The following is a 72089-nucleotide window of genomic DNA, read 5'->3' as shown; positions in this document are numbered from 1 at the left end:
TATCTCCCTCATCTAAGATCTAATCGTGCTCAAATTGATGGAACGTGTTTGTCTCGTCGAAACGAGTGTTTTGATATGTGGCACGCCCCGCTACGACGCCCGAGCGCGAAGAAAAGCTAGAGAGAAGTTGTTGATCCGTGAAGAAAGTGCAGGAAAATCATTAGTGTCGTGCTCACTAGAGCAGCCAAATCACATCACTCGTGAATCTGATCGACATGAAACCAGTTGCATCGCGTGCGTAAGGTCTAGGGTTATCACTAGTCCGAACTCCGTACATGATGAACGGTCGAATTTCGCACACAAAACCGATGAAGTAAATGTAAATTTCGATGCCGGAATTTCAGATTCTGACCAAAACTCGAAAGTTCCAAATCTTCGTCCGGACATGGAATCAAGCAGCGTTTGTTGCCACACAATCGTGACGGCATGCTCAATGTCCTCCAATAAAGAAATCACATAAAAACATCAAGGAACGAGCACACTATCGATCTGAAGTTTTAATATTCATCCAAATTTGAAGACAATGATCGTGCCCTAAAAACACGATCCATGGCTTGAAGTTGGTATCAAATCGATCACCGTGCTGAGCCCTACAAGAAAACAATCATCTATCGATCAAACAGGCAATAGAACAACCCCGGATCATTCATGAAAGATCACACAAGTTCTAGGGCAGTATAGGGACTGTTTTGAAATTCTACAAATTGTTAGGAAGGGGCAAATCTGTCATTTTGCACCCTATTTTCCTATTTATTTTAATTCAATTAAATCTTAATTTTCAGCAATTAGATTTAATTTTGATCAATCCCCCCATGTTTGGGCACAATTCTATATATACCACGTACTACCATTGTACGTAGGACCCCCTCATTCATTCACGTAGGAGAATTTTTCTTAATAAAATTTCTCTTTCTTCTCATTGTTGAGTCACGTTTGGAGAGAGAGACAGAGAAAGGAGAGAGAAACTTTTGGAATGATACCCGAGGCTCGAGGTAAATTTTCTCTCTCTTCCTTTCTTTCTTCTTCTTCTTATTCGTCTGAACTCCCCCTTGAGACCATGCATGACAGTGGCAGTATCGTGCATGCCTCTTTCTTCTCTTTTCTCCCTGTTGTGATTTCACAGATTGCACATGGTGATGGAAGCGCCATGTGTGAACTGCTTGCCCTTTCTATTTGCTCGTCGTTATCTCTCAGCGAGGCTCGCGGATGTGCTGCTCACCGCAGTGTGTAGAGGTGTCCTCAACATCTCCGTGAAGAGCACATACGGTGAAACCTATTGCCACCCACAGGGGTCTTCCCTTGTTACGCACCTATTGCAGACAGCGATGCCAATCACCACCCGTGAGGGGTCGCGGCAACACCTATCATCATCTGTGAGCTTCCTTCACGCGCTCGGTGCCTATCGTCATCCACGAGCTTTCTTCGCACGCTCAGCGCCTATCGCCATCCATGAGCTTCCTTTACACGCTCAGTGCCTATCGCCATTCGTGAGCTTCCTTCGCGCTCTCGGTGCCTATCAATGTCCACGACCTTTCTTCTCGCGCTCAGTGCCTATCGCAGTTCACGAGCTTTCTTCGCGCGCTCAGTGTCTATCACCATTCGTGTGCTGCCTTCATGCGCTCAGTGCCTATCGCCATTCGCAAGCCTCGCTCATGAGTCCTGCTCCAATTGTCGTGTGCCTCAGAAGGAATTATTGTCGCTCGCTTCCCAAATGGCTATCGCCGCATGCTTCAATAGAGGTTATCACCGTCGATGAGAGGGTGTGCTGCCTTCACGTGTTGCCAAATAGTGATGCCTAGCGCCACCTGTACTTCACTAGTCACTCTCCAGCCGTGAGCAGTGATGTCTAGTGTCGTCCAAGGGCCGTGACACCATACTTCACGGTTGAGGGTGGCAATGCCTAGCGCCGTCGGGATTTTATTTCTTCGTCTTCTCATGCCTTCTCTTCATTCTCTTCCCTTCTTACATGACCTAGGGTAGACTCAGTCTAGCACTGCTATAACGGTCTAGCTATCGAGCAGTATTGCCGTCGTGCTGGTTCTTAGTGCCAAGCTTGTCTTGTTGTCACACCATATTAGGACAGTCATATCGACCTTGGTTTCAAGTAGAATTGTCGTGGCGCCGGTCTCAGTTACCTTGCCCGCCTTGCTACCACTCCGAATTGGACATTGCACTGGTCCAGCTATCATGCTAGTCCTGTTTCCTAGTCGAGTTCCCTCCTCTTTTCTTCTCTCATTCAAACCTCCTTCCTTTCATAACCTTAACTTCTCACCTTCTCGGTCATATGAAGGTACATTGCCTTAAGACAAGGGTTTGGCCCACTTGTTTTGCAAATTAACCGTAGTAGTGTTATGTAGAAAATCAGGAGATTGCAGGTCATGGGAGGCAATTCTAAACTAGATGAAACAGCTGAGGAACTTTTCGTCATGATCTAAGAGGGTTCCCGCGCGAGTCAGTCCGAGTAAGTCACGGACCCAGGTGAGGTTGATCCCCACCTCACATAAAAAATTCCTCTCTCACTAGTTAGACACTTGCCCTTGTTTTGTGAATGAGGTTCCCGAGAGAGCGATCTCAGGTCCAGGGTCTTCCAAACCCGAGACACATGTCACCCGATCACCTAGATTCGGGGAGGTGAGATCGAGGCACCTAATCAGAAACCTGTCGATGGGAATTTCCCCATAACCCCGAAAGACATACCTTGCAAGAAAGAAGAAGGGGAAGCCACACCCTCTATCCCTTCTGCACGAGAAAACCTGCAAGTGGAAACTCATAGCGAGCATGGCGGAAAGCAAGCTGCAGATTCGAGCCCGATGAAACTTACGGTTACTCATACTCATGATGGTATGAAAGTGTTACATATCCCCATCCCCTTTCTCGAAGATGAGATGGCACACATGGCTGAAGACAAGCTAAAAGTCAACCAGAAGGTTTCTCACATCCTAGTCCCTCTGAGGGGAAAGAATGACGCCTCCTTCACTCCACCGATCGACTGTCCCGAAATGTAGCTCAAGGTATTACAGTTACCTAAGGCCCTGTACATGGAAAAGAATAGTGTGAATTGGTTTCACTCTTTCCCTATACATCGGCAGGATTCCTCCAAAGTCCTACAAATCCCAGAAGTTCTGCCTATCCTAATCATTGAAAAGGGAGGAGATGATGTCAAGCTCATAAGCCAGGCTTACCACACGTAAGATTCCCAAAAGACCCTGCATTTCCCAACCTCCATGTTGGAAGCTCGAATTGCTTACCAAGAAGCAAGAAGTGGACCATCCTCCCCCATTCACGACTTCACTGGCACCTTTGATCAGCAATATGAGCCCCAAGGATAAGTCTCGATTATAGCGCCAATGGAATAGACACAAGATTTAGCTTACCAAATGGAGGCTATAAGGAAAGGAAAAGCTAAGATGAAGGAAGTTGCCCCCCTGAAAATTCATGGCCGCTCCTCTACCGGGTTTCATCCAAAAAACTCAAGAAATAGTTGTCCAGATAAACTTACAAAGTAGTCCTCTTCTAGATGCCAAAGTCATATTCTGATGGGATTTATACAGTCCTGAGGCCCATCAAATCATGAGGAAGATGGATTACGAGCCAGCTAACAACCAAGGGTTGAATGATGACAAGGGGATGCTCACACCCTTCGCTGTCATCAAAACTATGACGTCTCAGCATAATCAAAAGGAATGCCTTGGTTACCCGGGGCATCTAGGCCTACCCCCGTGCCTCTTCTTCACCAATCAGATCTCCCATGTGACGGTCTCACAAGAGCTACCACCGTCCCATCAGGAACTTACCACTGAGGAAGTCGTTCCCCAAGAACCTCAAGTGAAGATAAGGGTTAATCGGATCGATCAAGAGTCCGCGGGCTCAGAGACCAAAGAAACAAAGAAAGAAACACCACTCGCAGGGAAGACAGTCGAAGGACTTGAAACTCAAGGGCTGATTGTCGACCCGCCTCCCCTTGGAGAAGAGGAGATAGACAAAGCCCCGGAGGTCTTAGAAGAGAGGGCCAAGCCACGGTTGATGACTTAGAAGAAGTAAATTTGGGTAATGAAACTGACCCAAAGGCTACTTTTATCTCAGCCATCATGCCTCCTGAAGAAAAAATGGCACATAGAATTCCTAAGTACTAATCGAGATGTATTTGCCTGGCATTATGAAGAAATGTCAGGTCTTGATCACCGAGTAGCAGTCCACGAACTAGGGATTGATCTATCCTCCAAACTCGTCGAGCAAAAATCACGGAGGTTCAGAGCAGATTTAGAAATCCAGATCGAAGCAGAAGTCAACAAGCTTAAAGAAGCACGTTTCATTCCAGAAGTCAAATACCCAAAATGGTTGGTTAATGTCCTGCCAGTCAAGAAGAAAAATGGACAAATCAAGATCTACATTAACTTATGTGATTTGAATTCAACTTGTCCTAAATATGATTTCCCACTCCCCTTCACAGAGTTGTTGATTGACTCGGCTGCCAATTGCCAAGTATTGTTCATGGATGGCTCGTCCGACTATAACCAAATAAGGATGGTCCCTAAAGAAAAAGAGTCTACTGCTTTCCTAACTTCGAAGGGAGTCTTTTGTTATAAGGTGATGCCCTTCGATCTCAAAAATGTCGGAGCCACTTATCAAAGGGCCATGACCACTATCGTTGAAGACATGTTCCACAAGGAGGTGGAATGTTTCATGGATGATCTTGTGGTCAAGTTCGAAAAAAGAAGCAGTCACAAAAAGTTTGGGAAAAGTCTTCGAGAGACTTCGCCTCCATCCGCTCAAAATGAGCCCCTTGAAGTGTGCCTTTAGAGTACGATCTGAAAAATGCTTGGGGTTCATTGACAAGTATCTTGGCTTGGAAATAAAACCTATTAACATTAAATCCATTCAGAAAATTTAACCATCGAGAAATATGTGAGAGCTCATATCTCTTCAAGGTCAGCTAGCTTACATACGAAGGTTCATCTCTAACCTGTCAGGGTGATGCCAGCCCTTCTCCCAGCTCTTGAAGAAGGATGCACCCATCGAATGGGATGGGGCATGTTAAAAGGCCTTTGACCATATCAAAAGTTATCTGTTAAAACCCTGGTTCTTTCTTCTCCAATTCTGAGGAGTCATTCTATGTGTGACAGCACCAGACGAGTCACTTGGAGTGCTGCTAGCCCAAAACAATGATGAGGGGAAAGAAACGGCTCCATACTACTTGAGTCGAAGAATGCAAGGGGCTGAGGGAAATTACTCGCCAATAGAAAACATGTGCCTAGCCCTCATCTTCACGATACAGAAGCTCTGACACTGCCTTCTCGCTCACTCGGTTCAGCTCATTTCCCTCCTTTTGCGCCCTTGCCTATCGAGCCGACTCGCAAAATGGTCGCTACTTCTCATGGAGTTCAACATCATGTACGTGCCACAAAAAGTTGTTAAGGGCCAAGCCCTCGTAGACTTTCTGGTTGCGCATCCACTACCAGCCGGAACCTCCTTGATCGATGATTTACCAGATGAAGAGGTCTTCCATGCCGAAGTCTCGAGGCAGATGGAAGATGCATTTTGATGCGGCATTCCAGTCTGAGAAAGGAGGTGCGAGTGTAGTATTCTCTATCCCTTGCGACAACCTTCTTCCTCTGTCCTTCTCCCTATCGAGGATAGAATCGCATAACAAAGTTGAATATCAAGCACTCATCATAGGCTTGGAGATCACCACCCATATTGACTTGAAGTGCTTGCGTGTCTACAGGGACTTAGAATAGGTAATTAGACAACTCAAAGGGGTATACGACATAAGGAAAGAAAATCTCAAACCTTACTTCAATACTGCATGATCATTGATGGCTGAATTCGAAGAGGTTACTCCTGAGCATGTACCGTGAAGGCTTAATGGACAAGCTGACGCACTTACCAAATTAGCAGCAACTATTCAAATGTCGCTAAAATGGGCCACACCAATATGGGTAGCGGAATGGAGATGCACTGAGGTCATTAAGCAGCTCGACAGAAAAGGCAAGGAGCAACTATTTGAACGATGCCTATTCAAAACAGACAGCGCTGATGAGGGAGACGCGCAAACTTCATGCTGCTCACCAAAATTCTCCATGATTGAAGAAGAAAAAGAAGATGAAAGAGAATCAAGACCACTAGACTACATTGATTAGGTGCCTATATCTCGCCCTCTGAATCCTTAGGGCATCGGGCGGCTCGGGTTTCGGGGAAGACCCGAGACGTTCGTGAGCTCGCTCTCTCAAAAACCTCATTCGAAAACGGGGGCAGGTGTTATCAACCAGCGAGAGAGCAATTTAAAAGGTGGGTTCGGCAATTACTCGGGCTGACTCGCGTGGGCTCCCTCTTAGATCACGAAGAAAGCCCTTCAGTAATGAAGCTGGTTCAGAATCGCCTCCCTTGGCTCGTGTTCTTCTTATTTTCTGCTTTCTGCAATCACACACATATATGGCAAAGGTTATGGGATAGGTGGGTCATACCTTACCCTTTTTCTCTCTGATGATCGTACACAAGCATACACATTCAAGAAGAAGAAAGAAAGACGGGGGTAGAGAAGAATTCGACCAAGCGAGAAGGTTAGGGCAGTGACTAGACTGGTGGATAATTGACATAATGTGGTAGCGAAACTGGCTCGATAACTGAGACAGGCTCATGGGATCGCTACAAGTCGTTATTGTTGATATTGACTAGCTAGGCACGATGGTCGGTCTGTCGTGGCAGTAAAGCAGCCTAGGCGAATCTGGCACGACAACATTACGGCTAGACGACAGGACTGCCATGAAATGTTAACCTCAATCCCTCTTGGTCAAATGAGAGAGCAGTAGTTGAATGGTTAAAGAGAGGAAGGGGATAGACGGAAAGAGAGAGAAGTAGAAAGAGGAGAAGAAATCGGCGTTAGACATCATCGACTGTTTCAAGAGATAGGAGAGAGAGGAAGCAGTCGGCGGTAAGCTTCACTGACTGTGTCAGATGAGAAGAGAAGAAGTAAGCCAACAGGCGCTTAGTCTCGCCAACTGATAGAAGAAGAGAGGGAAAACTAGTTGACGCTAGGCCTTACCAACTGATAGAAGAAGAGGGAGAAGACCCACTCGGCGTTAGACCTCACCGACTGGTAGAGAAAGAAGACAACCGATGCTAGGTCTCGCCAATTGATAGATAAAGAGAGAGGAGATAAATCGACACTAGGTCTCGCCAACTGATAGATGAAGAGAGAGAAGACCAATCACCGCTAAGTCTCACTGACTAATAAACAAAGAGAGAGGAGACTAATCGACGCTACGTCTCATCGATTGGTAGAAGAAGAGAGAGGAGAGAAATCGACGCTAAGTCTCATCGATTGATAAATGAAGAGAGAGAAAGCCAACCGGTGCTAGGACTCACGATAAAAGAAGAGAGAGAAAGCCAATCGGAACTAGATTTAGCCAGTGGATAGAAGAAGAGAGATAAATCCAACCGGTGTTAGGTCTCACCAGTTGATAAGGAGAGAAGAGAGAGAAAGAAAGTAAGAAAGAAAGAGAGAGAGGGGAGGAGAGAGAAAGTTGCCAGCTCGAAGGGTACTGGCCCCTTTCTTCTCTCTCCTCTCTCTCTCTCCAAGACGTACTCACAGGCTCAAGCAAGGAATCAAAATTTTATTGAATCTTCAAAGAATTTACTCAAGACCGAGAGGTGGTGGGGGCTTTGCGTGTCGTCCTTTTACAATGAGGTAGTGCCTGTTTACATAGAGTTGTGCCCAAACATGGGTGGATTGATCAAAATTAAACCTAAGTAGTGAAAATTAAGATTTAATTGAATTAAAAGAAATTCTAAAATGGGTGCAAAAAGAATGTTTTGCCCCTATCGAACAATGTGTAGAATTTCATAGTAGTCCCTGTGGCCGCCCGAGAACTTGCATGATCTTTAGTGGCTGAACTCGGAGTTATTCTGATGCCCGTTTGATCGAAAGATTATTGTTTTTTTGTAGGGCTTGACATGGTGATTGTTTTGATACCAACTTCGAGTCATGAATCATGTTTTCGAGTCATGATCACGATACTTGAAATTTGTTTGAATCTTGAAAGTTTCATATCGATAGTGTGGTCTTTCCTTAATGTTTTTCTGTGATTTCTTCATTGTAACACACTAAGCATGTCATCACGATCACGTGGCAACAATCAGAATGCGATTTGAAGCTCTAATGAAGATTTCACAACTTTTGAGTTTTGGCTGGAAACTAGAATTCGGTGACCAGAATTTCAGTAAATTTGTTGGCTTTGTGCATAAACTATGACCGTCCATCATGTACGTGGTTTAGTCTAATGATAGCCTTGAACCTTACGCACACAATGGAATTGGTTCTGCGTTGATCCGTTGTGTGAGCGTCATGATTTTGTTCATTGAGCAAGGCGTGTCGCTGCTGAATTTTCTGCAATTTTTTCACGGATCAGCAACTTCTCTATAGCTTTTCTCCCTACTCGGATATCGTCTCGGGGTGTGCCACATATCGAATTGTTCATCTTGATGAGACGAATACGCTCATCAAGTTTGGGAGCGATCCGACATGGAACAAGTAAGTTACTGGCCCCAAAAAAGACTTCCTGTGACTGTAAAGACAGCCCGCCTTCAATGGTGTTTTGGTGCAGTGAGGTCATATGGGAATAGTGTGTGGCCTCTTTTGTTTCAGTGTTTTACTCATATCTTTGTTTGGAGTATCTGATCATGCCAAAACTTGGCCCATATGGGTTTTCGACCGTGTTGGATCCAATGGCGGTAGTCCGACAGTAATTTGACACACCGAAAATGTAGCTCCAGTTGTAGGGTCAATTTCAAGGTGCTAGAGGCCAATTTTTCGAAAACTGTTTCTTTGTGTTCACTACCTTAGACATGTCTAATCATGATGAAACTTGGCAGGTGGTTTTTTGAAGTGCTAATGATGATCTTGAGCAATTTTGGGTCCATTCTAAGACTGTCGAGAATTTTCCACTGTTTCGTAGGGTTTATTGACCTGTTTCCTAACAGGGACCAAGGTGATGAAAAATGCGTTCAAACATACAATTGTACGGAAATAGAGTTGGTAACCGACTGAAGCACTCTTATCAAAGATTACCTCCAGCATAATCGACTTCCCGAAGATCCTATTGTGAGAAATAGGATCTGAAGGTCAACCACACGATATGTGTGTCCTGATAGTACCCTGTTTCGAATCTCATACAACGATATGCTTCTTAGATGCATTGATCAGGAAGAAGCCAACCGCATGCTCAAAGAGGTTCATTCTGGAGTCTACAGAATGCATAAGTCTGGTCCTAAATTATATAACAGGATCATCAGGATAGGCTACTATTGGTCTACTATGAATATTAACTCCCTTATGTTCGCGAAGAGTTGTCCGGTGTGTCAAATTCATTCAGGCTTCATACACCAACCTCCTAAGCCTCTTCACCCAACAGTGGAATCTTGGCCTTTCGTTCAGTGGGGCATGGACATCGTAGGTCCCATTGATCCACCTTCTTCCTCGAGGCATGTATTCATACTTGCTGCCACATATTAGTTCTCTAAATGGGCAAAAGCGGTCCCTCTCAAAAAAGTCCCCGAGCTTGCAGTGGCCGATTTCATGTCACCAAATCATATACAGATTTGGTGTGCCTGACCGAATCATTTCCGATAACGGCCCCCAATTTTGAAGTAGTCAAATTGATAGACTAGCTGATCAGTTCAGGTTTACATGGAAATACTCGATCATTTACAATTAATAGCTAATGGTTTGGCTAAAGCTTTTAATAAAACTCTTTGCGACACTCTGAGGAAGTCTGTCTCCAGTACTAGAATAGATTGGCACAAAAAGCTATCTAAAATTCTATGGGCTTACCGTATTATAGCCTGAGGCCCAACTCAGTCGACCCCTTACTCTTTGGTATATGGGGATGAAGCTGTGCTGCCTTTAGAAATTTAATTGCCTTCCCTCGGGATAGCCCTCCACTACGGAATGACAGATGAAGAATGAGCTAACCTTCGTTATCCAGAACTAGATACACTCAATGAAAAGAGATTGCAAGCGCAACAGAGCCTTGAGATTTACAAGAATCGTATGCAGCGAACCTTTGACAAATCGATCAAAATAAGATCATTTGTGAAAGGGGAACTAGTCTTAGCAGTAAGGAGACCTATCGTCACTCATGGTCGAACTAAGGGAAAAGTTGAACCAAAATGGGAAGGCCCATTTGTGGTAAAAAAAGGCCTTTCCTAGTGGAGCCTACGTGCTGGTCAATTCGTGCCACTAATCAACGGGAGATATTTGAAAAAGTATTATCCCTAAGTTAAGGTCCACACTACATGACCGCTAAAATGTTAGCTCATGTCCTGGCTATACGACACTACAACTATGCCACCCATGGTCACGGCGTTATGACCTTAAAAATTGCTTCCTCAAAAAAGGGGTCCTTCGAAAACCAGAAAATGGTGCACACTCTAAGGGCTCGAGTGAAAACCTGAAAAGGCATTCAAACCATTCAAGCCAGACAGTCAGCATACCCCGCCTCTTAGGAAAAATAAGTCTCCTAGTTCATTTCTTGTCCTCGCCATCAAATAGGGATAAGAGCCTAATACATAAGGAAAGAAAGGAGAGCAAACCACAAAAGGACAAAAGAAGCACAAGCCTCAGAGAAGGAAGATTCAAGCTAAAGAAAGATTTATTTCATGAACAAAGAAGTGATTACAAAGCTGTGGTTACAATAAATTTGTAACTCCTAAAAAAAATGTATGTATATGGATCCGTACTTAAATGAGTCTCCCATCTAGAGATACAGCCCTCCAAATCCACTGCCGCCGCATTCCAAAGCGGTAGTGTCTTCCAAGACAAAGGGTCATTATTTTCTGAAAAAGGGACCATAAAAAGAATGAAAATAGCCTCTTGCTCCTTTCCACCGTCGAGTCAAGGCAAAGAACCAAGAGGTAGTTAGGGAAACAACAACAAGCAAAAAACCGAGCAGGAAATCCCCCACGTGACATGTTGGCAGTCCACCCAAACATCGAATATTGAAGTTGACCAAATCATCCATTCGGTCCACCATCATGAAGAAGATGATGGGCAAGTGAAGACCATCACAATCTGTCATCATGTTTGGATGGACGAGATTGGGTTCAGGCCTGATAACCCCCAGAATCTTACGCACAGCGTCAGACCTTGCTTTCGTGACCTCAAGCAAACAGTAGAGATCTGAAGGCACAAGACCACCATCCAACGTAAGTCCATCAACACTTCCTCTGGATCGAACATCTTCACCCAGGAGCGCAGCACTCGGACACACTCCAAGATCTGGGACTTGAAAGCCAGCCTCAGCAAAAGGCATGGCCTCCCAGACGAAGGCTTCAAGAAAGAAGAGGTCTTTTCTCCCCCGCTACATAGAAAAGAAACATGAAATAAAGAAGCTTCTCAAACAGAAGGAATTGCCCTCAAACTCCCTCGACCTAAGTCCTTTTTATAAAAACCACAGGCCCGTCATAAAAGCACTTCACTTCCCAAGTAACGCTTCATCCAACCACATGGACACGTGTCACTACAATAGCTCCTCGATCGACTGTCAGTGAAGTTCTCCGTCGCCTTGCCTCCTAAGCATCACTTTCAATGGATTACGAGAAAAAATCTTCTGCCTTCCTGGCAACGTTTCCTAAAAACAAATGGGCTTGTCATCAAAATTACCCGCCTTCCTAGGCAATATCTTGCCTCTGCACAGATACATTCTGCCTCACAAAGTCCCACTTCGACAATCAGTGGCTTATAAAGAAAAGCGCTCCCCGCGCACAAAGTCGTTTCATTCCCCTCACTCCTCATCCATGGTGTTCACTGCTCCAGCGAGCCCTATCCAAGCAAGACCCCTCCAAAGAGAGTCCTAGAGAAGAAAACAAGGAAATCGGGCATGGAAAAAACCCGCAAGGGTGCCATGAGTAAAAATCACAGGTAGGCATGACCATGAAGCTATGAGTAAAAGTGTCCTGAAAACAAGAAGACCGGGCATAACGAAAACCCACAAGGGCGCCATGAGTAAGAATGAAAAAAATAAATAAATAAATAAATAAATAAATAAATAAAGAAGATGTAGACGTGACCTCGAAGTCACGAGTAATAATGCCTAAAAAAGGAGTCGACGAAAACCATGCTTGTGGCACTGCTCCTATACAGTTCAAGTGAAAACCCGAAAAGGGAGCTTGGACTAAAATAAGCAAGGTGATGAACCTGTTGATAAAAAATAAGAAGACCTCGGCCAACTTCAAGAAGGAAGTTCGCAAAGGCGCTGAGTAAAATTTAGGTCAGCTCTTCCCCAGCAACAGAATGGGATCAAATGCCCATCAAGGTTACCAACAAATCCAGCCTTAGTGCCAAAACAAAATTCCAGCCCAAGTGTCAAAAACAAAATTTAGGCCCCAATGCCAAAGCAAAATTCTGGCGCAGTTGCAAAAACAAAATTCTGACCCCATGCCAAAACAAAATTCTGGCCCCAGTGCCAAAACAAAATTCTGGCCCCAGTGCCAAAAACAAAATCCGGCCCTAGTGCCAAAACAAAATTCCGGCTCCAGTGCCAAAAACAAAATTTTGGCCGCAGTGCCAAAACAAAATTCCAGCCCCAGTGCTAAAAAACAAATGCCTGCCCCAATGTCAAAACAAAATTCCGACCCCAATGCCAAACCCAAAAAATCCCGGCCTTAGTGCCAAAACAAAAATCTTTGGCTCTACTGCCAAAATCAAAATTCTGGCCCCAGTGCCAAAAACAAAATTTCGGCCCTAGTGACAAAACCAAAAATTCTGGCCGTAGTGCTAAGAAAACCGAAAAAGATCCTTGCCCCTGTGCCAAAACAAAAATCTTTGGCCCTAAAGCCAAAGCATCCCCACTAGCTAGAATGGGGCAATGCCCACTAGGGGAACGCACTAGCTGGTCCATCAGGAGGCATCGTTGACATAGAATGGTAAGCCCTTCACGAGGCAGCCTATCAGCACACTCTCCTTGAAAAAGAAAAGGACTCCAACAGCATTGGGAAGGAAGCACTTAAGCAAGACCCTCAACCGCTAGATGCCGGTGATCAAGAAGAAGCTTAGCATGGTCTCCCTGTCAAGGATTGTGCTGATGTCGATGATCGAGAAGAAAAATATTTTGTTGCGAGCCAATAAACACGTCTTGGTAAGGATTCGTAAAGGTGAACTTCGACGATAAAATCACATTCTGAATGTTTCACTTCTCGCTTCTCTCGAAGAGGAAAATCCATTGGGGGAAGTGGCTCAAACAAGAAGAGAGCTAGTGACAACCTAATCCTGTTGGTACCCAAGTCCCAAGACACTGCTGGACAAAAGGAACACCGCAGAATAAGCCTAACACTAGGAAACCTTGGAAAAAGTACCGTCACGCCACAAAGAGACCTTCCAATTACAACCCTGAGCTAGGGGCTTTAAAAACAGTACCAAACCACCGCCGTTACATCCAGAACGTCGAAAAACCCTTAAAGGTGGTTCGTTTTTTCGAAACGACTATCATATATGCATGTCGTATGATGGCATGTGGATGAGGCTTTGGCCCCCGTCTCTGAAGGCCACCATCATACACAAGGGCTTACTAGTCCTTTTGATGGCCACCATCACATACAAGGCCCCCGTCTCTGAAAGCCACCATCACACACAAGGGCTTACCATCACACATCAAGGGATGACCCATTAAAACCTTAATGGTTAGTTTTCTATGCCCAGGTAACATAGGTCTTTCTCAACCGACTGGCCTAATTTGTAAAGCTTAGTTCGGTATCAGCAAATGTAATTTGCTTAGTATGGTCCATGAAGGACCATACTCCTACTGAGTTCATGTTCTATTATATCAAAATGTTTATTACAAATACTCATAAGGCCTTTAATTCCATTTAATGGTTATTGTAAAGAAATGGGACTTTATGTCTTTATTTATTTATTTATTTATTTACTTATTTATTTACTTGTACTGTACCCGAATGAGTCACTCGGACTCACCTGAGTACTTCTCCTCGACCAAGATCTAAGTGTCTTGGTTGAGTTGATTTTCGGTACACTAGTATGTATTAAAAAGGAATATGTAGTTATAGATATATAATAATTACACAGTGATACATATATATAATTTGTACAACAAGATTTAACCTATAAACCCATATCAAAACCATATTAAATATGGTTTACAAATTAATATGTAAATTCCATTTAATTATAGAGATTTAATAGACAAATCAATCTGTGTAGTTACAGAGAAATTAAAATTGTTAGACAGTTGTTTTAATGAGATTAGTATTTGTGTTTCAATGTTTTCCTCATTTGATGCTCGAAGCGCCTGGTTGTTTGAGAAGAAACCGCATGCGATAGTTGAAGAATTGAATTATAAAACATGCAAATATAGAAGTGTTTATGTTTGAATAGGAAAAAGTGACTAGCTTTGTTTTTCGTGCCCCATTAACATGGCATTATGCCTTGTAGATTTAACTAGTGAATCCCAATATGGCAGAAACAGAAAAACATAAGATCGGATAGAGATTGCATACTTTTTTTTTGAGGTTCAAGTGCCCTTTTGCAGTTTGTGCTGATCTTTTCTTTCTTCTTCCTCTTGAGGCTTGCAATTACTTTGGTGGATAGTTCAATGCTCTCCTTTCTTTTGGTGCACACTGTTTCTCCAGGTCCACAGTTCGATACTGCATCTTTAAGTGGACTTTGAATTATTAGAACTAAAAGCACAATTTACACAACGAAAAGGGGATTTAGGTGCTGGCTCACCGTGACTAGCAATCTTGTCTCTTGTACAATGATTCCCTCTCAACTAATTTTATCGGTAATTTGATATCCATATTTCATGAGATTCCTTTCTATTTCTCACTACTGATAACAAAAATCTAGAAGTACCATGAATGTTCTTCGCCTTATAGCTCCTAAGAAAATAAAAAATACATGGTCTTACACCCACATGGGACAGATTCCATATGTAACAATCCCACACTTCGATCGCATTGGCTTGATCCGAAATTTCTATTAGCTGAGAATTATGCTTATGTGTCTTCCATGAACGCAAATTTGTTTTGAGCAATGTTCCTCTTCCCTCTTGGGTTGGAATTTTATGTGTTCTACTAAGCATCTCATCAATGCCATTGAAATTGCGCACATGGTTGATTCTCGATGGGGGGGGGGCATCAACGAACAGAAGAATGACTTCATTGCATCAACCTTTCTTATCTTCTTGTTGATTATAATATAATAACTCCGATAGGGCAAAGCCAGAGTTGGATTTGTCTTGCCTATAAAAGGTTATGCGAAGGTTTTCTAACGTGATAAGATGGGCTTTTCCTCATGGAGGAGGGTGGGTTTTGAAGGTTACAATGACATTGTCTAAGAACATCGATCTCCAAAAAAATAGGTCTTCAACGACATGATCTCTTTGAAATCATAGGTCTCTAACATGGGGACATGATCTCTTTGAAATCATAGGTCTCTAATATGGGGAATGTATACAATGAGACCATTTATCTTTCTTACAAGGTCATAGTTACTTTTAGCTTCAGCCATTCGATTTCTAATTGGATGCTTTGGGGTATGTTATCAAGTTCGATAATTTTTTTTGAACTTTGAGTCTAGTCAATGGGACTCTTGCAAATGCTCGATTTGAAATCTACATATAAGAATGTTTATTACCTTTTTATACCAAAAAAAAATGCTTTCTTTATATACTTTTTCCATCTCCAATTTGTTTATCATTATTAAAGTAGGTTTCTCCAATCAAATAGCTCTCTACCTAGTAGATAACTATTGAGAAAAGAAATGTTTTGATAGGGCTGCAGTCCTATCAAAATAAGTAGAGCCTCACCGCAAGACTCACTTAGAATTGCAGTTCTAGCATCGGAAAACCTTCAACTCGATCAACTTGGCCTCGACCATTATGGTTGTGGAAAAATTAGAATTTCATGCCTCAGAAATAGTGTAGATTGTAACACATAATTTAGACCGTCATTTCGTCGTAAAACCAAAACAAATGTTCTATATCATTTTTTTAGCTTCAAATTTCATAGTTAGTGTTGGAAATTTATTTTAGAACCATCGTCAAGATTTCCGATGCCCAAGGCACTTTCTCGAAGGAGGATTTGAGAGAAGGCTTTCGTTTATTTTCATTTTTGAAGCTTTAAACTTTATAAATAAAGATGAAAATATATTTTTAGGCTTTCACAAAGATTTCCAATATTGAAACCATATTCTCAAAACTATTGAAGGTAGGCTCTAATTTGATTGTTTAGAGCTAGGTTCTCTATAAAAACCGCACCCTAAAAAGAACTATTTATGCTTTTTTTTTCTGTTTTTTTTTGAGAAGGGAAGAAGAGAAGAGAACTATTACTTGTGCTTAATGGGGCGTTAGTATCGATGTTTGATGTGGCTTTGTTGGTCAACAAAAGGTCTATGAAAACTTAAAAATCTTGAAAATTGACGGTCAAAAAATGTATTGTAAAATATGTTATTTTCAAAACTTGAAATTCATTTTTTTCTCATGTCCACATATCTTGATTTTGAGATGATCAAATTGAAGATATTTGAGCATCAAAACAACCTCTCTTAATGAAATTTTTGAGGATATTTGAGCATCAAAACAACCTCTTCTAAAGAAATTTTTGAGGTAGACTCAAATTTGATCGTTTAGAAGACTCAAATTTGATTGTTTAGAGCCTCGGCTCCCTATATAAACTTTCATTTTATTTTTAAACAATTTACATTTACCGCACCAAACACGAATAAGAAGGCCGCATAAGGGTAAGAGCGTGATTCTCTCTTACTTTTTGAGAAGTGTGAAGAGTGGATTTCTAACGCTTAGTGGAATGGAATTAGATTCATTTTGCGAGTTGTGACCTCGTAGAGTTCCTAGGCAAATCCTTCGAAATATCAAAATTTTGCTTTTTCAAGAAATTCTCGAGTAATGTGAAAAGTAAAAACTATTAGCATTTTATAGCTATGTTTTTCTTTTTTTTCTTTTTTTCTTTTTTGAACGGCAACTGTAAAGAAAAAATGATGAAGTACAATAATATGTGTAAAAAAAAAAAAAGTACAGAATTGAAGAAACAAAGAAAAACAGAGGAAGAAGATTAGAGCGAGGCCCCCTCTTTAGGAAAAGGAAAAGAAAATAACTGAAGAAACAAAGATAAATAGAGGAAGAAGATTAGATCGAGGCTCCCTCTTTACCCAAGTGATCAGCATCATCATTTCGCTCTCTTAAAATTTTGTCTTTTTCCATCTTCGATCTACTTAAAATTACATAACTCTCATATATCTAACAAGGCATTTCCTTTCTAAACGTATGGATCATATTTTTCAATTTAATTTATATTCCCCACTCACCACAAATCATTATCCCCACCAAAAAAAAAAAAAAGGGGAAAATTTCCTCTCTTTGCTAGTTAAACAATCTTAATCCAAAGATTGAAAACTGTAATTGTAGAAGGGGTTATCAAAAGTTGTCTTTGCCGTAAAATTTCACCTTGTTATTCATTCACAATTGCATGGTAGAATTAGAAGGAGTCATGAGAAGCAAAAGCCATGTTTTTCACATCAAACCATTCATCAAAACGCCCACAAAAAAGAAGAAATATGTAACATAAATATGACACATGAACCATGATACATATCGATCCATATCATACGCAGGCCTCCATTTATCAAGGTTCAACTGATCGCCGAGATTTCCCACGTAAGCGCACGTGACTCGTCCATTCGCCCACGACTAGGAGGGAGAACGACAAACCTCGAAGAAAAATCGGCACGATTCGGCGAGTCCTCATCTCCGTCGTCGTGCTCTCCGCTATCAAAATTCATGGCATAACTCAAAGGATCGTACCTAAAATCGCCAGTCGCTTTTGGCCCGCAAAGCCCTTCCCTCCCTATCTTCGCGATCATCGACCGGCACCTCCCTTTAAATTCAGGTAATTCTTGTGCCCGGACCTTGAGCTTGTGGAGGAGCGTTGGCGTTCCGGAGTCCGGTGAATCACCGGAGCCAAAGCAGCATGAGAAGATGGAGGCGCATCTGGGATGTTGAGATTTGGGATCGTCGGCCATGGCTTAGTGAGAGAAAGTGGGGGTGGTGTTTAGGAGGAGAGAGTGAAGGTGTTGCAGAGGAGTTTGAGGGGAGATGCAACATAAGGCGAAGGAGAGCGAAACGGCGCGTTTGGATAAGAACACGGCTGCCACGCTGCAAAAAAACAAGTTCGGTAGAGAGAGAAGCGGTTTAGAGAGAGAGAAAGCGGTGGTGGGAATCCAGATGCGGTTTTAGATGTTTTTGCTTGGGATGATATTTTCCCTTCTTTTTATTTGTTTTATTATAATAAATATTATACATTACCCTTTCATTCACCGAAAAATAACGAAACTCGCGCTTCACTTTTGCTTTTGTGTCAAAGTATACTGATTTTTACTCCTGCGGGAGTCTGCTATCTATGTACTCCCTCGGACAAAAATTAATAAATTACACTAATGATACCTTTTAGACCCCAAATTTTCAGATAAAAAAAAGTAAGAAAGGGCAAAAATTAATTCTCAACCCCCATGTGTCAAAAAAGCATACCATGACGAATGGAACCATCAAATTTTTGAAGAGAATGATTTAGGTGATCAACATTACCTTCAGCCATGTATATAGATGGGCTAATACTTTGGTAGATGTCTTTGTTAAGAAGGGGGCATCTCTTCCTTTATTAAGAGTATCCCTTTTTTCGTTCTAATGTTGTTTTCTTTTTTTTGTTTTTTTATCTGTTGTTATGGTTGTAATGACTTCATGATTTAAATATTATTCAACACTCTTGTCAAACAAAAATAAAAAGAAATAATTTAGGTGATCAAGAATTCAAAATCTAAATTTTTTTTAAAAAATAATCATCTAGTTATAATTAGATAAATTCCAAAAATTCAAATAATAAAAAGGAAAAACAAAACTACCAAGTATTTTTGCTTGAGGGAGTAGATGTATAATATATACTGCCGAGGGAGCAGAGTATTCCTGCTCAAAAGTAAATAAATCCAATTTCTTTTTTAATGTTCTCTTGTGGAGAAGAAAGTGGGGTGGAATAAACAACGGGAGAGAAGTGGGGAGTTTGAGAGAATCGACGATTCAACGAACTTCATACAAATTTGTACTCTCCTTGTCGTCGATTTGTGATTTATAGGTAGGTTAAAGATACAATACGACTCATTTTACTTTTAAGGAAAAATTTTATCTAAGTGCCAAGCTCTAAACAATCAAATTAGGGTGCATCTCAAAAAATTCTATGACGATTTGATATCTACCGTCTAAAAAATCAAATTAGGGCGCATATCAAAAAATTGCACGATGTTTTGACATCTACGTACCCTCAAATTGTTTATCTCGACTTCAAGATAGATAGATATGAGAAAAAAAAGAACTTCAAGTTTTGGAAATAGTGCATTTTGGATAGTCAATTTTCAAGATTTCAAGTTTTCAAAATTTTCATCGATCCCCACTGTTTTTGAAGTTTTAAATTTTGTAATTAAATATAAATATTATCTTTGGTATATATACGCCTTGAAGCCAACCACAAGAGAGAGGGAGAGAGGTGTTCTTTTTTATCTTTGTTTTCCAAGTAATTTTGTATGCTTCTTGAAGAGAGAGAGAGAGAGAGAGACGTTTTTGTCTCGGAAAAGGATTTGGCGAGTTGTGCTAATGTCTCTTGACTTGGTTTACGAGGGTAGATGCCTTCTGGTACATAAATCCCTTTAGATTTATGAATTCGAAGGTTGAAAGACATTTCAACAGTTAAAATCAATATTCCAAGAAAAGAAACTACAAAGATTATTTTGAAGATCACATTTGTTTATATTTATTTTTTTGGAATCTATGATTGCTGTAGCCTGATAGACCTATAAAAATTGAGTCCAAAATCCGTCCTTTGAGGTACCTAAACTCTAACTTTTTGTTTTGGAAAAATATTTCATTAAATTATCAAACGACCTTGTTTACATCGACAATCTGAGATGACGTAGTTTTTCTCTTTGAAATTTCAAGTTTATAGAAAGAGAATTTTAGGTCAATATATGGGGGTATTTTCATCCAAGACAATGTTACTTTCTATTATGGTGGGTGATAGCAAAAAATAAATAATATATCAGATAAATGTGTAATTTAAAAAATATTGGGGAACCGTGCCTAGATAGTATGGTCTAGGAGGGTACACATAATTTTCCTATCAAAATAAGAGTAATCAGTCAATGGAAAAGTATAAGATAAGATGATTTGTGATTCACGAAATTTGTGATTCACTTCCGGCCTGCTTAATTTCACATCTAATAGAGTCATGTGAGAACTTCATGTACAAACCCTAGATAAATTTGTTTCAGAAGAGAATAAGAAACTGTTTAAATAGTGTACAAAATAAAAATATCTAGATATGTGTATCTTTGAAGGGAACATGAGTTCGACAACAAGGGCACACAGAATGAGCTTGGAGCCATGGAACCAAACAATTGAAGTGGAAGGTATGGGAACAAGGCATGTTCACTAAGACCTCCCCTACCTTGAAGCCTTCTAGGCACACAGCACACTCCTCCTTCCTCGAACCTTCCCAACTAAACCGAGCCCAGTTGAACCTCTTCTTCTCACTGCTCAATACCTCTATGTGAAGATCACCACTGCCAATCTTTTCCCCAAGTTTTATGCTGCAGAGGGATGATTTATTAAACATGGCTACCAGTCTAGTGGGACTCAACCAAATCCACTCCAACTCGGCCAAATTACTAGTACCTCGAGCTATATGACATCTCGAGGTACTTTAAAAAATTTAGAAAATATAAAAAATTAAAGTTTAACCCACTCCATTATATCTCCCACCCCTCCATTATATCTCCCACCCCATTATATCTGTTAACCCAAAAAAAGTTTCAACAATATTTTTTTTATTATATTTTTTTTGCCTTTTCATCCCCTCAATGTTAAGTTGAGGGCTCCCTATCTCTCTCTCATATTGGGTTGAAATGGTATAAAAAAGTTTGTTGAGACTAATTTTTATGGTCAAAAGCAGTGGTTTAAAAAACGGATTAGTGTCTCGGATCAGGCATCCCAAAAACCCATTTGGATCGGTGAATAGGCGATCCCGATCGAGAATCGGCCGACTCGGTCTGATTAAGCCTTAAAAATAAATTAACAAAACTTATTAAAATTGATTATAAATGTTGTTTTTTAGGAATCTAATAAAAAATGGGGGTACTACATTATTAACTTTCATTTTTTTCATCAATATGTGAATATTGAGATGTACTTTCCCTGTATGAACTTATTATGTCTACCATTAAATTTACATCACACAAAAGAAAAATCATAGAATTATCATGGATGAAGTATATAATCATACATGGACTACAATAAATAGTGGATTAAATCAATGAAAAAATGGCCACCAAAATCTCGAATTAAAGGAAAATCCTAATCCGCTAAAAAAAAACCCAAATTACTACAACTCACTAATTATAATCCAAAATTATTACAACCTAGCTAACTATAATATTATATACTGAAATTGAAATTGTTGGTTTATATTTTATAGTTTATTTTATTATACAAATAATGACAAAATCCAAAATATCTTATAATATCATCTAATTTAAAATATAGTATTGACAACTGTAAGAAAAAATACTACATCACATAATTTATAATGCAAATAAATTAAAATACATAAAATAAAATATTTGGTTATCAATGTAGTAATAAATTCTGATAGTAATAAATTCTGAAGTGGTATGAGTTAGTGTTATTTTTCTCTCTTAAAATATCCTTTAAACTAATATTTTTTAATATTCAATAAACTAAAATTAGTATTATTTTATTTTTTAATATCCTATGAGCTAGTACTAATTTTTAATCTCAATTAACTACTTAATAAATTATTAATCATATAATGAAATAATCCCGTGAGATAATAACCTAATAGAATTTTTATGTTTTATCTGAGTTGATAAATTTAGATTTTTTTTTTATAGAAGATAGGGGTGGTGAGCACCCAATTATTATTTTTAATAATTTTTTCTTTTTTTTATCATATAATTTAATTACCACCACCGAGTCGACTCGTCATTTTTTAAATCCCTGATTATAACTATTAACTATAATATAGTATTATAATATAAAATCAAAATAATTTAAAATATTAGAAAAACTTCCATATAATTTAAAAATAATTTAGTGTATATAAAAATAATTATATTGACATAAATTTAACATAATTATATTTAAGTTATTCACATAAACAAACAACAATTTCATATAATTATGTTATTTTTTTAAAATTATTATATAGCATTTTATTTTTATAATTATATGTAATTAAAGATTATATGTACTTTATATTTGTATATCATAAAAAATAAATAAATATATAATTAATCTTAAAAAGGATTAAATCTTAAAAATAAATAAATATAATTAATCTTAAAAAGACTATTTCATTTGATAGATGTCATTGTATAAGAGAGAAATCTATTTATAAAATATTTAATTTATACACCATTATACATATGAGGGAGAGTCTCTTCGAAGAAACTTGAGACTCTTCACATGGTATCAGAGCGAGTTTCATCTTAGTTGTGCCCATTCCTTGTCCCTGAAGTATTGTCGCCTATTTTTAAGATGAGTCTGTTGCTCACCCAGTCGATACAACTTTTGTCGAGTTGTGTTTCAGCTCGCTTCTGAGTCGTTTTCGACTCTCTGATCTGTCCCCTCTGCCGAGTCATGTTTCAACTATCTGATCTGTCTATTTGCCGAGTTGTGTTTTAAAACTCTGATCGGTCATGTTTCAAATCTCTGTTTTGTTTGATCTTTTCCAAGAGTTCCTGAAGCCATCTGTTCTTGAGGCTAGTTGATTCGCCACTACTTTTTGTGCTTGTTGATCAAGTAATCTGAGTATATACATGAAGATCCAACTGATCATTTCCGTGACTTGGTGTTCAAATTACAGTTACTCTCTTTCATAGCATCTTGAGTTTGAGGGAGTGTGAAAGGAAAGTATATAGTATATCTGGTTAATATAGAAGGTGTATATTGTAATCAGTAAATATAGGAAGGGGATATTGTGTCCTATATTTTATGGTAAGTCTGGGTATAGTTTAGGTGTCTATGAAACTTACCAGAAAGGTTGGTCAACACGCGGTTTTGTTTTTATTTCTAAGTTTGCCCCTGCTCTATGAGGTTGAAATTCTCGAGCCACTTTATTTTTTCAAAATTTAAGTTGCATTCTGAGGTTGAAATTATCGGACCGCTTTATTTTTTTCAAAACTCAAGTCTCAATTCGAGGTTGAAATTATCAAACTGTTTATTTTTCAAAACTCAAGTCTCAGTCAGAGGTTGAAATTCTCATACCGCTTTATTTTTCAAAATTTAAATTGAAGTCCGAGGTCCAAATTCTCGGACCACTTTATTTTTTCAAAAGCTTAAGTTGTGGTCTGAGGTACAAATTCTTGGACCGCTTTATTTTTTCTAAAACTTAAGTTGTGTTTCGAGGTTCAAATTCTCAGACAGCTTATTTTTTTTCAAGAGTTAAGTTGCGGTCCGAGGTTCAAATTCTCGAACCACTTCATTTTTAAAAAAATTTAAGTTGCGGTCCAAGGTTCAAATTCTCGGACCGTTGTGTTTGTTTATCAAAAGTTCAGTTGCGGTGGGAGGTTCAAATCCTCGGACCACTTTTTTTTTCAAACCGTCATGTATGTTCTCTCAAATGTGTCATATCATGTATGTGGAATACATGTCATCCTTTCTGGTACTTTGAATAAGACTTAGATTTGTATGTACGTGGATATATGCATGTCATTATTTAGATACACATGGATGTATATGCATGTCAAATTCTCGGACCTCTTCCAAGAGTGAGAATAACGCTTAGATTTTTCAAAAATAAAAGGTTTGCAATTTAAAGTTTTTAAAGCGGTCCGAGAATTTGAACTTCGGACCGCAACTTAACTTTTGAAAAACAATAAGTGATTCAAGAATTTGAACCTCAGATCGCAACTTAAGTTTTTTAAAAAATAAAGTTGTCCACGAATTTAAATCTTATACTGCAATTTAAGTTTCGAAAATAAAGTAGTCCGAGAGTTTCAACCTCAAACTGAAACTTGAGTTCTGAAAAAATAAAAAGGTTTCATAATTTTAACCTCGGACGACAACTTAAATTTTGAAAAAAAAAAGTTGTCCGAGAATTTCGACCTCGGACCTCAAGGGCAAACTTGGAAAACAAAAAAATCGCGCTTTGACCGTCCTTTGTGGTAATTTTTCGCTAAAAAGAAAGCATCTCACATTTTCTGTACTGTATAGGGTCCGTACAAAATTAATTCTTAAATCGTTTTTTACCATTCCAACTACAAATCATGTATATTATGTTGGGAATTTTGAAATTACATAAAAGTGCATGCGTAAAATGTTAAATAGTCAATTTCTTAGATGTATTTTGATGGATTTCTCAATAAAATTTATGAGTTTTACCCAATATAGCTCTGAAATACCGAAGGATCCAATTTACAACGGTCTAGTGATCATGGCCAGGATTTGCCATATATATGCTTACAACTCCCACTGCTTGTGTTATGACAGGTCTCGTGCTAACCATGACAAATATGAGCCTCTCTACGACAAATGAATATGTTACTTGAGACATATGTGTCTTCCCTACTTCGATGTTAGGACTTTGTTTCAAAGACAACTTTATATGCATAAGAAATTGGGTATTAACTGGTTTGGCATTCTGCATATTGAAGCGCTGCAGAACCCTCTCTACATAACTCTTCTGAGTTAACCAGATTTTCCTATTCTTTCTGTTTCTTAGTACACTCATCTTAATAATTCAGTTAACGGCTCCCAATTCTTTCATCTCAAATTCCCTAGCCACCTGAGCTTTAAGTGTTGCAATATTCTCTATGTTTAGTTCTGCAACAATCATGTCATTTGACAACTAATAACGAGATAATAAAGCTTCCATCACCGTAGCCCTGAAAATAGGCACAATAGTCAGCTTCACATCTACAAAAAATCAAGCTCAACATGAAAGAGTCAAATCATTTGTACCAACACCTCAGCGTCTGTTTTAACCTGTACAATGATTTATTCAGCCTACAAACCAAATCCTCTTTACATTCCTCAACAAAACCCTCAGGTTGGGTCCTATAAATTTCTTCTTTGAAGTCACAATGCAAAAATACAGTTTTCATATCTAATTGGTCTAACTCTAAATCAAGAACAGCAGCCAAAGCCGAAACAACTTTAATAGTGGACAAGCGTACAACAACAGAAAAAATCTCATCAAAATCAATGCCTGATTTATGGGCATAATCTTTTACAACCAATCGAGAACTTCAAGCTTCAAGCTCTTGGACAATTTCATGTTCTTGGTCCTAACCATAATCTCGCTGGTTCTCATGGGTGCATTCTACCTCAACAGTTTTCACATTTGGCTCATCTTTTTTTTTCTACATGGAATTTCATTTAAAATAGCATCTCGACTAACTATAACCTTGTGGTCAGTAGGATCCCACAATCTGTACCCCTTTGTACCATAAGCATAGCCAAGAAAAATGTAATTTTTGGATTTTTCATCCAACTTAGTTCTTTTTTCATTTAGAACCAAAGAATATGCATCACAGGAAAAAACGCAAACAGGTTTACCTTTCCAAGCCTCTTCACGTGTCTTGTAGCAAATAGCAAAACTGAGAGACCTATTGATTAAGAAACAAACAGTACAAAGCTGCTTCTATCAAGAAAGATTACTCTAACCCGACAGCACTCAACATACACCTGACACATTCCATAATGGTACAATTCATCCTCTCGGCAACACCATTTTGCTGAGGTGTTCCAGAAACTGTCAACTGCATAGCAATACCATGCTCACTACAAAAGTTATTAAATTCACTAGAATAAAATTCTCCCTTATTATCAGTTCTTAGACATTTGATACTCTTGCCTTTCTCATATTCTACCAAAGCCTTAGATTTTTTGAAACAACTGAAGGCATTTTTTTCAGCATATAAACACATAAGTTTCTTGAAAAATCATCAATAAAAGTGACAAAATATGCAGCACCCCCATAGAAACAACATTTGATTCCCATGTCTGAATGAATCAATTCCAAACAATTCATACTTCTAGTGGTGGATAAAGCAAATCACAATTTTTTTGTCTTTCTAATTATGCATGACCGGCAAAAATCTACATTAAAAGATTTTAAACTAGGGAGAAGGTTTTTATCAAGAAGTACCTTGAGTTCGCAGTTACTCATATGACCCAAACATGTGTGCTACGTCATGACAGAATCCACCTTTGAAATATCGGCCTCTCCCAAAATTGTTTCACCAATAAGTTTATACAAATTATCTGCTAACTTACATTTCGCAACCACTAGTGCTCTTTATGAAATTTCTAGACATTTATTTTCACGTATAAATTTGAATCCTTCTTGTTTAAATTTTCCCAAAGACAAGGGACTCCTTCTGAGACCTGGAACATGTCTAACACATGGGATGGTGCATATAGCTCCATGAATATCTTGATTCTTACATCTCCAACTCCCACTATTTTACATGAGTTATTATATCTCATGTAAACAATTCCTTCATCATATGGTTGGTACCTATAAAACCAATCCCTATGTAGAGTCATGTGAAAGGATGTACTTGAATCAAGTAGCCAATATGCAAAACTTCCACCCTATCCAGAGACAAAATTTCCCCATCTTCAGAAAAGTCAATTTTTTCAACTAGATTTCTCTAAGATCGACTTGAACTAGGCTTCACATCTTAAACAGATTTAGGGGCTTCCTGGTTCACCTTCTGTGCCTTATAATCTTTCCTCATATGACCTGACTTTCCACAGCTCTAAATCTTCATTCTTATGCCTTCTTGATTTGGATCTTGACTGACCTCTACTTGTACTTCTCTCCGTTGATCTTCCCCGTGCTACAAATGTATTCCCAGAAGAATCCTAACCAAACGTTCGTCTAGACTCTTCTGCCAGAAGTACTGATACAACATAATCAAATTCAAGAGATTTCACAACACTGAGATTCATGATTAATCTATCCCAAGATTTATGCATAGAACAAAGTAAAATAGTTGCTTCGTCTTCTGCATCAATCTTTACATCCAGTGACATCAACTTACTAATCAAGGCAATATACTCATTTAAGTGCCCATGCAAAAATGCACCATCACTCATCTTGAGATTGTAAAGTTCCTGATGAAAAAAAATTTATTAGGAAGAGACTTACATTCAAAAGTATTTTTCAGCTTGTCCCATAAATCTTTCACGGATGTTTCTAAGGAGACATTGAATAAACAAACACATCAAACACCAAGAAAATATCCGCTCTGGCCAATTCATCCTTCTCATCAAATTCCTCATCATCCATCTTTTCTGGTTTATTTTTTTGCCTTTTAAAGCCATTACACAACCATCTTTCACCAACACCGCATGCATCTATAATTTTAGGTTGAGAAATCTGAACCATCAAATTTTAGAATTTCATATCTGGTTGAACTTCTTCCAGCCATCTTCAAAGATTTGTGATCTGCCACAATTTTTATGCCCAACAATGATCTTAAACAACCCTAAGGCTAAGATACCAATTGTAGAGGATAAAAACCAAAGTTTGACAAAATAAGGGAAAGAAAATAGTGCAGAAAAATAAAAGAATAAAAACACTGAGATTTACGTGGTTTGGCTAGTTGCCTACATCCATGGGGTAGCAAAGTTTTCCTCCACTAATCAGAAAAATATCATGCAAGTATGGAGAATACAAGGGATTATAAGCTCTCTTTCAAGCCCTAAAACATGGTATTTCTCTCACGAGAATACCCACCCAATGACTAAAGAACTAACCCTTAACTCTTGATTTTTTCTTGTATAATTCCATATGTTTTCTCTCTCTACAAAGACAACTTAAACAGAGAAGAGAAACAACCCATAGAGGGGCACATGAGCCTCTTTCTATCATTCCTAATTCCCATATATTTCCCATGTCTACTAATATTTAGTTTTCGCACTAAAATAGGATGCATATTTGGTCTCTAACTAGATTGTAAGTTCCATCTCCTATGGGTCATGTGCTATCTAAATCTATAAAGATACACATCCCATAGAAATAGGGTATCTACAAATCTAAAGAAAAGATGTAGTTATTGTTGGAAATGTGGCCCATCAGGCCATTTTCTGTCGAAAATTTATTTTTTCAATAATAGTACAAAAGCCAAATTGAAGTATATATAAAATCCCATGTGGTTAATATGAGGCAATGCCATATAACTGGATCAATTTTTTAGCTTTAATAGGATATTGCACTAGAGGGAAAACCCAGTGTCATTGGAGAAAATACCCAGTGGTTTGTTTGGATTTCTCGTAAGAATTTGTTTTTATATTGTAGATATATAAAGTTTATTTAATTTATAAATATCTTTAATCTTGGATGTCATCTTATGATGTGAGTTATTACTGAATTAATGTCATGTTTAGCTCATTACATAAGATTAGCAGTTTAGTGACAACGTATTAATCCTAATTAGTTACACTTAAGGGAATTAAGACAGGAGTTATACTTTGATCTCAACTCCTATAGACCATGAATGTGAGAGTTACAAAATAAATGTGTTCTCTATAAAATGCGGTTAACCCTTCTAAAAAAGACAGAGAAAAGAATAGAAAAGAGAGATAGAAGGTGAACGAGATTTACTAAAGATGACTCTCAAGGTTGCCTGTCATTGAATGACTTGGTCTATAGGATTTGGTATGGAACTTCAAGTCCCTCGTGTAATTTAATGACAAATTCGAGTAATTTGTCTATCAATTTTATTTATTTATTTATTTTTATTGGGACTAACAGTTATCTCATAGATTATATTTTCTAGAAATTTGGCTTCACTATATATCCAACAATCCCACCGTCCTAAATTTCATTTGCATGTACCTCTCAATGGAGACCAAACCAAACTATTAATGTGGTCAAAAGAATTGGTACCTAAAACAAATTCTCTTGAGACCTTCAAGTAATTTTTAGATTTATTACGCTTTGAAGTTCAGCAAATATTTGGGGTTGTATCACTTGTGGCATGTGCGTGTTATTACTTTAAATTATTAAGTGCAATTCTGGCATCATGACCAACTTTCCTAATCCTTCGATTGACTAAAGCACACATTCCTACTTCCTTTGTTATGGTTATCTGCTGAGTGCGAAGTTAAGTTCTTAGAGTGCTAGCTCACTTTTTTGTAATTAGTGGTTGAATTTGTTGGAGCAATTTATGGGACTTAAGTCTTGGTCTGAATTAGGATTCAAATGTATGGATCATGCTTGTGAAATACAACAAGGGTATATCACATTAATATTTACTGTTCATCAAAATCACATGAACCAGCAATAGAAACAATATGGAATCAAAGCAACAACATCGAATGAAAATACAACAATCACATCACATGACATAATGATTTAATTTGGTTCGGCACAAATCGTGACCTAAATCTACGGGAGAATAGTGTGCTTCACTTACTTGATATGGAAAGATTACAAAGTAAAATGTGTTCTACTTACACTTTCTCTCACTAAAATAGGGTTGCAACGTGACTCCTATAAAATCCAATAATGACTGCTCTTCTCCCACTCTCTCACTAGAAAGTAGGGCAAAAACAATTGTCAGCATAATCCCCAAATGCGAGCCTTTTTTATTTTTCTATTTCTCTATCTCTAAAACACATAATGATCAAAGTTCCAACAACATCACAACCTTTGGATTAGTTTCAAACCAAGGGCTTAAAATAAGAGATGAAAAGTAAAAAAGAGCCACCCATGTGATTTAGATTCACACACACATAACATTTGGAATGGTGCAACATATCCTACAATGTAATGACGATAGTTTCTTTTGATATGTTGTTCCATTATACCCTTCTTGGATGGGAAGGATATATTCCAGATTCTATTATGCAATGTAGTTCGTAAGCAGATTAAGGCATTGAAATTGTATCAAGGTAAACTCTTTGAATTGCCACTAGTACAGTATCATACCGAGTGACAAGTCACTGATATATCTTCCTAAATCGATGTAGGAAAAAACTACCTCATCGATTCGAGCTACACAAATATGTGTGGTTTTCTTGCCCAATATCAATACCACCACTATAAATTTCAAGGCCCAAAAGTGGCTACAATAGTATGATTCATTCAACAATGAACACTTATCATGGAAAAATGTTGTGAGCACACTTGTGCAATATAGAATGAGAATGATGAGAAAAGTATTTTAGAGTAGGGTTAACCACAGCTTCAATGATACATTGTGGGGCAAAATTGTGGCCAACATTAGAAGATGGAGAAAAGTTGTATTGGGCATGTTGTAGTTGGTTTGTATTGAAACTATATGACTATTTTGTTTGGCATATGGTTTATAAATTGTAATATGTTTTATGTCTTCTTTGGTTTAGAGCATACATCATCAAATCTCATGTCAGCATCACATTGTTACATGCTTGAAATAGTTATGGGGTGCTATCTAGTACTACATTCCATTTGTGAACAGTATTTTTTACTTATTAGTTAAATTATCATAATAGTAGCATTTTTTTCAATTAATTGAAGTCGACTACAGGAATTTTGACCCGCCATTCTACTCTATCGAAAGATATTCCCGACCATTCCCTCAATAAGTGGACTATGACTAATGTTATTATGTTAAGAGAATATTAAACGCTCATACGTGGGTTTAAAAGTAGCTAGCTTTCAAAACCCCAGCATCCCAAGTTCAATCAAATAGGGGGGACACGACAATCATCAAGATTCCTAGAAGTTTATCAAAACATGATTGTCTTCCAAATTCTGGTTTCCAGCAGCCTAGGATCGTAGGGACCATTGTATCTTCTGCCCAAGGGTTCTCCAAAACCCTATTCTCGAAAATCTCCCGAGAGTTGATCCAACCACTCACCATGCCAAAAGGAAAATCGACTATTTTTTCCTTTTTTCTACTGTACAAAACCAACATTTGCATTTGATTTCTCTCTCTTTTCTTCTCCAAATCCTCTCACATTTGTCACAAATTTTTGATCTCCCATTAATCTATGATAGCTAAAACTTTTTAGTATCAAAGGAGATTTTTGCCAATTTTAGCTCAAAATTCTCAATCTGCTTTTTCTTTGATTTCTCCTGATTTTTTTCAACCAAATTTGTAGGAATTTGTGTCAAAAAATTCACAGTGGAGACATCTAACAAACATATGAAACAGTTCCTCCGCTCAACAACCTTGTCCAAAGAAATCTAGAATCAAATGTGTTAGGTTTTATTTTCTTGAAAACAAAAAAAAAAACACCTCAATTTCTCAAAAAAGAAGGATATATTTTAATTTTTTCCCTACATCTTCTTTAGTTTGTTTCTGTTATTTCTTCAAACTACACTATGTATTACATGATTTGAAACAATATTTTTAGTTGATTGTTCTTGTAAAAAATTAATAATATTTTAATCGATAGTGAATTTTTTAGGTAAAAAAGCTTTCCATTTTGTTTTTCAAGAAAATAATTTTTTTTGTACTTCTTAACCGGACTTGATTTGAAATTAAATAAAAAACTCTTTCATGTTTTTCATACAAGAAAAGTTGCATTTCATTTTGGCGGATTTGAAATCCATCGTTGTTGGGTTCCATTTGTATTCAAAGCCAAAAACATGGTTGATTTGAGTTGTTTTGAATTCTTTTTTTTTGTTTTTTTTTTTTTTTAACAATTTTTAAATCTGTCATTGTTTTAGTTTATTATATTTCGGTTACATTTTTGTTTTTTACTTTTTGGCCGGAGTCAACCTACAATTTTGCAGTGTTGGGTTGAACGCAGTTGATCACCGATTCGACCCACCGGTTCAATATATTTGAACTATGGTTGAATCCTTGTGCTGGTAGCATATAGCTAAAGTTATGCCTAACTTTCTTCTTCTTTTTTTTATTTTTATATTGGGGTGATTCTAAAAGTAGTTTCTATATAGATGGATCCGATGTCTTTCTTCCACATATACCATCACTTGTAATAAATTTCATGTCTTTATTTATATATATATATATATATATATATATATATATATATATATATATATATTAAAACGCACCTCAACATATAAAAATGGTTTCTATATCGGGGGATCTGATGTCTTTCACTTGCAATAAATTTCATGTCTTTCATGTCTTTCTGTACGGTGGCAACCTTAAACCATCCAATTAAGGCGCACCTCAAAATTTTATCATAACATATAATTTTGTTGTAATAAATTCTTAGGATTATCTTAAAATCTATTTTCATATCTAGTTATAAAATTTTAAATTCTAAAAATGGTTAAAATCAAGTAGATCTATAAATATATGAAAATCTTGAAAATAAACGATCTAGATAATGTGTTCCAAGATGTACTGTTTTTGGGACCCAAAAACTTTTTCTTTCATATTCATACATCTCGATATTGAGAAGATCGATTAAAGGGTTTTTCAACATTAAAACAACATTTCCGATAGATTTTTAAGGTGCATTTGTGATTCTACATTTTAAGGTTGCAATTTTATTTAAACTTTTCTCATATGCATATTCCAATTTATAGAAAAATAAATAAAATTTAAATACTATCGGGCATCCATGATTGTCAGATCGGCCCAGATTCAATCTGAGCTGTTGGCGTATTTAACTTATCTACATTAGGCTGCGCACCATAACTTTTTCATATATATATATATATATATATATATATATATATATATATATATATATATAGAGAGAGAGAGAGAGAGAAAGAAAGCTTTCTATGTTCCTCTACAACATAGAAGTTCTATCCTCCCCTTATCCAACTGTCCATTTTTTAATGGAGGGCTAAGATTGCCCCAATCACAATGTCACATCTCTACACTATTTTATTTTTAATTTCTTTATATATAAACTATTTTGACACCAAATTTTGGATGTCCATTCCTCTATTAAAATCCCACTAATGAAAAATATATAAAAAAAATATTTTCAATAAAATAAAATGATCAAAATACCCCTAAAATATTTAAGGGGTATTTTGGTCATTATTTTTTAACGAAAAATTATTTTTAATATTTTTTATAGGTGCGCCCCAAATGAGAAGATGGCATGTACCAAATTTCATATTCAGAAAAATTGTATTAAAAAAACTAAAATTAAAATACTTTGAGACGTTGGATATAAGATCAAACGATGAGTGGCTCTTTTGATAAAAACTAGACAACTGGATGGTAGGAGGAGGATAGAACTTCTATATTGTAAGGGGAACATAAAAAGCTTTCCCATATATATATATATATATATATATATATATATATATATATATATATATATATATATATATATATATATATATATATATATATATATATATATATATATGCCTTCCTAATGCCTATAGGCAAAATGAATGGTGATTTCGCTTTCCCTCATCATAGTCCGAAATTCATCGCACGGTCACGATTGTCTGATAGTGTTTTATTTTTACAAATCAAAATGATCTAAAATTTGGAGTGTATAAATACCATAATGAGGCGCACAAATAAAAATAGAAGAAAAATAATTCCCAAAAAACATTGACCAAAATACCCTGAAACTTTTCGTGGGTATTATGTTTTGATCAATTTATTTCATGTACAATATTTTTTTGATATTTTTCGTAGATTCATCTAGTTTTGATGAAAATGCAACGCCTATAGGCTAAAATGAACAATGATTTCACATACTCTCGTCACCGTTCAAAGTTCATCAGGCGGTCACGATTGTCTGGTAGTGTTTTATTTTTCATTTTTTTTACTATTCAGAATGATCTGAAATTTGAAACGTGTGTTTATCAAAAATAGGGGAATCTTCTAAAACTATAAAACAAATATTTTAAGTGAAAAAATTGACCAAAATACCCATGAAATATTTTTGGGGTATTTTGATCAATTTATTTTTTGTGGATAATTGTTTTTATATTTTTATTAAATGCATCTCAGTAAGATATACATGCCCTCAAAAATTTCAGGTCATTCTAATTTATAGGAAAAAAAAAGAAGAAATGAAATACTACTGGACAATGATGACTTCACGATGAAATTTGGACAGTGATGAGGGTAGGCGAAATCACTTTTCATTTTCGCCTATAGGCGTTGGAAAGACTTTTCCTATATATATATATATATATATATATATATATATATATATATATATATATATGAGAAATGATCTTCTAGGGCCCCTCCCCCCCTCCCCCCCTCCCCCCCCCCCCCCCCACCCATGTGTGTAGGACCCCAAAGGATCATCATTAAATTTGGCATGGATCCTTTAGAAAAGTTAAGTCTCACACCCATGTGATAACTTCTAGAGATCCGTACCAACTTTAATGGCGATCCTTTGGGATCCTATACATATGGGTGGGGGATGGTCCTCTAGGATCATTACTATAAGCGAAAATAAACAGTGATTGTACCTACCTTCATCACCATCCAAAGTTCATCACACGGTTATAATTGTTCAGTAGTGTTTCAATTTTATTTTATTTTCTATAAATCAGAATGGTCTGAAATTTGGAGCGTTTATTTATAAAACATAGTTGAATCTAATAAAAATATAAAAACAATAATTTTCAAAAATCACTGTTCATTTTCATCTATAGTAATGATGTTATAGGACCCTCCCCCACCCATGTGTATAGGACCCTAAAGGATCATTATTAATGTTGGCACAGATCTCTAGAAAAGTTATCACGATCTATGCCAAATTTAATGGTGTAATGCACACATGGGTGGGGAAGGGCCCCATAGGATCATTTCTTATATATATATATATATATATATATATATATATATATATATATATATATATCTCTCTCTCTCTCTCTCTCTAAACAATCAAATTAGAGCCTACCTTCAAATCGTGTTGAAAAATATGGTTTCAATACTAGAAATCTTTGTGATAGCTTTAAAATATACTTTTATTTTTATTTATAATGTTTAAAGCTTAAAAAATAGTGTAAATCGACAGATTTATGAAAACTTGAAAATATTTAAAATTGACCATTGAAAAATACCTTACAAAATATACCATTTTCAAAACTTGAAATCTATTTTTTTTCTATGTCCATACATCTTGATGTTGAGATGATCAATTTGAAGATATTTAGGCATCAAAACAACATCTTTTAGTGAAATTTTGGTGGTAGGCTCCAATTTGATTGTTTAGAGCCTTGGCTCTATATAAACTTTTCTCATATATATATATATATAGGGTGTGGTTTCTCTAAGTTTGCAACTTTAAATAATCCAATTAAGGTACACCTCCAAATTTTATCATCACATGTAATTTTGGTAAAAACTTTCTTAGGAATATCTCAAAATATATTATTATATCTAATTATAATTTTGAACTCTAAAAATAGTTAAAATCAATTAGATCAATAAATATACGAAAATCTTGAAATAGACGGTCTAGATAATGTATTGCAAGATGCACTATTTCTGGGACTCAAATTCCTTTTGTTTTTTCATATTCATGCATCTCGATATCATGATGATCAATTAGAGGATTTTCCCACATTAAAACAACATTTTCTAATGGATTTTTGAGGTGCATACGTAATTCTACATTTTAAGGTTGCAACCAAATATAAACTTTTTCCATATATATATATATATATATATATATATATATATATATATATATATATATATATATATATATATATATATATATCGAAAAACACTACAAAATGCCTTTAGGTGAAATTCTACAGTACTTCACCTACAACTTTATCTATGTTCAAAGTTTATCACACGGTCAATGATGTCTAATAATATTAGAATTTTAATATTTGTTTTACAAATCATAATGATATGAAATTTTGTAGGTATGTGCATCTTAGTTAGATGAACATGAATAAAATATAAAACAAATAATTTGAATGATAAATTATGCAAAATCCCCTATAACATTTCAGGGGTAATTTTGATATTTTATTGATGATTATTATTTTTTTAATATTTTATTTTGGTGCAACTTGGTCATATGTACACATGCTCTAAATTTTAGATAAATCTGATTAATAAAAAAATTATAAAAATTCAAATACTATTAGACAACAGTGACCGTATGATGTATTTTGGACGGTGGTGATGTGTAGGTGAAGTTCTAGAGTACTTCACCTATAGGCATTTTAAGTTTGAATAAATTTTTTTTTTTTTTTTTTGGTTCAGGGTAGTTTTGGCTGGGCTGGCCATAAAAACTAGGACTTAAGCTAAAAAATGTGGTTTGAGAGCCGAATCGTGTTGGGCTTGGGCTTGAGCTACAATAGGGCTGGCTGATTTGGCCTAGCCCTGCCCTTTTTTTTTTTTTTTTGAACTTATGTTTTCCTTACTTCTTTGATTGCAGTGGCCATGCCTCATTGACCTAAGGCGAGACCTAGCCTTAGTCTGGTTCGATCGGGCCAGGCCAGGCTCAAGAAGACCTACAGGTGCGCCCTTCGTGAGCCCTAGTGCTAACCTCATCTAGCGTATTAATGTCAGCCTCCTGTCTGCCTATCACCCAAAAGCAAAGTGCATCGTTGGGGGCATTTAAAGGTTCAATACCTTGTTGTGGGGATTACAGGTGTTGAAAAAGAGATTTGAAAGTGTGCGGTGTATTGTGGAAGGAGATCCTCTCAATGTGATTAATTGGTATAAGAGGAATTGGCGGCTTCCTCGGGAACTCAAATCTTCTATAGATGGAAATCACGGACTTATTTGCTCGTTTATGAGTTGATTGCCATCACGTTTATAAGGAGGGGATCATGTTGCTGATGTCTTAGTCAAACATGGAGTTGTTGGTGCTCACTTTGTAATTAGAGAATCTCTTCGGTTGTAACGGTAATGCTTTTTTTTTTTTTAATTATTATTATTATTATTATTAGTAATAAAAACTTATGATCTTGTCAAAAACAAAAAAGGTCTAAAATTGGCTTGACTCAAGCTGAATGGGTCCTAAACTTGATAAGACAAGGTGGGTGGTAAGACAAGTTGGGCCAGGACAGTCGGGCCTTGACCCAACTCGATAATCGAGCGCATTGAATCAGTTTTGGATTAAAACATAAGAAATAAACTATAGTTTGTATTTTTCTTTTTTGGGTGAATAAGTGGGAAGAAAGCCCTTACCCTGATACAAATTGAGCATAGGATGTAGTGTTGCAAATCGTCAAGCACTAACCAATTAAACATAGACTCTTTTCCTAACTATATTTTGTGTTTTGTAGTATTGAAATTTGTAGAATACACCAAATTGGGTATGGTCCGACCCTGCCTAACCTATTTAGGCCCCTAACAGACCCGGACCTGGACCTAGACCTGATGCATTTGGACCTAGACATGACTTGACCCAACCAAACTATCGGGTCTAAACATCTAGATCCCAGCCTGAACCATCGGTTCCAGAAGTTGGACCCTGGCCAACATCGGGCCTTGACCCGATTGCCGGCCTACTAGGCTTTCATCGCAAACCTTCTGGTCTAAGTAGATGAGGAGGGGCTCCAAATCACCACTCATGTCCCTTGCTAACTACAAAACAAACCGTTGCCCTTACGTGTGGGGGAAACAAACAAATCCCACTTAGGCATAGCTGGTGGAGGCCATATATATTTTAATAATAATGGCAACGAAAGTTGATTGGTTATCGTTGCTGTCACATTTCAATAAATGGAGAGAGGTCCCACACATCACCTTTGTGGCCCAAAATGCTCTTGGTAGCGTCACTTTGATATTAGCCCTTCCCTCAACTCTGTACACCTTAGCAGTAATGATTAACACACCATTATCCAAACTGGTAACATAAAAAGTTTCTATTCACTTTGAAAATTGATTGGAACATCCATCCAAACGAATTATATGCTTGTTCTTTCTTTTTTTTTTTTTTTCTTTTTCTTTTTTTTTCTTTCTTTTTTTTTTTTTTAAATGGTGTACTATGTAAACCCCACTACTACCCTCTTCACCCAAACTCACGTGCGTGTTGGCCTCTTTGGGTGGATTTAATCGTTGCTAAGAACTATATCATTATAAACTGGGTGAGCTTTGTATAAGGTGTTCATTTTGTATAAGCAAGCGCACATCAAACTTTGGTATCGAAAACCTTACAGTATGTTGAAAATCTTTGCTCAATAAAAAAAGTATAGATCTAGCAGATAATAAATACTTGCAAAACCTGAAAATAAATAGTAAAGATAATTTGTTGTAAAATACACAATTTTTAAGATATATATTTGAAATTGTTTTTCCCTTTATATCTATACATCTCGAGGTGATGATGATCAATTTCATAATTTTTTAACTTCATGACACTCTTTTTTACTGGATATTTGAGGTGCACCTCACTTCTATAGTATAAAGTTGTAATGTTATATTCAATTTTTCCTTATAATAGGGACGAGGTTTCCATGCGGGCATGTGGGCACAAGCCCACCACTGTCAAAAAATTATACCATAATACCTGTTTGACATCAACATGACATTAACAGCTCATCAAACGAATAATATCAAGAATAGATATTTGATGGAGTAGAGGGGAATGACACTTAGCTATGGAGTACTAACTTGGCAACTCATGTTTTCTTAATTCATGTAATGCTTTTTATTTATATAAAGAGATTATTTACTTTTAATATAAGGAGGTCACAAATCACTATTAGTCATCAGATTTTATATCTAGTGGTTGTGAATATACTATTGAGTCGATCAAAATTTAAAAGAAATTTTTTCGAACTTTGTAACAGTTTAAGTCATCCAATTTGACATCTAATGACTAGTAGAAATTTTGACCACCAATTGGCCAACTTGTAAATAGAATGGCACGGCCTCTATCTCTCTATGGTTGTGAGAGTAAGTACCTCTTTACATTGGAGGTGCCGTGCATTCTTAGCTTTTCATCAAGCCTGGCCTTAGCTTGCTTCACCTCTACTGTAAGTTTACTGTGCTCAGGCAGCTCCAGTCCTTGTTTGTTCCCAATTCGTTGCTTAAAATAAAAAACAAAAATTACTGAATGTTACATGAAGCAAAATCGCCCATGAAATACAGTTAACATATAAATTCATATGTACGATATAGAAACAAGATACATTAATGTGGTCTATTTTTAGGACCAACTTGAAGGTCATATAACCATGCGCACCTTCGTAGTACAACAGTACATTTTTAATAGGCGAGAACACAAGGGACTAAAAATAAATAGAGGAAAATTTTTATATAAGATTGATGCTCTAAACAATCAAATTAAGATGTACCTTAAAAATTCATTAAAAAGGGCTGTTTCAATGTTGAGAAACCCTCAAATAGATCATCTGGACCTCGAGATGTATGGATGTGGCAAAAAAAAGGTTTCAAGTATGAGAAATAGTCTATCTTGTAATGATTTATCTAATAGGTAAATATTTAATATTTTAAAGTGTTTATAGATCTGCTCGATCTACACATCTTTTGAAACTTTAAACATTACAATTAGAGATGAAAATAAATTTTAGGCCATCACAAAGATTTTTGCAGTTGAAAAATATCTTTCGACACTATTTATCGATACACCTAACTTTGATTGTTTAGGGCCACAACTTTATAGAAACTGCACCCAATAAATAAAAGACCCGGTTTCTATGCAGTTAAGCCCGCATATATAGAAATGTGAGCCTTTTAAAAAGTCTATGTTTAGATGGATTTTAAGACTTAATTTTTAAGGACGTGTAATCACTAACATGGAGATCATGAATATGAAAAATAAATAAATTTTAAAAACAAAAAATAATAATTCTAGTAGAAAAACATTTGGACCATAGTTTCTATTGTTTTTAGACGGAACACCTACTTGCATCCATCGTTCAGATGGATGCTTTACACTTTCTGGACCGCAGTCCAGCCTGCATGAAACAATTTTCCATGAACAAATCCATTTTTTTGTTGGGGTTGTGTACTTACTGAATCATGAGAGGACTCATAGGAGGCCGTGTGGTATAAGCAAAAGGAAGAACGCCTGGTTCTCAGTCCTCTACTTTGGTGTTGAGAATTATCAGATCCAGCTTGATGAATTCGCCTCCTCCTTGCACATTCAACACCAGGGAGCATTCCAGCCATAGTTTCTTCACCAAGAAATAGAAAAAGAATGAAATAATTGAGACAAAATGGGGAACTAGAGATCTTGATCTTTATTTCTCAAATTGTTTGCTGGAGATTCCCATTTTCTCCTCCCTCCAACTCTTACCTTTAGAAAAATAGGGGTCTGTTACCTGTGGTTTTACCCCAGAAACTCATCACACCTGAGGCATGGTAAACAGTTTCTCCAACTAACAACCCAAAACTACAAGCGTATGTACCACATTTAACTGTTTTAAAAGTAGGACTGCAATGTTTCTATAGAGAGAGAGAGAGCCACAACAATAATTCTTCTTTAGTTGCGGTGCCCTGTTATTTCGAGGAAGAAGACATGATGAAGTTATAAACAAGAAGAGGATCGAAACATGTCCCCACAAAGTCAAATCAGTCTCACTATGTTGCTTCCACAGTAAAGTTTTAGAAATTTACTTCCATATCATAAGTAAAGGGGGGTATTACATGGGTGTCATATGTCTTCAAATTTTACAAGGTTAATCCCTCGCAGTGTTAATTTTTTTGGGTCTAATTTTGCCGTACACTTTGATGTTCCAAACATCCGATATTGTTTTATTTTATTTTTTAAATTTGTTGAAGCTTAGGGATGTTTATATTGGGTAGGGGAGGGGGAATGATGCGAAACAATCTCAGATCGATCTGATGTTTCTAGCATTGGATTGCAGATTGCCTTAGATGGGCAGTTTGATGTTGCTAACATCGCACTGCACTTCATGTAGCAATTATCATTCTCTTTTTTCGTTCAGACCGATGTAAAGGAATACCAGATGGGTTATCATTGTATTTTTTGCAGTACGATGTTTGAAATATCAGACAACCTGTTAGTGCTGTGTTTTACAAGTTTGCCCCTAGTATGGCCTGAAATAGGCCTTTATTTACCCCCGTGAAAAATTCTCTTTTCTTTCTCTCTCTTCTCACTGCTGGCCTCGCTGGAGAACACGATTTTCGGTGGCTCCTCTTCCCCTCTCTTTGGGGATCTCATTTTGTGGTCAATTTCTTGAAGCCCCACAGTTCTACAACTCCCCAGAATGCACTTCTCTGGCCAGCATGAACTAGTTTTGAAAAGAGACAAATTTACGAACTCGAACTGATGCCATTTCTGCTGGTTTTCGCAGGGAGAATTGTGTGGGTTGAGCATAGGTGGAACCAACATGAGCTGGTGGGCAACAATTTGAGGAGTTTGTGCAGGGATTTGCACCCTGGGAAGGTGAGCTTGATGAGTTGGAGTGGGAAGGGGAAGCCATGGGGGTGGGTTTGCTGCAATGGAGTGGGAAGGGGAAGCCAAGGGCAAGGCTCGACGCAGGAGCAAATGTGGAGTTTGGAGTCCAAAGAGAGAATCAACACATGTTATGATTGTTGAACTTTTGAGGGGAAGAGATGAACCTGCCGAAGTCCTAGGAATCAAAAGCAATGTTGTAAGACTGTGGATTGAAGAGATCAGGTTTTATCAGAACAATTGAAAACTACGTGTTTTCTCTGTGTTCTTCTCCATAGTCATGAAACCCTTCTTAAAAAGGGATGAGAGGAAGCCGTTCTCCAACGTTCAAATTTTCTCCTAGAATATCTAAGAACGTGACCCTCTTTTCCTAGGAGGTGAGTAGTTATCTTCTACTGTTGGATAAAGGCATATTCTCTATGTTGGATAAAGGTATATTCTCTATCTAAGAAGCCTTTTTAGTGATAAATAGTAAAATGTATTATTAAGATAAAGAGAGAGAAATATGACACGTTTGAGGCCCCATGGCCATCCACACGTACCAACATCTCTCACTTGGCCATAAGGGCCAGATATATTGAAATATTATAAAGTTTACAGCATGTACTGGGTTTAACATTTATGAGCATATCCTTGTCATAAGGTTTTTCACGTTGCTGCGGTTATATATCTCAAAACAAAAAATATCAAAAGTCATGTCATGGAGTTTTTCACATTAATGTGGCTTTTTCTTTCATGACCAAGACATCAAAGAAAAATATCCCATTTGGGAGTTCCTGACTTAAATATTTCTAAGTCCCATTAAAACTACATGCTTTGATAATATTTTTGTACTTAATCCCTTTGTTAAAAGGTCTGCAATCATATCTAAAGATGGCAAATAACTTACAGTTGTTTCAATTTTTTCAATAAAATCATAAATGTACAGATAATCAATTTCAACGTGCTTACCTATAGAACTATAGACACCATTTTTAATTGATGAGATGACAGCCTGATTATCAAAAAAAAATTTAACAGGTTTGTCAGCTATATCCAACTTCAAATCATTTATGAAGCCTTTAATTCAGACGACATACGTTGTAGCAATGCTACATGAAATATACTCGGCTTCCATAGTCTACCGAGCTACACAACTTATTTCTTGCTAGACTAAGAAACACATCCACCTCTAAAGAGGAATACAAGTCTTGCAGTTGATTTTCTATCATCTGGGTCTCCTACAAAATCTGCATCAGAGTATCTGTTAACCTCTAAATTATCAGCTTAAAAACACAACTTGTAATTTTTAGTTTTTTTAATATATTTGAATATCTTTTTTACGACTTGCCAATGAGCCATCTCATAATTACTATGAAATATACTCACAACACCATATGTATGACTCAAATCAAGTATTTTACATAGCATGAAATAATTTATACATCCTACAACTTGAGCATATGAAATTCTTTACATTTCATCTTTATCATTGTCATTTAATGGACACATTTTGTTTGATAATTTCAAGCCTTTACAAACAGGTGTATATATGGGCTTGCAATTTTACATCTTAAATATCTATAAATAATTTCTAAATAATTTCCTTGAGATAAACATAGAAGTCTTGAACTTCTATCTCTTATTATCTTACTGCCCAATACATATGAGGCTTCTCTCATATCTTTCATCTCAAAATGAGAACTTAGCCATGACTTGGTATGGTTAATCCTGCCAATATCATTACTGGTTATCAAAATATTATCTATATAAAGTGATAATATGAGAAAATTCCCCCCACTATTCTAGACATATGTACAATGGTCTAACCTATTGGCTACATAACCAATTTCAGTGATTGCATTATAAAAAGTAAAGTACTACTGTCTAGAAGGCTGTTTTAGATCATATAAAGATTTATTAAGTTTGTATATTGTCTTCTTAGCCATTAATTACATATCTTTCTGGTTGTTTCATGTATATATCTTCTTTTAATTCTCCATTTAAGAAAGTTGTTTTGACATCCATCTGAAACAATTCTAGATTATAATATGCAACTAATGCTAAGATGATCTTAATAGATGAAAATTTTGCTATTGGAGAATAAGTTTTTAGATAATCTATGCCTTCCCTTTGGGTAAATCCTTTAGTTACCAACCTAGCTTTATATTTATCAATGGATCCATTGGTAACTAAATCCTTTAGTTACCAACCTAGCATTAAGTTTTTCCTTTAGGACTCATTTACAACCAAGACTTTTCTATCTTTAGGGAGGTAAAACAACTCCCAAACTTGATTTCTTTTAATATAATCAAGTTCATCATCTATGGTTTGAGTCCGCTCAGCTGAGTCATGTGAGCTAATGGCTTCTCTGTAGCTTTGAGGTCCATCTATTGAATCTTCACTCATTGAAGAATAATTATCTTTATTCATAAATGCATAAGATCCTTCTAAAGTCGTAAGTAAGGCTATAGTTCTTTTAGGCATATATGATATACTTGGTTTAATTGAATCATTCTCACCAATTGTAGAGGGAGACTGAGAAATAGGGTCTTGCAGACTCTTATCTTTATCATTTTCATGTAAGTCAATAGGCTTACTTAAAATACTGTCATCATCCATATTTTCTAAGAAATGAGCATCACAGCTCTTTATTAAGGATCTAGTATTATGGTTATAGAATTTTTTGAATAACTTATAAAAAAATATTTTATATTTTTATTTTGTAATGTATCTCTATTTTGTGGCGGTATAAGCATATGTGCCCAAGAACCTCAAACTTTCAAGATAGCAAGGTCAGGTTTCCTACCTATCCATAATTCATATGGGGTCAAGTCTCTAAATTTAGTTGGAGCACGATTAATAATATATATTGCAGTGTTGAGAGCCTCACCCCAAAGATGATGTGATAAGTTTGAATGGCTCATCATGAACCTAATCATGTCCATTAGAGTTCTATTTTTTCTTTCAGCTACACCATTTTATTGTGGTGTATATGGCATGGTGGTTTGGTGAATTATACCATGCTCCTTACAAAATTCTGCAAATAAGGTGGAGCAATATTCACCTCCCCTATTTGTCCGAAGAATTTTAATATGTCTACCTAACTGATTTTCTACCTCAGTTTTATATTCTTTAAATGTTTTTAAAGCATCTGATTTTTTACTAATTAGGTATACATATCCATAATGTGAATAATCATCTATAAATGTTATAAAATATTTCATATTTCTATGTGCTTTTACATTTAATGGGCCACATATATCAGAGTGAACAATACGAAGTAGTACACTAGACTTTTTCTTTTTAGAGATAGGTTTCTTAGTTAATTTACCAGAAATACATGGATCGCATATTTTGAATACAATTTCTCCTACATTGGAGAGCAAGCCTCTTTTAACCATGTAATTTATTTTATTTTTATTTATATGTTCTAATCTTAAATGCCATAAATATGAATCATCCAAACACAAAAAATCATCAAAAGAGGCATTAGAATAACTAGAAAGAGATGAACTTTAATTAATATTCAATCGGTACAAATTATCAACTTTAGTACCATACTCTAATGCTCTAGAATGCTTCCCAATGGTAACCGGACTAGACTTGAACTTTATTTCATAAACCTTATCATCTAGCCTAGGAATAGAAATCAAGTTGCGCCTCATATTAGGCGTATACAAAGTCTAAGTCAATAGGAGATTCGTTCCGCCTGGTAAACACAGCTTGAAAGCACCGACACCAAGTACATCACAGTAGGTGTCATTTTTCATATAAATCTGCTGGTTTCCAGCTGCAATCTCCTTCAACTCTATGAATCCATCCTTGGTCCTCGAGACATGTCGAGCGAAAACTGAGTCAATCCACCAATTTCTTAGGTCATGGTAGACAATAGTGATTCTAGAACTACGCAGATCAAATCTTTTCTTTTATTTTGATTATTTCGAGTATTGGATTTATTCTGATTCTTATTTTTGTTTTTCAGCTTGGGAAAATTAAACTTGATGTACCCAATTTTCTTACAATAAAAATAGGTATTCTCAACCTTATTATTTTTTTCATTTTTAAATTTTCTCCTATTTCCCTTATGACTACTATTATTCTGATTATTGTAAGGTTTTTTGGGAATCTGAGAAGATGAATTTTGGGCAAAGTAGACATCATTTGACTTCTCCCTCATTCTTCTCTCAGCTTCAATATTGAGGTGAATGAGAAGATTCAAAATAGTTATCCCTTGTGTTGAGTGGTTCAATGCAATTATAACAAGTTCCCAAGAAGGAGGGAGACTGTTAACGACAATAGACACTTGCATGCGGTCAGGGACTGGATTCCTGGCCGCTGTAAAGTCCTTTACAAGCATTGTCATTTTATTGACATGCTCGGTCATTGAGTCCGATTCTTTCATTATGTAAGAATTGTATTTTTCTAGTGACAATTGCATATGGGTCTCAGAAGTGGTCACATACTTTTCAAATAGGGCACCCATCATACTTTGAGCTGTGGTGTGATCCAAAAATACTCTAATTAAATCATATTTCATAAAACTCAACAGAACAGTCTTAGCTACTTTGTCATCTTCTAACATAACATAATCACAAAAATGGAGTTCACTAAATCAAGATCATGAAATTTTATCACTTAAAGAGACTAAAGCATAGGATAATTATGTAAGGCAATGACAATTATGATACAAATAAAATATTTAGAAATTCCCTAAATTATAAACTAAGAAAATGCATGTAATTGATATGTAGACTTTTACTCAAATAGTTATTGTGTACATAATAATTTTAAATAATCCAAAAAATATATGCACTAATTTTCAGCAATAGTTATATATCTTTGTCTTTCTCTAAAATTACAGCAGCAGCTCTATATCTCTCTCTCTCAAAAATTTCAGCACTAGCGATACCTCTCTCTCTTTCTAAAATTACAGCAATATTTTATGGATGCTTGAGATTATCGAAATGTTTTCACAAGAAAACAATTAATATTAGGTAAAGAGATTATTTTTTTTAAAAGTTTTGTCAACATCAAAATTCAGAGCGTGAATAAGTAAGGACTCTCTGGCCAAGCAGAAATAAAAAAGAAGACACGTGGTGGAGTTGTCATGTAAGATTGCAAGATGGTTAACAGTAACAACATGTAAAGGATAAGCAATTAAATTCGCTAAAATTTCAGTGAATTTTACTGATATTCACAGGAGATATTCTATATGATCTCTAAGGTAACACCAAAGGATTACAATGAGTTAACCTAGTATAATAGATAAAAAAAACTTGCGGCATAGATTAATAGATTTAATCATTTTAGCAGGGCTTGACAGTTAGAGATTTGGACTATTTCTCTCTTTAGATTAATAGTTTAGTCATTTTAGTAGGGCTTGACAGTTAGAGATTTTAGATTAATAGTTTTAGCAGTAGAGTCCAAATCTCTAACTGTCAAGAGTGCATGGGAAAATTGTATTTCCTTTGGTTCTGTGGATTTTCAACAGCATAAAAAGCTTTTATACGTGAAACATAAATTGATCTCTTGGAGGAATAATAAAGGATCGAATGTGAAGGCAAAAATTGAGGAGGTGCTTAATTGTTTAACTGATGTGGATGCTGAGATCCAAAACTCTCACGTTTTCTTGGAGGACTTAGCTATAGCTAGGAGTTCCAAAATTAGTGAGCTTCATGAACTTCAAAGGGTAGAAGAGATGTATTCAAAGCAACGATCTAGGGTCAAATGGCTTAAGGAATGAGACTTAAATACTAAATTTTTTCATGCCATTGTCAATGCTAGGAAACGTCAGAATGATGTTTCTGGGCTTTTTATTGAAGGTGTTGACCTTGAAAATTTGGAGGGGATGTCTAATGCAGTGGTCGATCATTTTAAGAAGGCTTTCACAACAGAGGTTAGGGTCACACCTCGCCTATCCAGGGTAAGTTTTAGTCATCTTACTGCTAATTCAGTGGCCTTTCTTGAGAGGGATGTGTCCTTAGAAGAATTAGAAAAAACAATTTTTGGACTCCCTGGGGATAACGCTCTAGGCCATGATAGATTTCCTTTGTTATACTTCCACAATTTTTGGAATTTGATTTCCTCAGAACGGATGGATATGGTGCGTGGTTTCTTGCAAACGGGGGAACTTTTTAAAGGGGTTAATTCTGCCTATATCGCGCTTATCCCTAAAAAATCGGTTATTGGGTGCTTGGGAGATTTCTCAAGAGGGTATTATCGGAGGTTATTGTTGAGCCCCAGTCTGCTTTCATCAAGGATCAAATGATTACTGATAGTGGTTTGATTGCTCAGGAATGTATTCATTCTAGAGCTGTAAGTGGTGGTGCAGGGGTTATGATCAAACTGGGTATCGAAAAAGTGTATGATAGGGTGGAATGGAATATTCTTCTTGAAATTATGAAGTATATGGTGTTTGGTGAGAAATGGAGAACCTAGATGTTTGGATGCTTATCATCTGTACACTTTTCAATACTTTTCAAAGGCAGTCCTACTGGCTTTTTTAGTGCTTCGTGTGGGTTTCGTCAAGGGGAGCCATTATCTCCTTTTCTATACACCATCTATGCTGAATGCTTTAGTCATCTTCTTTGCTTGTCGAAGTAAAAGGTCATTTTAAAAGTTTTCAAATGCCGAACAATGGTCCTTGTATTTCGCATTTGCAGTATGCAGATGATACGTTATTTCGTGAGGCCAATTGTGACCAAGTGGAAAATATTGCAACTTTCTTGCAGTGCTGTGAAGTGGTATTAGGGATAAACGTGAATTTTGAAAAATCAGTAGCAATTGGAATTAATTGTGTTGATTCTTTAATCTGTGATATTGCAGGGGTTTTGGGGTGTAAGATGGATGTTTTCCCTATTTGGTATTTAGGGATGCCATTCTCTGATGGATTTCTTCCTATGGCTGTCTGGGATAAAATCATTCAAAAGAATTCAAGTCAAATTGGATCTTTGGAAGTATAAATATTTGTCTTTTGGTAGGAGGATTACTTTGATTAAAGCATGCTTATCTAATTTGCCAATCTACCAAATGTCATTAATTATGATTTCCCCTCGGGTGGCAAAAAAAAATCGAAACTTTGATGCATAACTTCCTATGGTGATACTTTGATAATTCTAAGAAATTCCACTTACTTCGATGGGATAAGGTGTGCACTCCTCAGAGAGAAGGTGGCTTGGGCTTAATAAAGATTTCATTGGTTAACCAAGCATTGCTATGTAAATGGTGGTGGCGTAGTCTAAACTTCAAAGATCAGCTATGGTATCAAGTCATCATCGCCAAGTATGGAGAAGACAATTTTCATTTGTGGGCCGGTTTAAGAAATGGTACAAGGGGAGTGTCTTATTATTGGAGATCTATTAATTCTTGCAAGAGTATGATTAATAGGGATATTAGATGGAATTTAGGAAGTGGGCATAATATTTCCGTTTGCCACCACAAATGGCTTGGTGAGTCCCCACTAAAGTATTTGTTTCCTTTGGTTTATCAGCGAATGGAAAATTTTGATGCTATTGTATCTGACATCTTTGTCCTAAGAGGAAATCAGGTTGATTGGAATATTGTCCTTCATTATAATAGAGTCTCAAAAGTAGTTTTTCAGGACTATGTTCAAGTGGTTGTCCTATTACAAATAGGTCTATATCCCGCAAAATGCTTTTGATGAGGTAATTTGGGAACATGCTTCTGATGGAGTTTTTTGGTTAAATCTATGTATAATTTGCTCTTTCATGACCGATGGAGATGGTCTATGCCGGAAATTGTAGCAGTGTGGAAATGGCTTATACCACCCAAGGTCAAAGCTTTTTTGTGGCCGACCGTGCAAAATAAGGTGCTCATGGTTGATAAACTCATCAAACGAGGTAAGATTTTGCTAAATATTTGTTTATTATGCAAGAATGACACTGAAACAGGGGCCCATTTGTTCTTGCATTTTCCTTTTATAGTACAAATTTGGCATTGGTTTTTTGTCCAATTGGGTAGTACTATGATAATGCATGCGACTGTACAAGGGATTATTTCAAATTTAATAGTTCCGTGGATGCCACCAACTGATTTGGTTTTATGGCAAATTTCGAGAGGCATGATTCTGTGGGAAGTTTGGAAGGAGAGAAATAGAAGGGTGTTTGTTGGGATTGATTTGTCTGTTGGCTGCGTGTTGGATAAGATCTTACATTCCATTTGGCTATCTTGTTCTATTACAAAAGTAGGTAAAGATATTCTTGAGATGGATGGTAGGAGGAATTTTTCAAATGTCCTTCAAAGTAGGCCTCAGGGGAGATGGACACCACCTTTGTTTGAGGTTTTTCAACTCAATATTAATGGGAGTTCTCTAGGAAACCCGGGTCTTGCTGCATTTGGAGGAGTGGTGAGAGATTAGAATGGTGTGGTGATCTTTTCTTATGCTGGACATTTGGGTGTTAAAACTGCTAATTGTGCAGAGATGATGGCTCTTCTTCATGGGCTGAAATTGTTCACTGCTAGAAATTTTTGCGCGTCTTGTGTGGTGGAAGGTGATTCTCTTAATGCCATTAAATGGTGTAAACTGGAGCAAAAATCACCCTGGGAACTCCGGTCTCTTTTGTTGGAAATTTTGGACTTAACTAGACCTCTCCTTTACTCTTTTGTTTATGTCTTTCGTGAGGCCAACAGCTTGGCAGATTCTCTTGCCAAAGGTGAAACCACTTTACCTGGGACATTTGTCTCTGACTCTGTAATTTCTTTTAGTTCTTGATAAATAAAGCTTTGAACTTCTATTAAAAAAAAAAGCTCAAGATAGAGAAATATAGCACGTTTGAGGGCCCATGGCCACCCACAGGTACCAACATGGTGAGTTGGGGTTGGGGGTGGAAAGACGAAAAGGGTTTAGAGAGAGAAGGGAGGGGAGTGTAATTTTAAGTCGGTTTGAAAGGGAGAGAGAGGATTGAGAGTAGGCAAAACAAAAGAGAGGAGAGAGACAGAAAGAAGAGAGAAGTTTTTGAAGGGGTAAATAAAATGGTTCGATATTTGAAACATCGGATCGAGAGTAAACTTGGTAAAAAAAAAAAAAAAAATCAATGATGCATCATTCTAGGTAATAATGACCTATTTTCGGGCCATACCGTTATAACGGTAAAAAAACCCAATCCGTACATAAATTTTTCATGATGATTAAAAAAATTATGACAATGGACCAAATTCGATCAAGCTTGAACCACACAAGGCGTGATAAAAAAATCGGTTTTTCTCAAGTGAAGGGCTAGGAAAATCAACAAGTGGGAAGAAGGTTTAAAACATTAACTTGGCCAAGGCACTCGATCCCTGGCCAAGGAGATGTACTCGACCGAGTCCGAGTTCCTCGTTTGAGTCAAGCTCATTGGTTTTTTAACAAAAAATCTTCCAAAGTAAGTGTATATATAAGACAAGCAATTGATTTTAATCATTAATTGTGTGAATTGTGTGTTGGCTCTGTAGTAGCTTGTTGTCATTTACCTGCCCTTTGGAACGCAATCCCTATAGTTAATAGTTTTAGAGCAAATAAAGACTAGCTATGGACACTATGGTTATTTTTCATAACTCTATTAAAAATATATGTTTTAGCTCTATATTTCTTAATGGCTTGGATTTATTTTGGAGCTCTTTTTTCTATAACTCTCTTAAAAAAAATTTATGTTGCCTAAGTCTATAAGAGGTATTGAGTTCGATTGGGACAGGGGGCTACATGTTATTTTTTTTTGGAACTCTTTTTATCTTAACTCTTTAAAAAAAAAAAAAAAAAATCTTACATCTCATGAATTCTAAAAAAGTGACCCCTCATTTTTTTATAATTACTACTTTCTTAGGAGCTCTTTTTTTATAACTCTTAAAAAAGTTTTTTTACATATCTGCCCCAAAAGAGATAAAAATGCGCACGCAATCTAGCAAAAGTGACATTTATTTTTGGAATTAATTAAATATGACTATGATATTACTTACCTCTATGATGTAATAAATATGACTATGATATTACCTCTATGATGTAAAAGTAGGGGTTTTCAAGTTATTTTAATATCTTAAACTAATAATAATAATAATAATAATAATAATAATAATAATAATAATAATAATAAGAATATTATTGTTGATAAATTAGAGAAAAATATTAGATTTTACAATTTTTTGATTGTTGATCGATATTAGCTCTATGATGCACAAAATCAATCACTATTGGATTAAAAAAACCATGAATCTGTACAGGGATTTTGAAGATGATTTCAAAGGCTTTAAAATAAACAAAAAATCATAAAAAAAACTATGGAGTAATTAGAGAGAAATAATAAAATTGATGATTTTTTCACAGACTAACGATGTTAGCTCTTTGATGCATGAAATTAGTCGATAATAGCAAAAGAAAACTGCCAATTTATATAGGGCTCTTGAAGCTGATTTCTAAAGCTTTAAAACAAGAAAAAAAAAATCTTCCGATTTGGTATAGAAATCATTAAGAACAATGAGGTTTGATGAAAAAAGAAGAAGAAGAAATGGATGGAACCCTAAAACCCAAAATTTAGGGTGATTAAACTTGATAAACACGAGAATCAGGAGAGGACTTTTGTAGATAACTTCATTAGATTGAAAATGAACCCATAATCAATCAATTTCGTGGATAAATAAGAAAGAACGGATGAGATTGGTAGAATTTTGTTTGATAAAAGAAGAACTCTAAAAACCTGATAATTTCGTGATAAATGTTGCCCTATATGGGTTTTGATACACCCAAATCTTGTCATAAACATAATATTGCTGATAAAAACATGAAAAGATTCCAAAAATCGATCAAAATCATTCACAAATTTAAGATTTTCAGTTTACAATAGTTTCCATATTATGAAAAATGAGGGTTGTCTGCCAAATACAAAAACTTGAGCGATTTTCATGTTTTTTGAACCGATTCTTCCGTGTTTTCAGCGATTCCTGTTCACCTTATGCCTAAAATACTTATGTACTAAGGACTCGGAGCTACTCGACCAAGTTCGAAAACCTTGTGTGGGAACAATTGAGGAGTGAATGAAGCGTGCAAGCAGGGTTGGAGATAGAGTGGTATAATATGTAATATTGGTGGTGATGGGTCGTGAGTCGTGACACACTCGTAGACTCAATTTAAACTCAGTATTCTTTACTCTCTCAAAAAAATTTCTACGGCATGAACATCAACCAAGAAGGGGGGGATTGCTCCACTCTCATATGCTTCTTGTTAATCTCAAAGTTATTCGAAAGCTAGGGTGTAATGCCCTTTATACTTACGCTATGTGTGGTAGCTTTTTGTGATTAAATATGGTCCATTGATTGGAGTATTCAAAGGGTGAGAGTGATGCTCATGATCCTAGCCATACATCACATTCATTAATATCATTTCAATGGATGTGATTCATCAACCCTTATCCTCACGAAACCCTAAATTCATATCCAAATTTCCCATTTAGATGCATTGGAATTTATATTTCAAAAACCTTAAGCTAGGAGCCATTCAATCAATTAATGTTACTAATTCCGGCCGTGTTTCCCCTTTACCAGCTGGGCTTCCCAGCGTATGTCTAGACATGGCTCAAGCAGCCTTAGGCATTGCTTTGAGATGAATCAGAGAATGTCCATTACTGGACTTGCAGAGAATGATCGGTGAGGTTAAGCGGAGCTCTTGTTTTCTGCAGGGTCTTGATCTCTAGAGAACTACTATGAATCATCTTTGTGTCTTCCTTGATAATCTAGAGGAGTGGGGAAAGGCGGTCATGGATACAAAGGTGAAGCAAGATTCAAGGTTGGCAGAGGTCGAAGAGACATTGACCAAATTCTACAGGGTGCAATATGATGACATCCAGGCTCATGGCCTGGCCAAGTCCCATCCTCTCAGCGTTAAGGCCAAAGTTGCTGAGTGTGCTAAGGGACTGTTTGCCCTTAAAGAGGAACTCACGAAGATAATCACGAGGTACCCTTTGGTGTGCACTGAACTTTAGAAATGGATGAAGAGGCAAACCGAGGTTCAGAAACTGGATGAAGAGGCAAAGGTAGAGGATGCGAAAGTGTGAGGTCGAAAGGTAAACTCAAAGTGGCCAATGAGTCTCTAGGGCAACTCAGGGAAGCAGAGGGCGTCTTGAAGGAGTGGATGAAGGCTGCATCGAAGGAATCTGAGGAGTTGATGGCCAGGATTCATGAAGGCTTGTGTTGGAAATAGGAAGGAAGAAGGCTTACTTTGTGAATTTGTACTTACGCACAAAAAAAAGATCAAATAAACACACTTTCTTCAGTCTTCTTGAGTATAAATACATAGTACATGGATATAGAGACCTCTTAGGATTTTTTTAGACTATTTCTACACTTTTCTAGTGAAGTTTTCCTCTCTTAACATACACCCCATTTGCTTGGACGAATTTTCAAGAATATACAAGAAAATTCTTGACTTCTCACATTCCAAATTCAAACTTTCATGCATCGCGGGCTTTGGACTCCTCTCTCTCAATCTTGGTATTGTGACCTTAAAACTCTACAAAATTCTTAGTACATCATTTCAAAATTGTCCTTAATATAAATTTTTTAGAATATCCTTTACATTTGAATATAATACCCAAAATACCCTTAACCAATACCATGCTTATTTCCAGTAGCCCTCCTTAAGCTTGATTTCCCCACTTCATCACCCCTAACATGAATTTCAATTTTTGAAACATTTCATATTTGAGGGGTTTCATAAAAATATGGGCAAGTTGATCTTGTGTCTTTGCGTAAGCAAGTTTGACTTTCTTCTTTTGCACTAGGCCCTGATTGAATTGTAACCACCTATCAATATGATTGCTTCTTTAGTGAAATACTGGGTTCTTTGGCAATGTGATTTCAAACTTGTTATCTACATAGATCTTGTTGGGACTCTCTTGAGGCTTTAGAAGCTTTTTGAGAAGATTTTGTAGGCACAATGCATGAAAAGTACCTGATGTGGCGGCTACATACTCGGCCTCACAAGTCACGATTTATTGCTTCTTCGATGACCATGTGAATGCTATACTTCCCATATAGAACATATATCCAAAAGTGGTTTTTCTATTGTCCAAATCTCCAACCCAATCACTATCAACAAAACCTACAAGATCAAAAATATTAGAACATGAATAAAATAAACCATGATAAAATGTGCCCTTGATATACCAGATAATCCTTTTTTCCACTCTAAAACGAGAGGTACTTGGAGTGTCCATGTACCGGCTAACCAAATCGACTTCATAGAGAATGTCCACTCTTGTGCATGTTAGGTATCGGAGGCATCCCACTAGACTTATGAAGAAAGTAGGACCAACCCTTTCTCCATCACCTTCTTTTCACAATTTTAGACTACACTCCACCAGTGCGTTTATCGGATTACATTTCTCCATTTTAAATTTCTTAAGAGTTTCTTTTGCCTAAGATTTTCGTGACACAAAAATTCCATTATCCATTTGTTTAACTTCGATGCCAAGAAAGTAAGACATGAGCCAATATTGGTCATTTCAAACCTTAATCATGGATTCTTTGAATGTTTTAAACGTGCCCAGATTATTTCCTGTATAGATCAAGTCATCAACATGTTGGGTGTACTTCTATTATGATAAAGACCAGGAACATTTATCGAGTTGTTAATAACTCATACTTTTCCTTTGGAAAGTATGAACACTTAGTCTCAATGAAAGACTAAGAATAAACCACTTGGAGACATGCAGCGAACATATGAAGGATGGGTATGGTTCTCCTCATGCAAGTGTGCCTCGTGTGATTATGATCGGAGCATGGCTTAGTCTATGATTTTGAGATTAGACTAAGGATTCTCTCAACGACAGTCTAGAGCTGCCAAGAGTAGCTTAACCCATATTAGTCTCAACGGCAGTCTAAAGCCGCCCAGAGATAGCTTAACCTATCTCAGTCTAAAGCCGTCTAGAGATGGCTTAACCCATCTCTGTTTCAAGAATAGTTTAAAGTTGCCCAAAGATGGCTTCGCCCATCTCAGTTTCAAGGACAGGCTAAAGCTACCTAGAGATGGCTTAACCCATATTAGTCTCAACGGCAATCTAAAGCTCCCTGAAGATGGCTTAACCCATTTCAGTTTCAACGACAGTCTAAAGGTGCATAGAGATGGCTTAACACATCTTAGTTTCAAGGACAATCTAAAGCTTCCCAGAGATGGCTTAACCCATCTCAATTTCAACAGCACTCTAAAGTTGCCTGAAGATGGTTTAACCCATCTCAGTTTCAAGGACAGTCTAAAGCTGCCCAGAGATGGCTTAACTTATCTCAATCTCAATAGCAGTCTAAAGCTGTCCCGTCTCATCTTACAATGTTCTTGAACTACGCAATGATGGTTTAACCCACTATCAATATCATTGTCTGGCAGTTAAAAGCCTTACGGATTGTATGACCAATTGGTTTCCGTAAAAAGGGAATTGTTTCTTCGGGAATAAGGGATCCTCTCATCAGATTAGCATAGTTGGACTATAGGCTCCTTTATTTATCACCCTTAGAAGGTTAGCATGGATTGAGTTGAATAACGAAAGTGGCTACAACCCATTAACATCAGCATTGACAATATTGACGAATCTCTGATTCTTCTCCTGCGAAATCATGTGGTTCGAAGGTTAGAGAAGCGCTGGCGATTGTATCTATGAGGATAACCTAGCAGAGAAATCAATTGCGTTAAAAGATAAACATAAGAGGTAAACGGAAGATAAACACAAAACGTAAACGGCGTTATGAAGATAAAGATCGTGCCTTGCAAGATCTATAATTCAAATGAGTAGATAAACTCAAATGGAGATGGAGGGTGAATATTCGAAGATGGGAAATAGGTGGTTAACCCATGAATAACTATAATTTAGCACTATAAAGAGAGATACTCTTCGGATTTGAGGAAGGTCGCACTTTTTGATAGACACAGTCTAGTAGAGATAAAGAGTTCTTCAGAGGTTGTGCCTCGGTAAGAACCAAGAGTAGAAAAACTTCTAATTTTTCTTTAAAGAATAAACTCATAATTTGCTATTGTAATCAACAATAAAGGTTAGTAGATGCCGACTTTTTCCGAGTGAGATGGTCTCAAGTGGTCCACACACATCCATATGCATGAGTTGGAGAGACTTTTGGGTTTTCCTTGATTTTTTCATTCTTGAATATTTCTCGATGTTGTTTTCCTAAAATGCATCCTTCACATACACCATCGGGGATCCATTGTAAACTATTTACCTTTTTTGCTATTAACAACAATTTCAAACCACCAAAATTAAGATGCCCAAAACGAAAATTTCATAATCATGAATCATATTCAAAATGGATTTGAGGCATTTTACTTTTATACCTTTAATATTCATTGGAACCATTATATTCTTAGTCATAATTACTTTGGCAATCAAATTGTTTCTATGGTCTCTAATGTAAAAGCTACCTTTTTTTAATAAAAATATTATAGCCTTTTTTAATAATTGCCCCACACTCAAAATGTTATTTTTCATGTGCAACACATAATATACATAAGGAATAAATCGATGACCACCTTTTTCATTTGAATAACAATTTTACCTTTGATTTACGGATCTCTTTGATAAGTCTCCAAATGTTATATTCCCATGACTTAATTCATTCAACTCCACAAACAACTCCTTTCTACTACACATGTGATTGCTTTTACTAGTGTCAAGATACAAGTATCCATTTGATTCTCATTATTATCGTTTTAAGCTAATAACAAAGTTGGATATTCTTCATTATTTTGATTTTCAACAAAATTAGCCTTTTTAAATACAAAATTTTGAGAACGATATGTACACTTGAAATTATAATGGCCATATTTTTTTGCAATTATATTATTGAATAGTAGAATTTCCATACCCTATGCTGAAAGCAAAAAAATATCCCATTTTGGTTTCAACATGTTTGGATCGAGCATCCTGATTTCTTGGAAATGGTGAAAAATGTATGGAAAGAGAAAATCACAGGATCTCCTATGTTTAGGATTGCAAAAAAACTTCAAATGCTTAAGAAAAAATTGAAAGTGTGGAACAAGAATATCTTCGGAAATGTGGACAGGAATGCTGCGATGGCAATGATTGAACTGGGTGATATCTAGGAATTACAAGATGTGGTTGGGACCAATTCTATGATTGATGAGGACGAACTTATAGCTAAAACAAAGGTTCACAATGCTCTTGCAATTCAGGAAAAATTCTGGGCTTCCAAGTCTAGAGTTAGATGGCTACAATTGGGTGATAGAAATACAAAATACTTCCACTCAATGGTAAAGATTTGAAAATCGAGAATTTTTATTCGTTTTTTGAAGACTGAATCAAACCAGGGATTGGGAGATCTTAACTCTATTGGCTCTTATTGTATGGAATTCTATACAAAAATTTCAAAGAGAAAGGTTGTTCCATGAATAATGATCTCTGTAACCTCATACCAAATGCGGTAGACCTGGTGGATAATAACTTCCTCGAAGCTGTTCCTTCACCCTCAGAAATAAAAGATACTGTTTTTTGAATGGATGCCTTTAGCTCACCGAGTCCAGATGGGTCTGGCGGAATTTTCTACAAGCATTATTGGGATATTGTGAAGTATGATGTTTATCGAGCTGTACGAAAATTTTTCATTGATGGATGTATTTCTAAGGGCTACAACAATAATTTCATTATGTTATTCCCCAAGGAACAAGGTGTAGATACATTGTCTAAATTTCAACCAATCTATATGGGGAATTTTATTTTTAAGATTATTCCCAAAATTCTCGCGAACAGGTTGAGAGTAATTGCTCAAAAGCTTATATCGGAAGAACAAGATGTTTTCCTCAAAGGCAGACGTATATCTTCAAATATTTGCATGGCTTCAAAACTGCTAAACTATTTTCCAAAAAAGCTTCATGGTAGACATCGTGGGCTAAAGATTGCTTTTCAAAAAGCATATAATTCACTTGAATGGCCTTTCCTTCTTGAAGTACTGAAGAGATTTGGTTTTACAGTGAAATTTGTGTCTTGGGTAAAGCAAATTCTGCATTCAGCTAACATTTCGGTTCTGGAAAATGGTAGACCTTTTGGGTTTTTCCAGATAGAGAGAGGACTCAGGCAAGGTGATCCTCTAGCACCTCTTCTATTTATTCTAGCAGAAGATGTTTTAAGTAAAGGAATTGCTAATATGATTCAAAAGAAAATGATATGCACTTTGAATGGACCTAGAGGTGTGGTTGTACCCTTGCACCTTATTTTTGCAGATGATGTATTTATCGTCAGCAGAAAAGTTTGAAGGATTTTATTTTAAATTCCAAGAGGCGTCGGGTCTAAAACTAAAATTTTCCAAATCATAGTTATTCTGTGGGTCAATTCCTCAATCCAGACAATATGCTATCAAAAGATTGTTGGGAGTTTCTATTGCTTACCTCTTAAATACTTAGGTGTGCCGATTTTTTTAGGAGCCCCAAAAGCAAGATTATTGAGACCTCTACTAGAAAGGATTCGTGATAAATTATCAGGCTGGAAAGGCAAGATTTTAAGTTTCACAAGAAGGATTCAACTGATGCGTTTTGTTATTACGATTATGCTTATTCATTCCTTTGCAATTTATCAATGGCCAACAAATCTGATAAAAGAGATGGAAACACAGACGGGGAACTTTATTTGAACTGGGAATCATGAGTTATAAAAAAGAATAACAGTCCCTTGGGACAAAGTCTGTAAACCTATCAATGAAGGTTGCTTGGGATTAAGAAGGCTAAGAGATGTTAATTTCTCTATTTCGATGAAGTTGGCCTGGAATGTTTTAAACAAGAAGGAAACTTGGTGAAAGTTCATGTTTGCCAAATATTTCAAGGAGGATGCTTTTATGAGATCGACACCACAGATCTCTTCTATGAGGCATGGTTTAGTAAAAGTGTGGTTGAAATTACTTTCAGGATGTGGATGGATGAATGGAAATGGCTCATCTATTGATTTTGGAAGGATATATGGGTAGAAAATACATCACTTGCCTCTCAATCACGTCTTCCATTGTCAGTATTCAAGAACTCAAAAGCAAGGGTTTCACATTTCATCTCAAGTAACCCTCAAGCATGGTGTTTTCCTATGGTTCATTCTACAATTTTAAATGAATTCTTAAGTGTTGCATCTGGAATTGATTTCCCCACGCTCCTATACCGGATCAAAGAAATTGGAAACATACTATCTTTGGTGAATTCTCAACTACTTATGCTTGAGAGTTCAGCAGGGATAAAGGATGTAATTCATATTGGAACTCTTTGGTCTGGTATAAGGGCATCCATCCTAGAGTTTCCTTGATGAGTTGGAAACTTGCAAACAATGCCATTGCTATTGACGAGAAAATCATGTATATTGGCATCCCTTTAGTTTCATGCTGCTCACTATGTGGAAATAGCATGGAAACTAGAGACCATTTATTTGTTACTTGTACTTTTGCTAATAGCATGTGGAGCTGGTTTTCCAATTTGTTTGGATTACGCTTTCCCTATGACATGACTTTTGAAGTTTTTAGCAAGAAATGGAAAAAGCCAGGATGCCATGGCAGAATAAAGGATCTATAGATTATTGGACGGTCTCATATAATCACTGCAATATGGATGTCCAGAAACAAATGTCGATTTGATGAAGGCCGGTCAATGTCTCAAATTAAATGGTCAAATAAATGGATTATGGAACACATTTCTCCAATAACTTCTAATTGGAGAGACTTCAAAGCAAAGTCTGTGAGTGATCTACTACTCACAAGAAGGCTTCGTATACCCGAAAATCCAGGGAAAGATCCGTTCATCTTGAAGGTGGTATGGCTTCCGCCTGAATCTAGATGTATCAAACTCAATATAGATAAATTCTCTAAGGGGAATCCATGAAGGTCGGGCTTTGGAGGTATATTAAGAGATTCTTCAAGAGTCGTGCTTGGTTCCTTTTCAGGACCTATTCCTATGGGAACAAATTATCTCGCAGAGCTTGATGCATTTATTTATGGTGTAGAATATGTCATTAGAAAATGTTTCACAAATGCCTGGATTGAATGTGACTCTTTTGGTATTATTTTGGCCATAAGATCCAAATTGTTACCTTGGTGTGTTCAAACCAAATGGAAAAATGTAATTGTTTCCTTAAAAAAAATCACATAGAAAATTTCACATGTGTATAGGGAAGCAAATACTACAGCAGACAAAATGGCGAATATTGGTTGCCATATGAATTCATATCAGGAGTGGGATACATACCCAATTTTGTTGGATATCATATCTCATGAGATGCAGCTGGAAGACCGAGATACAGATTTAAGTAATGGATGATGTGATGAAGAATCATAGTCATTGATTTAAGTAATGGTGTGAGTTTGAACTCTTTATGTAATGACTACAGTCCTTATCACTGATGGCTATGTTGTAGGCGATAATATCTAGGAGTTTTTTTTTCCACTGCTCAATTGTAATGTAAACCACCCTCTATATGTTTTATATTTTTTTTTAATGAAAATTGCTTACTTTTAGCAAAAAAAAAAAGAAAGTAGAATTTCCATACCTTGCTTTATTATATGGCCTTAAAAAAATTACCACTTCTCATCTTCTATGAGCTAATCGGTCTTGGTATCTCACACCTCCATTTTTAAAGTTATCTCTTCCATATCTTCTCCTGCCATTGCTAAAACCTCTTTGGCCTCTTCCTCCATGAGATTATTCATTCTCTTCTTTAATTGTAAAATTTGTTTGAAGAGCATGCTCCAAAGAGTTTTGAGTCCTTTTTTGTAATCTTTGTTCATGGGCTTGCAAGTTACCCATGAGTTGATCTATAATCATAACCTCTAAATCTTTTGATTCTTCAATGGATACAACAATGTGCTAATACTTACGATCAAGTGACTGTAATATTTTCTCCATAACTCTAACATCATCTATATTTTCTCTATTTCTTCTCAATTGCTTTACAACAACCAAAATCCTTAAGAAGTATTCCAAATCATTTTTGGATTCATTCATATGCTAAACCTCAAACTCGTCTCTAAGAGTTCGAATACACACATTTTTCACTTTTTCAACTCCCTGAAAGAGTTTTGAAGAATTCCACATTCCTTCTGAGAATTTGCTGTGGAAGCAACTTTCTCAAAAGTGCTCTCATCTATTCCTCGATAAATAATAAAATGAGCTTTCTTGTCCAACCTTCTCGACCCTTGTAGCACACTTCGTCGACTTTGATCCAAGAGTTGGGCATACTTTAGTCACATATAGGACTAGATTTATTATGAAAAATGCTTGGTAAGATTGAAGGGATTATATGACTAAGGTTTTGATAAATGTTGGATAAAGTCTTAACAAGTAATGGATGAAAGATATAGGTAAGATAGAGAAGTATAGCCCTTGAAGATATGCCTTGGATGTTAATTATACACCTTAGTCACCATACAACACTAAGTACGCTCTAACAGATGCCCGATAATCTGAAGATGTTAATATGAGAGCAAAGTGTCTTGAAAAAAGTTTGATAAAATGAAGATGTCAATATAAATAAGAGTTTTTACGCATGCTTGATAGCTATCTTAACATACGGTCAATGAGGCATGAGCATGGGTCTTGATAAAACCTGTTGAGATATACCCCGGATATGATATGAGATAATATGGTATGAAAGATATGATATGCTCAGGATTCATGATATGAAGGCCCCAATATGCCTTCAGAATCCTGACTCGTCAGTCAGCCCCTATATGTTTTGACTTCCGACCATTAACTCATTAATCAAGCACGTTCATCTTTTAACTGATGGTTGATGATAGAAAATATTAAAGACATCTCATTGTGAGACAGGTTCTAAGATACATATACTCCTAAGGCCCCTATATGTCTCTCCACTGAATATTGAAGGAGTTTTGGATGAGATGTGATAGGCCTCTTTTAATCCATCGTCAGTTAAGGAGATAAGGCTTAATCGACGGGGAATAAGGATACCTCTCCAGGTAATGTCATAACGAGGTAAAATCCTTAAAAATTCTATGACTACTCAATATGCCTCGATGTTCAAGAATTATACAAAGTGGACAAAATTTGGAATTGGCTTAACCCGGTATCCTTATCCACCATTAATCAAGATATGCCTTGACCGATGCCCCAAAACTTTATATTTTTGGTATTTAACCGAGACTTACAGGGAATCATATTTGAGGCATGATATCCCTCAGCCTAAAGTTTCATATGATTTAGAGGTGATTTAAACTGTCATCTGTATACCCAGACAGTTAAAGCCTTAAAAGCCTTAAAAGCTTGATACTTCGTATGTTACAACCAGGTTGACACCAAGTCATTGAAATTTAGAGTTCTCTTTTGATATGATTGCTTTTTTCGTGGGACTAGGACCATTAGATTCTTGACTCGATGTCCTATTAACCTTAAAAGGTATGACATTATTTGATATGTGTGTTAGAAGCGGTTGCATCTGCAATACACTGGTTTTGCTTACGCAATATCCAATAGAAACACAATAACTTGGACGGACAATATCTCTCTCATCTCTGATCCATTTAAGGCGAGACTAAGACCATTGGGTTCGTCTTTAAGTCCTCATTCATCTTGCCAAACTTCATGATTAAAAGCTAGACCATCAGAGAGCGGTTGAAGAATTATGAAGAATGTATTAGAGTTGCAATGCAGAAGTCTAACTGATGGGCGTTAAAGAGAAAAGATTCCAGAATTTGCTCATGCGATATCTTTGGTAAAACTAAAGTCTGTGAGTTCAAAATTTGAAATACTATAACGATGAGCATTGACCAGGATATGGGTGGATTCAAATTCATTTTAAATTATATGGTTATCCAACTGAAACAACATGGTGAAGATGCAGGATGCTAATTAGCAGATGGATAGGCATTGAAGGTTTTCATACTTATCAATTGAAGACTAATAGTTATCTACAAAATATTATATGAGCCCATCTCTCGATCAGAGAAGGGTTCAATTTTGGTTGGTTCATATCTTTTTAATTGGACTCTGATAAGGTTGAATCATTGCATTTGGAGAGAGATAGAGAGTGTCTATGTACATGGTATGTGAAGAAACAGTCTAGTTCACAACTGCCTTCTGAAACATATCTGAGATAGAGAGAGAGAAGTTTATCTCACTTTGCTTGTGATCCACTTGAAGCCTGTTCCCAAAGAAGAAGCAAACTCAATGAATAGTATCCTTGAGTAAACTCAGGTATACGGGCCGATATGCCCATTGGTATTATTCCTTTTTTCATATGTCTGTATATTTTCTTTCTTAAAAATGAATGTATAGGTTTCAAGATTTTAATCAAGGGTATTATGTCTAAGTGTGGAGTGATTATAGACACCCCATTTTAAATCTGACAAATTCTATGGTATCTTGAACCCTTAAGACCACACTATCCTAGTAAACTCAAATCCATAGTCCACACAGCCTACCCTATGACCCAGAACAATTCTGCCTGCCTAGAACCCTGTAGAAACCTTGTTTTGACCCAAAATCCTATGGACGCCCTATTTTACCAAAAAAACATTAAAAATAGTAAAAGATCCTTTTTGACCCAAATTTTCTCTGGGAGATTCACAAGAGGCTGAGGAACACACCTGAAGTGGAAAATATCAAATTAGACCAAATTTGATGATACTAAGAGTGTCGCCCAACCTAGACTTGGTGACACACGTAGTGCCACCCAGATTTGTGTCGCCCAATCCCGTTCAGGCCCAAATTAGAAATTGACTATTTGGATTGATTTCCTACCTTTTTATGAATTTTTTACCATTTTTTCTTGGGCCTAGGCGACACCACTGGTGTCGCCCAAACCCGAATCCCCAAAAAACGAATTTTCGACTGGAGAATCTGTTGGTTATGGAAAGATTCCCTTCCCAACATTGGCCTTTATAAAATCCTTTTCGTGGCCATTTGAGGGGAGGCTAGAGGTCTTGAGAGGAAAAACTTGGTGAGCTTACCTTAACCCTAATCTGAAAACCCTAACCCTAAGCCCAAGAAACCTTTTCAGGGCAAAACAATAGTTCTAAACCATCCTTAGGGCACAACAACCTTTTTCAATAAGAGATCTACTTGTCAACTTCTGAATCAGAGACGCAAAGAGGACGTTGGTTTTGATATGGGTGAGCCCTCAAAGGCTCGGGAGTCTCGGGTCATCCGGCCCGATTTGGTATTGTATTTTTCTCCTTTTTTTCTTATCATTCTTATTTTTTTTATTTTATTTTGATTATTTTTCTTTGAACTTGTGTTTTAATTTTTTGGATCATGCTGGCTCTACCACAGATCTGAGAGTGGATCTGCTCGTTTTCAGGTAGATCTGGCCTCAGATCTGAATTTGATTTGTCCCACTTTCTCTATCACTTTATTTTTATCATTTTAAGGTTTCAAGATCCGAGCGATCTTCGTCGGAAGATCTGTCCCATTTTCATCGTAAACAGTTTGGCGCCCACCGTAGGGCATTTCGAGCTTGATCCATGGGTCAAAACACGAGCTTAGGTATTTTTTTTCACTGATTTCGGTCATCAAAAAGTCCCAAAAGTTGGCTGAGATCAGAACCCAGGGGTTTGGTGCTGTGAAACCCTGTTTGTCTCGGGCGACACCACCAGTGCCGCCCAGGTCTAGGGCGACATCCCCCCTTGTCTCCCAAAGCTAGAAGTTTCAGAACTTTGATGAAACTTTGTAGTCCTTTTTTAGGGACTCTCTTTTGACTGCTCAAAAAATTTTAGGTCAAAATAAAATTTTTAAAAATACAAAAAAAATATTTTTCTTGATACATGTTTGTTCTAACTGCACTTTTCTGTTTTACTTTATTTTAATTTATTTCAATAGAAATATTATTTTCCCTGCTTCTAAATGTTTATTGTAACCTTATTTCATCGAAATTTAGAAGAAAAAAATAAAAAAAAAAATAAAAAAAATACTTTTTTAGGCGACACTTGTAGTGTTGCCCAACCTGCAAGGGCGACACCAGTAGTGCTGCACGGGCGACACCACCCGTGTCGCCCAGTTGTAGTGGTCCTAGAAAAATTCTCGGACCCCATAGGACTCTTTCAGAGACTGTTGGATTCTTGTTCACTAATTTTGACTTAAAATAAAATTTTTTAAAATACAAAAAAAAAATATTTTGCTTCAGATAGATCTGTTCTATTCTTGGCTTTTTTGATTTTTTTTAGTTTGTTAATTTTGATTGAAATCATGTTTTCCCTGCTTTCACCATGCTTAGTTTAACTGTGTTTTATTAAATTTAAAAATAGAAAAAAAAAAAAAAATACATTGAGGGTTGCTTGCACCTTCCCTGAACCGTGTCCCATTTGAGTCACCCTCAACTCGGGCCGCACTCGACTTAGCACAGATTGTGCTTGGTCTCACTGTCTTGACTGTACCTTCTTAGGGGTTTCCTAACCCTCCATCTATACTGTGGTTCAAGCGAGCATCACCTCGAAGCGTGCATCGCTAAGCACGATTAGTGTCATGCGCTCGCTTTATTTCTTCATTGTATAGTGTGCTTGACAATTATTTTTTATTGCGTGCTTCTTTACAAACTCTAGCACACACCGGGCCGAAAATGCCCAGGAAACCATTAAACAAATATTTCAAAAACCCCCAAAACCAGCGTTAATGACATGAGGGGAACCTAGCTTTGAGAGTCGAGGCGGTTAGGATTCGAGTAACATTAACTATGAGCGCCCCTCCATAATCCTTTGCCTCAAAGCAACTTGGCGTATAGTAGGACCTGGTGAAAATCCTATAACAAGAGGCCAGGTCCTATGTGGGGACCTATATCAGCCTAGTCGCATTTCAATAGTCAGGAACTCTTAAGCCAAGCCTACCTATAATCTAGGTCAAAAGTTTTCGTGTGCTGTGCTTGCTTATTTCTGTTGGTTAATCTTAGATGTCAGTCCAGACCCACTTTTGGTCTGAGTTGAACCCTTTGGGATCAAGTCCAGGCTTGTACTCAGCTTAGCCCAGGTCCAAACCAGATTTCGCCTTGGTTTGAACTTAGGCTCTCTCTTGGTTCTAGCTGAAGGCTCATTCCTAGTTCATCTTTGATCCAGTCCGGGTCCATATCTGGTCTGATCATCAAAACACTCTGGGTCCAAGTTCAGGCTTATACCCATCTTAGCCCAGGTCCAACCCAGGTTCCACCTTGGTCCGAACTTAAGCCTCCTTCTTGATCCAAACCTGGGGCTCATTCCTGTCTCAACCTTTTATCCAGTCCGAGTCTAAACTCAGTTTGATCAAACCCTCTAGGTCCAAGCTTAGGCTTGCACCCAGCTCAGTCTAGGTCCGAACCTGGCTCACACCCAGGTCCGAACGTAGACCCACTCTTGGTTCGAGCCAAGACTCGTACCCATCTAGTCTAGATCTCAGTCTAGGTTCTGACATAGATCTAAGCTTAGAGTTGCCTCTAGAACTAGACTAGATTTACCCTAGATTAGGGTCCAAACCAAAACCCATCATGTCTAGCAAGTTTCATCTAGTCTAGTCCTAGCCTAGATCTTAGTTAGGGTTTTGGCCCTAGAGTCAGACTAGGTCTTTCCGAAGTCGTCGAGTCTAGATATCACCCTAAGTCTAGGAGTCATGACCCAGGATCAAAGCAGAGTAAGGTCCAACTCTATGCCCTCAGCTCAGTCTAGATCCAGAGAACCTAGTCAGTCCGAGAGGCACAATCACAGTGCTCCCTCACAAATCATCCATAGCACTCATGTCAGTGAGCCGACTCTCGAACCACATGGATCCAAACCTTGCCGCCCAAGCCGCCTTCAAGGCCACCCTTTAGAAGTCATGAGCCAACAGGTTTATAAGTTTGTAACACCTTGAATAGTCAAGGGGTCAAGCCAGGGGCAATCCTCCAAGACATAGGGGTTAACTTCAAATCTAGTCGACACAATAAGAATAGGGCCCCTACCAAAATCTCTGAGTCAGCCGATCTCATCCGTGTGAACCCCGATGGTAATTAGCAGCCCAACATTTTAGTCTTGGCAATCAGTCAGTTAGTGGGCGAGTGGGTTCACACACAACTAGGGACAGTCTTCCTAAGAAACCCATCACTAGTAAAGATCAAGGTTTTGACCTAACTCGATATAAAGACAATCTTAAGGTGCATGCTTACTTTCAAGATCTGCTGAATAAAGGGTCCACCATCTAGTGTAGTCAATCCGGGAAAGTCAGGTCGAAAGTTCAAGCCAATGGCCAAGTCCAATATTTTGGCTCAAACCATAATAATCCTAGGGTTGTTAACCTGCCAATCCAACCCACTACAGGCTAGGGGTCTAGTTCTAATCATCAATTGAGCCCAAGACTACTTAGATGGTAGAGTCCCTCTAGCAGTAGTTATGACATTCCTTCACTCTTTCAGTCCAGTGCTGGGTCAAGAGAATACCTTAACCCTAGGGCTAGATCATCCAATAAAGGTCAGGGTCAGGTAAACCTAGCCGCCCAAGTTCAGAGGTCTAGTCGCCATAGTAGCTTGAGCCGTCCATCCCAGTTAAGTGGTGATCATATCCTGCAGGCCTCCTTGCATGGCCAAGTTGTGCAACCTCCGAGTAATGGGTATGCTCTGACCCAATTAAACTTGGGTGAGCCTATAAGCCAACAACTGGCACATCAAGTTCAACACTTTCCTCAGGCTCAGTCCTTGAGGCAACCCGCTACATGGGCCCAATATCCAGTATATGAGAGGCACATACCCCAAAGTCAGGTTCAACAGACCATACAATCGAGCTAGCTCAAAGCTATAACGACGGCACAATTTGCTCGTATGAAACACCTCCAAGACTCTTTAGAGAAAATGAGAATATGGGATTTCTCAACTCCTAAAGATTTTGTACAAGAAATTCTAGGACACCTAGAAGATTTACCATTGGGGTTTGTGATGCCACTGCTCAGAAACAGATTTTCAGGGAAAGAGGATCTTGAGGCACACATCAACGCCTACTTATTGATGGTCCACACACTGCGAGACCGACCAAACAAACTTAAAGTCATGTTCTCACATAGCTTATCAATGTGGCATTGAATATTCATGAAGGATAACCCTCAAGGAACTCTTGACAAAATGTACAGGCAATTTTCCTCCTTCTATAGTGGAGGAATATCAAGACCCGTCACCCTTGGCGAGTTAACTTCCACCAAACAGAAGTCGGGCGAGTCTCCTTCCCTGTTTATAACTAGATTCAAAGAGGTCAATATGTGAATCATTGAAACTCCACTCCTTGAAGCCTTGAAGGTAGGCATGAAATTAGAGAACAAGACTCCAGAATAAGTCACGTTCTTCAGTATGGGGATAGTCCCTTACTCATTTGATGTTATTCTTGAAAGAGTCTCACGATATGAGTGAGCCATGAAGGATGAGACCATAGTCTTTGATAATTTGGCTGCTAGAGAGTCCTCTCAAGAAGGAGAGGTGAACATGATCAAGACAAGCAATCCTTTTGTAAACCATTCACAAGAAAAGACCAAAATTTATTCTACCACATAGATAATGCAGACTTCCACACTAAGGGAATTCACTCCCATTGATGAGCCTATGACTGATGTCATGAAGAAGTTGCTTAAGGCAGGGCTCATAGAATTAGTGACAGAAGCCAAGCTTCCTCCTTACCATGGATGTGATACATCTCGATGGTGCGATTGGCATCAAAACTATGCCTATAGCACTGAGGAATGTCGAGCTTGCAAACATAGAGTTTAAGATCTCATCGGTAATAACATGATAAGTGTAAAAAAGGAAGATACTGATGGCAAAGAAGAATCAGAAACTCTAGATGTCTCGACAAAGAATAATGATGTCAATCTGATTAACTCAGGAGAATCATAAGTTGTGCCCAAACCTTAAGAACATCCACAAAGGCCTTGGAGCACAAGAAGAAATCGACTGGAAAGTCCAGTAGATCAAGAACAAAACAACCCAGGAGTTAATGATTAAGGATACTCAAGATCAAAGCAGTGAGGATGATCTTAGCTCCAAGCCCGTAACCGACGAAAGGGGAAAAGAAAGGGGTATCACATATGGAATTTTACTCAAAGATACACTCCTAAAAATGGCACAAGAAATCCCCATCATCACGAGTCATACTAGGGCATATGAACCTTATCACAATAAATGGTTCATACATGGGTGGCAACGAATCAAATTAGCAAGACCAATATGAACTCGAGCATAAGCTCAATCAAGGTTTTGAAGCTATGGACTCCCAAGCCAACTCCGATAACCAGAGCACTACCATATCAAGAGAATTCATCCTGTGAAGAACAAGTTCCCAATAGAATAGAAAGCTCTGCAGGGGCAAACCCATCAAAATATTCAATAGGGGCAAACTCCTCTCATGAAGAGGACACAATAGGAGCAACTAATGAGATTGAACCCTTGTTTGTTGATTTCCAACACGTCATAAGGCTATTTAATACAACAAGGGCAACTAATGAGATTGAACTTTCTTTGTTGACCTCCAACATGCCGTAAGGCCATCTAATACTAACTCAATCACTCCTCTTATTCGAGAGTCTCACCTAAGCTCGAGCACTGAAAATAAGCCTACCACGGAGTTAACCTCTGAAAAAAAATTCAAATTTTGCAATGAAAAAGATTATCGAAAAAGAGTTGGGTGATCACTCGTCATTTTGCAAATAACCGAACGAGGCATTCATGCCTCACACTTCAAGTACTCCATTAATAGGAAAACCCTAATAAGCCTATCTGTCCATACAGAAAACTGATGGATTAGGAAACTGAGAGTGATTTTTAGTCCCAAAATCAAGATCCAAGTGGATTAGTTTAAAGGAAAAGTTCTACGGGGATTCAGCAACCATTGTCAAAGAGATTTTGGATGCCAATCTGGGTCAAGGAAAATCAGAGGAAGACTGATATTAGAACCTTCTTGCCACTTGGAGGAGGAAAAGGTGATCGAATTCTTACATGATCTTAAGGTGAATTCCTAAAAAAAAGGGGGGCACCTTTGACTCTTCTTCCTCCCCCCCCTCTTCCTTTTTCACTATTTTCTTCTTCAAAAATAAATAAAAAAAAATCTGTTGGGCTGAAAATTTGAAAGGAACCCCAAGCGATGAAAAAAAGGCTACCGGGCTGAACACTCGAAAGGGACCTCGGAGTGATAAAAAAAAAATTCGCTGGGCTAAAAATCCGAAAGGAACCCCAAGTGTTGGAAAAAAAGGCTACCGAGCTGAACACTCGAAAGGGACTCCGGGGCGATGAAAAAGAAGAAGTTCTCTCCTTCCTTCTACTCTCCAAAGTCTTTTCTCTCTAAACATCTTCTCTTCCTCCCCCTGAGTCAAAGTGGAGTTAAAAGAAAATCAATAAGCATTAGCCTGACGGAACATTGTTAAGGACCTCGATCATCTGCAACTTCCAAAGGTGAGTGGTGGAGGAACGAAATCAGAAATCCAAAGGGATTCCGAACACCCATGGTCGGTATCCTGTATTTTGAAGACACTGTTTTGCTTGAAACTCCAGCGAACTCTCCTTGAATTGTAACAACAGAGCTGAGGTTGGAAGATAAAAAATTACTTGATGGATCCTCGTCCTAAAGATTCAAGCAAGGACCTGGTACGCTCACATAGGGTCCACCAAAGGGGTCACAAGTGGTTAAACTGTAAGACCTACATTAAAAGAAAACCACCCCCTAACAGAGGCAACAAAAAATAAATAAAAATAATAGTAATAAAACCTCCACGATCGTATGATTATAACTGTCGACTACACTGTCCATCGCTGCATGACTTTAAACTGCTTAGGGGGCTCTATGGTTGTAGGAATTAAAACTGCTAACCAACATTTGTTTTTAAAAATATCTTCCTCGTTTCAAAATTTTCACTATTATGTGTTGTGTTTTAAAAAACTTTAATTTCTTTATTAAAATCATAACCTGTCCTTGCTTTGGGTACTATTTCAAATCTTTAAAACATCTAAAAAATGGAGTTTGGACACCCGTATATGATGATTACGACATTGCCGTGATTACCGCGTTGCCGACTCGTCTCTCTCTTCGAAATCGACCAATCAAGTCTCTTCCTATAGAAAGCCTTAGGAAACCCTAAGGAAATCAAAGAAGATGCCAAGGTTAAAAATATGAAATTGTGGAAAACCCTGAAGTTAAGTGGCATGGCCAGAAACTCCAACTCAAGTTTCAATCTTATATAACTAACTTACATCTCACGCCGAACACCCTAGGAGGAAAATGCCCTAGGTGGGTGAGCTCGGTGAGCGCAATGACTTGGAGAGATTAGTTGGTGCATGCTCTGACTACGTGACATTATGATGAAATTTAAAATGTTTGCATCATCTTTGATGTTCACCTTCCCCTCGAAGGACAGGGAACGCCAAAGCGTATCCTTTTTTTCCACTCACCTATCCCTCGAAGGACAGGAAGTATTAAAGAGGGGCAACTGTAGACACCCCATTTTAAATATTGCAAATTCTATGGTTTCCTAAAACCTTAAGACCACACTATCCTAATAAACCCAAATCCATAATCCACACAGCCTACCCTATGACCCAGAACCATTATGCCTACCCAGAACCTTGTAGAAACCCTGTTTTGACCCAGAATCCTGCAGACACTTTGTTTTATCGAAAAAATCATTAAAAATAGTAGAAAACTCCTTTTTGACCCAAAGTTTCTCTGAGAGATTCACAAGAGGCTGAGGAACACACCTAAAGTGGAAACTTTCAATTTGGACCAAATTTGGTTTGGGCGACACTAGGAGTGTAGCTCAAGTGCTGCCCAGATGTGACACCACTGGTGTCGCCAAGCCCC

At 37.1% G+C, this 72089-nt stretch overlaps 1 protein-coding gene across 7 annotated transcripts; it reads right to left on the bottom strand.

The window, feature by feature from the left end:
- Positions 1-17515: 17515 nt before the first annotated feature.
- Positions 17516-40482, bottom strand: LOC18438594 (RING/U-box superfamily protein). 7 transcript variants are annotated; one of them, XR_016046439.1, is made up of 4 exons: positions 39959-40451; positions 38884-39008; positions 22640-22891; positions 20234-20656 (listed from the first exon to the last, which is right to left on the bottom strand). XR_016046439.1 is itself a non-coding variant. In XM_088854446.1 (4 exons), exons 1-4 carry the CDS (start codon positions 40112-40114, stop codon positions 20652-20654), a joined length of 363 nt encoding a protein of 120 aa, XP_088710572.1. In that variant the 5' UTR covers positions 40115-40440; the 3' UTR covers positions 20234-20651. The 7 variants fall into 7 exon arrangements, 6 of the variants coding, with proteins under 6 accessions (XP_088710571.1, XP_088710572.1, XP_020525739.1 ...); XM_088854446.1 differs by lacking the exon at positions 22640-22891 and adding an exon at positions 29557-29633 and having other exon boundaries at positions 39959-40440; XM_088854445.1 differs by lacking the exons at positions 20234-20656; positions 22640-22891 and adding an exon at positions 17516-18179 and having other exon boundaries at positions 39959-40440.
- Positions 40483-72089: the final 31607 nt, after the last annotated feature.

The sequence above is a fragment of the Amborella trichopoda genome, chromosome 12, assembly GCF_054954075.1.
Source record: "Amborella trichopoda isolate Santa Cruz 75 chromosome 12, AtrichopodaSantaCruz75HAP2 v2.0, whole genome shotgun sequence".
Classification (NCBI taxonomy): Eukaryota; Viridiplantae; Streptophyta; class Magnoliopsida; order Amborellales; family Amborellaceae; genus Amborella; species Amborella trichopoda.
Note: the sequence above shows the minus strand (reverse complement) of the source record. Positions and strands in the feature narration are given on the sequence as shown.

Bases quoted from the DNA above. Each gene is read 5' to 3' on its own strand.
- LOC18438594 (XM_020670080.2), bottom strand. From the start codon at position 40,114: ATGGCTGGAATGCTCCCTGGTGTTGAATGTGCAAGGAGGAGGCGAATT. The intron at 39,009-39,958 runs GTAAGTACACAA...TTTTATTTTAAG, and splicing joins ATGAGTCCTCTCATGATTCA to CAACGAATTGGGAACAAACA. The intron at 20,657-38,883 runs GTACTTACTCTC...ATCCCTCTGCAG, and splicing joins GGCACCTCCAATGTAAAGAG to CATAAAACTTGGGGAAAAGA.